General features: G+C 38.7%; 1 long non-coding RNA gene across 1 annotated transcript; it reads left to right on the forward strand.

Annotated features, from left to right (window-relative positions):
* Positions 1-2,986: 2,986 nt before the first annotated feature.
* Positions 2,987-59,606, forward strand: LOC123619139 (uncharacterized). Its single transcript, XR_006727686.2, has 3 exons — positions 2,987-3,288; positions 3,519-3,604; positions 57,943-59,606. It is a non-coding gene; the product is annotated as an uncharacterized LOC123619139 (long non-coding RNA).
* Positions 59,607-72,089: the final 12,483 nt, after the last annotated feature.

The following is a 72,089-nucleotide window of genomic DNA, read 5'->3' on the forward strand; positions in this document are numbered from 1 at the left end:
TCATTGTTGCCCTAGCAAAGCCTCCTCACTCTGGCAGCAAATGGTTTTCTACTACCAGCAGCTATTTCAGTTTGCTGTTTGTCCGATAGTCAGTCCCCCAAACCAGCCTCACTGAATCCCTTCAGAGATACCAGCAACAGGGCATCAACCCCTCCCCCTCCCCCAAACTCTGGGTTCCAGCTGCATAAGGTCTCTCCTCCGAGTACTGGAGACACCAGCACCAGCTGGCCAGAGGCTCCTCCCTTGCCCCCCAGAGATGCTGAGTCCCCATTCTTCAGTACCCTTTCTCCTCGAAGCTTCTAACTTTTAAAGATTCTAACTTCATTCTCTTTTCCCCCCAGCCTAGGGGCTATAGCAGCTTCTTACTGTTACTATCTCCTCGATGCCCTTTTTGATTCTAGAGTTTTCCAATGCTGGGGCTAAAAATTCTTTATATTAAAGCTCACGATTAAAATAACAGATATGACTTCTAACTTCTCACTGGACTCTGATACAGTGACACAGCCATAAGGTTTCACTGAAGTAAACTCAAACGTAAGACTTTAATTCAGCTTCTCTGAATACTCCTAACTAGCTAACGAATAGATCCAAATGCACCACCTCAATTAATTCCACCATCACAGCAAGCAGTGAGCCTCATTTGCAGGTTCAGGGTTGTAATTCTTATGGTAAGGTTCTTCTGGCAAACTTTATCTATTAAGTCCTCTTACCCTTTTTATCAATTGTAGATGCTTGGTGTAGCAAGGAAACTCATTTTCTCATATTTAGACTAAACTCAAATTTATTGCTGAACAAACATTGCTCCTTATTAGCTGATACATGCTAAATATAACTAAGGAAACTTTTTTCCCCCTACAATCCCAAGTGATCTCCATTTGACCTTGAGGTCACATGCTGGATACTCCCTATACAGAAAAATGTCCAAAACAAAAGTTTGTATGGTGAAGTTTTTGTTTGTTTGTTGTTTTGTTTTATTCTTTCAAAATCATGTCGCAGCTTTAAAACAGATCACTGGGAGCTTGCTTTAGCATTTCCAGTTTTCCTGAGGCATAAGCTCAAATTAATAACAGTATCTGTTTCTATACTTCACTATTACATTTTATTCCATTTTAAAATCTTTTCTTAGAATTCCTTAGTGAAGACTTAGGTACGTGGAGGATGGCGCAAAAAACAACAACAACAACAACAAAACATAGAAAACAACTCCAAAGTGTTTCATTTTGTGGAAATCAGTTTTTGTAGGCTTTATAGTTCAGCTTTTTTTTTTTTTTAGAAGCTATTCCCAAATGTCCTGAAATGAAAAGTAAATCAGGACAAATCTCCTGGATTATTCTTCCTGGATCGCATTGTATATGTAAACACTGCTTTCCAGTTGGTAAGCATAAGGAAGACAGATCCTGCCTGGAGAGTTTACCAGCTTACAGGGATGCTACATAGGGGGAAAACAAGAAGAGGCTGTTTTGCTTTTGTTTGAGATTCACAACAGCTGTTGTATTCTTCTTGACTGGTTCCAAATTTAATAAGGCCCAATAAATCTCTAAGAAAATAGCCCTGAGACACTGCTATTGTTTTTATTTTGGTGTTGAGCTCATAGTACAAAGTCTCTCTCTTTTCAGCACTCTTTCAGAGTAGATCATGCCAAATATAAATCCCAAAACACTAGCCCAGAAAATCACAGAGACAATCACACCCCTGGCAATGGATATTGACTAACAGAAAGCTTCCCTTGAAACCTAATTCAGACTACTAGCATTTGCAAATCAGGTGTCTGTGAGATTGCTGGCCTGGCTACCCTGAGTCTTAAATGCCCTTTTCAAACCCTTGCTTCAGACTCCTAGCTATTGTTCCCTTATAAATAATTTGCAGGAAAATATCATGAAAAGCTTATGTAATTTCCCTGGTCTGCAAAATGCACCTCAGCCCGCTTCATTGGGATCGCTGTCATAGAGATTACACACCCAGTGTAAGCAGCCGAAAGGAACATACTACTGATGCGAGTAATATATTTTCAATTTTTAATGAAGTGTTACTTGTCCACAACATTATCTCTTTTAGGTTCCAGGCTGTGTGCCAGTGATAAACTGCATAGCTCAACATCTTATCTATTTTTAAGTGACCAGTCTTTAGAGGTAAATTCCCTGTTCTCCTCAGTGAATTGATCCAGTGTTTGGCTACCATCAAATACTTTACAAGTGTACAAGATGTAATTCTTTTTTTAAGCGGGGATGGAGACTGAAATATATTTCTATTTCTTCTTTTGTGCAAAAGTTTAATATACACAGCTGGGTATGCACAACTGAGGCAAATCTTCCAATGAGCTAGAGGCTCTTAGGATTTCTGCCTGAGGTGGGGAACAATTAAACATGTTAACAATGTGAGCAAATCTGCCTGTGAGGTAAGCAGGTAAAAGGGAAAAGGACCCATCCTCTGTGCTTCAATTACATGTGCATAGGTGCAAGTAACACTATTTCCAGATAGGGTGGGATAAACAATCCAAAAAGCTAGGCTGAACGTAAACAACACCCTCTAGAAAAGACTCAGGACCAGTTTGTTGCGGAAAAATGTGTTACAGCTTGGTGTTACAGCTCCGGTGATTCTCACTCGGAGACTTGGAGAACTCAGGTTTATTAAGCCAGCGGGCCCAGACGAGTTAACACTTCACGCTCTGGACCCCGTCTGTAGGTTTACACAGGCCTTTATAAGCTGCCAGTTTTACACTTTGCAACATCATATGCAAATAAAGTATAACAGAAGTTGACCAACCAGGAACAAGCTTTGTAGAAATAGACCAATCAAGAGTGAGCTCCATGCAAAAAAGTACTACAAATGGACCAATCAGAAGTTAGGGAAGTGGACCAATCAGAAGTGAGAGTAATAACCAATCAGGAGTGAGACTAATAACCAATCAGGAGTGAAGGAAATAACCAATCAGAAGTGAGCTCAGGGAACCAATAGAATTCTAGGTTAGCCACCTTAGCGGCAAAAAGTGAGATAGAGCCTCTGGGCTGGGGAACCGGACGGTGCTGGGAGGAGAGCAGCGGCCCTGCCTAGGGGTCCTGCCGGTCTTTTTACGGGGCTTCCCGCCTCTGTTAGGGGGCTGTTGGATGGAAGAAGGGAGGAGAAGGAGGGGAAACACTAAGCCACTGGGTCTATTCTTTAGAATCAGAGACCGATAAGGAAGTCTCACAGGGACCTGCACTTGTAAAGAGCAGGTACTGACATCAGCGGATGTTTTTCCTGCAGAGGCACACAAAGGTCACTGCCTCCAGCTTTGAAATGACTTAGAAGGTGAGTGGATATTCCTTGAGCATATAGCTGAGATTTGCTGGAGAGGCTGGTGAAATTTACAAAACTCATAGCCTACAAAGCTCACGGCCTACCGGCCAGTTTGGCTGCTTTACATGATACAGTGGGAACTTTTCTCATTTATTCATCTGGCAAATCTGAAATCCCATTAGAAACCTAAAGGTTAAAAGGAGGCAGGCTGCACTTTAATTTCTCTCTCTCTTTTTTATAAGTTTCAGGCTGTGACTTTGGAAAATAAGCAAGAATATTTGGAAGAGCACAAGGCTTCAGAATTTGATATGCTGGACCATCAGTTAAGGTACCCAAACAATGGAATTGGAAATTTTTTTTTGTTCTGTTCAAAATAACTTCATACTAGAATTTGAGAGGAAGGCATTAATGGAGAAATATGAGTAGGTAACGCTGTAAAAATTACTGTGTGGCTGGCAATGGTTACATCATGAGATGTGTTTCACAGTAGAATAAAAAAAAAAAAAAAAAGGAATTCAAGAGCCGAACTAATAACTTCAGGCAAGTATAAGGTCAATATGCAATGTAGTTTACAAAGTGTGCCTAAAATGTAATATGCTAAATATTCTCATAAGGTAGGCATTACTGGATCTTGATGTTGGAACAGATGACCCATGACTATTTAAATAAAGTAGTTTGCTTAAAAGGTAGATTTCATAAACAGGAAAGATAATATATAAACAAGAAAAGAAAAGATACAAAATTTCTTAGAACAAATCAAAAGAGAGAGGCCTAATAGAGATATTTGAATAAAAATAAAAGTAGAGAAAATCATGAGGTTGAAAAAAAATTTATGAATTTGGGGAGTGGGTACCATATGATTCTGTTCTAATGTAAAATCTCAACCTTATTATTAGTCGTGGAAAGACATCAACACTCAGATGTTAGTTGAAGCCTCATTCTGCGACAAAAAAATATTTGATACATTATTGCCTTGCTTAGGTGATACTTTGTTCTTTCTTCAGAGGGTTGAGAAAACAACCAGTAGAACTAAATCCACTGGGCGTGGCAGTGGAGGGAGAAGAGCTGTCATTGCAAAATCCCCCCAGGTGATTCAGATAATCTTTCTCCTTCTCATTTTACTGCGGCTGCTTTAGATTTCCCTCTAACCAAAACAAGCAATAGATTGTTAGAGGATATGGGGTTATCATATCAGATATTTAACATAACAGATGTTTAACCTAGTCCTATGTTAAATAAACCTAAATATTAGGAAAATAGATTTAGAAAAATTCAGCAGAAGGGCGGATACTCAAAATTGTTGAGTCTTGGCACTGAGCTAGACACTTACATAACTGAACAAAAATTATTTAATATTTTCTTAAAAGTCATGAGTATTACATCATAACATATTATTACTATCAGATTACAAAGGGGGGAATGAAAATTCAGAGATTAAATCCCTTGCTTCAGCTTCTACAGACAGCAAGAGCAGAGCTACGATCTGAACTCAGTCTAAGTCCAAAGCCCAGGCTTTCTGAGTGTGACCTGTGACCTGAAAACTAGCAAGTCCAACTGTCTCTGAAATGCCCCTCCAGTAGGGGCACCTACATAAGTCCTTGTAATGGCACAGGGAATCTCTGATGTGTTCAGATTTAAAAGGCACACATGCAAAAGATGCAAAGTGGGCATTCCAGAGGCTGCCATAATCCCAAGAGAGCAAATGTTAAGGAGACTAAACCCAAAGTTTCCAGAAGTAAAGAGGACTGTATCGACCAATTTCTAAGCATGAGAGAGAGAAGGGGAGAGGACACAATCCACAACTGCTTAGGCTGAAGATAGCATAATGTTATCAAATTACAGGAGGCCAAAAACTCCTCATTTAACTTCTGTATTCTTCAGCATAGTTCCAAGTACAGTATAATAGTAGTAAATCTAGTATGAAAAAAATCTAAGAACTATAAAAAGTTTGCATTCCATTACCCACTCCTGCTGCTAAATTTTTAATAGCATTTGTAATCTCTTCTGTCATCTGAGGTTTTCCCAATCTTAATTTACCTTTCCGGGTCTCCATTGTGCTCAGTTACACACAGTCTCTAATTAACTACCTGAGGAAAGTCACTGTGCACCCACAAAGAGATCCACAAATGACTTAATTAGAACCAAAAAAAGCACTATTAAAATTAAAGTTTCATCCTGTGCCTCTGTGCACTATAAGCCTTTTATATATGGAAAATGCTTGCATTTAGTCATTTTACTCACCCTGGATGTAAATTACAAGTTTTATCATTCTTAGTATGTGGTCAGTGGAAATGCTCAGTGTATTATTTGTACTAATTACCTTGGCAGTTCCTCAGTTCTGTCCAAGTCTCCTTCACATCCAGCAACCCTAGAGGTTGTTGATGAGTGAAAACTAAAGTCCTAATTAGTAGAATTAGGATAGTAGCTGAGATCAGTATTGCTATTTTCCTTTCTTTTAATGTGAGTTTTTTGAAGTATAGTTGCTGTACAATGTTATGTAAGTTACAGGTATACAGTTATAGTCAGTATTGCTATTTTCGACAATACTGGAAATATTTTGAACATCTGTTCTTGGTATATCTTCTACTTTTTTAAAAAAAATTTTTTTCTATTTCAAATGTGTGGAATTAGAAAATGATAGAGAGCCGTAAGAGTGCCCTCCAGCTGGAGCCTAGTCCCGTTCTGCCAGAAGTGTGCCAGAACTCAACCCATCTCCCCAGCAAAGCAGGAGAGGTGTGTGTTTCCCTGGTCACTCTGTGGGCTCCCAAGAGTCTTGTTTCACCTGGTCTGTGGCATTGCTGAGACCCTCAGGTGGTGATCTGTGCTCTTTCCAATGGAGCTTTTAGCTCCCTGGCATCTGTCTTTATTGGCAGTAGTGGACCCAGCCTGTACTGTCTCATGAGAGCTGATTGTTTAATTTTCAGGAATTTTGTGAGTTGGTTGGTGTCATGTAGGAGCTTGAAATGGGCCATGGTTGGAGTATTCATACCACAGGAATCGGCAAATGCTACCAATCAGGGCTCCTCCTACGCTAAGAACCATTTGTTAAATATGTACCAGCACAGCACTGGTGGTAGGCAATAATTCCTTACTATTGCACTCAGGGCTAATTGGAAGGATCATTTGACAAACCACAGAACAAATTTTCTTGTTCCTCATTTCTGAAAACAGCAAGTAGCTGCACTAATCCAGCTGTAAATCTCCTAGGAAAAAAATTCTTTCCCCACCCCTGCCTCTCCACCTCCCTTAATTCCCAGCTCTCATTTTCCAGTCGCTTCCCTTTCAAGTTTGTGCCAAGTCAGAAATGCTCCAGGGTTGTTTCTTTTCATGGTATTTTTACTAAATAGTCATTGTGCTCTTCATTTGGTTTCTACCATGTGCCAAATGTGGAGTTTTATAATACAGCCTTTATGTTAGAGCTGCAAAGGTTTTAAAGACTAATCAGTTCTAGAGACCTAAATTCAGGTTAGGTCGACTCTCTTTATATTCCCGGTTCTGATGAATCATTATATAGAGACAAACACAGTAAGGGAAATCCTGGTGTCGGAGGACTTGAGTCTGAGTGGCGGACACACCGGGCTGGTTGGGAAGGAGGGGCTTTCCTAGCATTTCCTTCCTGGCAGAGGGTGCTCCGTTAGACCCACTTTCCTGATTTTTATTTATCGTCCTGCATACTACTCTCTAGGGGAGGTGCAGTGGCTTATTTTATTCATGATTGTCAAAATGCCACTTCCTGCTTCTTCCCTTCTATGGGATTCAGTTGCCAAGGGACGGATCATTCTGTTTTTCCCTCCATGCTGTGTATTTTACATGGTGAGAACTCCAGTCAATTCAGTTGTCTGAAACTAACAGGAAAGACTCTTGACTTTTAGAGTTCTGTATTAGGAAGCCCTTGGTTCTTATACATCGTGTTCTCCAACTTAGTCTTAATAATAAAGGTGGTATTCTGATCTCTATTTTCAGACTCCTTTGTCTTCAGTAATGGCTCAGAACTCAGAAAAGAGGAGTGTGATTTTTGGGGCGGGGAGCCCTTCAAACACCAAAATTAATGTAACCTTGGGATTACTTAAGTTCTGTTTCTCTGTCAGTAAAAAAGAGGAAAGTTACCAATGTTGTAGGGTCGCTTGATTCACCAAATATTTATTGAGAACCTATTCTATTTACTAAGTGCTCATTTTGTATCAAGCATTGCCCAAGGCACTAGGAACATTATGTCCCAGGCACAATGAGGGCAGTAATAGACCTGCAAAGATAAAAAAAAAAAGAATTCTGCATAAAGTTTATAATCTAGAAAAGCTCTATAACATTATACTCTAAGTGTCATAACAGGAGCATGGAGAAGAGAGGAGTACTTCACTCTGCCTGGGTGGAGTTCAAAGAGAGAAAAGACATATTTTTTTCTTAAATCCTCTCCCTCCAACAAATCTTGCCAAACTTATTTTTCTTTTAATTCCTATACACAATTTGTGAGAAGTATGTTCATGAAATAGAAATGAAACAAATAAAAAAGGCTGGATAACCTATGTCCTATCATTGATCCTTAAAAAAAATCAAGAATTACCACACACTAACATTTGCCAAACGGTATGAGTTTGCTGGGCTGCCAAAACCAAGTACTGCAAACTGAGTGGCTGAAACAAAAGAAATTTATTTCTCACTATTTTGGAGGCTGGAAGCTCAAGATCAAGGCATCGGGCTCTTCTGAAGCCTCTCTCCTTGGCTTGCAGGTGGCTGTCTTCTGCCGGTGTCTTCACGTGGTCTTCCCTCTGTGCACGTTTATGTCCTAATCGCGTCTTAATCTTTTTGTAAGGACAGCAGTCATATTGGGCTAGGGCTTTCCTTAATGACCTCATTTACTTGGTTATTTCTTCAGAGCCCCTATTTCCAATGCAGTTACATTCTGAGTTACTGGGGGTAAGGAATTCAACATAGGAATTTCAGGGGGACACAATTCAGTCCATAAAGGCCACTTCGTATAAAACTTCTCTAGCAGTAGTGCAGAACTTAGCCATGATCCTGAGAATCAAGCACTCCTTCCCAGACGTCAGTAATTTGCCACATTGTCCTTAACAAGTACATCCTTTTCCTCACCTATACAATTTATTCTCTCTCTATGACCTGTTGATAATACTGGCTCATTTTGGATGGTTTTTATGCATGGAACTATGCAATTATGAAGCATTTAAAAAACTGGTGACGTTAAAATTCTCCTCTATTCATTTTATCAGAAGGAAGAATTTCGCTAAGAGACCCGCAGTTTTCTTAATCTCTCTCTTGTTTACTTTCTCTCTCTTTCTTATTCCTTGTAATATTAAGAATTGCCTTGGGGGCAAAATGAAGGAGTAGATCAATCAAGAAGCACTGAATTCATGCAGTTGTTCTCATCCTGCTGAATTCTCTATTTATCTATTTTTCAGGAAATTGTAGAAACTGTTAGAAGACGGTGTTGCGAAAATGGAAAGCTCTTAGCAAATGATTTGGGAAAGAGACCTTGTTGGAAACATATCTTACTTCTGAAATTATCTAAACTGGAGCATAGAGCTTAATGCACGTTAGAATTCCATTGATTAGAATCTGCCACATCCTTTGCTGTGTCTGCCTACGGATAGGGTTGGAATTTTACTATCAGCTTGTGCAATATGTATTGAAACTGGAACAAATATCTTTTTATCCTTAGGCCTTGCACTTCCTTGTCATCCCCACTCTGCTTTACACATCCAACTTTTCTGCCTTTATTCTCAAATATATTTTATCTTTGTCATCCTCTCTCTCTGCATTTTACTTTCCTATTTCATATCTCAGTAGATTTCCTTTTGAAGTTCTGGAGAGTTTTAAGGAAAATAGTTCAGGCAGCAACCCTAAGGAAAAAGAAGTGTCCAAATTAACACACTCAATTTCATGGGCAAATGTGACCGAAGCAGGAATTCATTTGGAGACCAACTTAGTAGTTCAGACTCTACCAGGTGAAAAATCTCCATTAGAGAATATCTTAAAGTTAATAAAAATGTAATGAGGATTTTGTTTTTCCTTTAATCTTGACATTGATAAGGTGTTGAGTCCTTTAAATCTGGGGAGCAATCAATCATTGTATGTCTGTCAGTCTTGTGAGATATTTTTTCAAAGAACTCAAATGTTAGCGCCACATTAATTGATTTGGGGGAAAAAAATTGCCTTACTGACTTTCAACCACTTTATCTTACCTGTACAACATGACTAAATTTGGGATTACTGAATCAGTAAGGGCAGTTGATTTTTCTCATTCCCATTTCAAGGTATTTTCCTTCTCATCATGGTCTCTGGAGTGGAGAGTCAGTAGAAGAATATAAGGAATCAAAATGAGCTATCTACTTATCACCTCTTTTCTCTAGAAAAACATCTTATTAATCATATCAATAATACTAACAATAAAAAAATAATAATATTTACATTAACATCTAGCATTTGTTGTGAATTTATTGCCTGCTAGGTACCATGCATCATTATGTCATTTAAACTTGAAATTGAGAATGTACTATTATTAGTCAAATTTTACGAAAAAATCAAACTGAAACATTAGAAGGACCTGGGTCATACAGCTACTGAACGACAAAAACAAATATCCTTTCTTTCGTCAAGCACTTCTCATCAGTTTTAACCATTTTGATATAACAGCCAATAGATACGTCTAACTTAGATTATCTGCTCATTTGAAAATGAAATTTTTGATTGATTATAAAAACAGCTTACTGTCTCAAAAAACTCCACTTCTCTGAAACTTTTTTCCAATAAATATTTAAGGAAAGCTATTTTATATCATTTTATAAAAATGTAAATTGACTTAGAAAAAATTAATGTATTTCTCAAATGCAGGTAATAAGGGAAATGGGAATTAGATATTCTGGAAGAAGGGAGAAATTGTGTTAGAATATTAAAATTTTAATAATGTTCTGCTCCTTGCCACAGATGTAATACTTATGTTAGAATCGTAGAATAAGCCTGGGGAGTTTTATTTCGAATTGGCAAAGAGATTTTTTTTCTCTATTTGGGCTTTCTTCTTTTCTAGACTTCAACTGTTTTGTTTATCTGCTTCTGTTTTTATTCTTTTATTCTCTTATGCCTTTTCTTGCTTTCTGATTCCTGCTTTCTCTTTTATTTTCTTAGCTCTCTTCCCAGAAGATTTCCTTTCAGAATATAGGCGTATTTCTAAGAAAACGGCATAGGGAGTGGGCTCCCCAGAGCTCGGGCCTCAAGAAATAAAATGGCTCAATATAAATAAAACAAAGAGTCAGTTCCAGACCTGGTTGAAAATCCTGGCAGAGATACTGCATCTTTGGCCTACTATTTCCTGACTTCCTCATCCCAATGGACATTTCATTTGTGTGAAAGTATCGGAGGTCTTTTGGAATGTGAGGTTAATAAAGATTTTAAGACAATTGAGTGTTAATGTTTGCTGTCTGGTTTGGATGGCCCAACTCCAAGAAGTTTTCCTTAAAACACTTTAGGTCCTTAAATATAGCAGTTTCCCACATTATCAAAGATGTATCATGGAAGAAACCTGAGCCAGCACATTGGTCCTATGCAGAAGTGAGTCTAGATGCCAAAATTGATTACTGGAGATCTCCCAAAGGGGAAGAAGTTCAAATAAGGACTTTAGCACATTCAGATAATGAATATGTATTTACTGATGGAGCATATATAGTATATTTCAGATTTGCAAAAAATTTGAAACATAAACCTATTGGCCTATGTATACTGACAGACCTGCGACCACAAACAGATGCTTGTAATTGTAAAGAGATTTTAGAGTTTCAGGATTAAAGGGTGTGGCAAGTTAACAAAGTTAAAGCCTCTGACTTTGGACCCCTGAACTTCATGGTTTGTTATAAATCCTTGAGTTACCACGGCTACTGCTGCCACCTGGGGAGTGGTCCCTAATGGGGAGGTCTCTTTCTCTGGATTCCTCACCAAATCCCTCTCTGGATTTTCCCTCACCAAGTCCCAGATGGCCTCTTATATTCAGGCAAGCGTTTACTTTGGCGCCCCTAACTTTGTTACAAGTGTAAGAAAAGTTCCAGAATTTGGCGATGTAAAAGCAAGAACTGATATAAAATGCCTTCAGATTTCGAGGTGATTGCAGTTGTCTATTACTAAGGACAGTTTTTGTGGGGGAGGGGGTGCAAATTATGCTCAGAGACTGAGACTGTCTTTGCCAATAGTTTATTTAACACGGGTTCACTACAGGGATTTCACAAGCCAATGGCATACGGGATAATGTCTCTTAATAATCCAAGAAAGATATAACATACTACAAACAAATGAGTGATGAATTATACTGTTGTTCCAGGCAAGGAGAGATGAAAGGAATGAAGTCTGGCTATAGTTGAGGTGTACCTTTTCTACAAGTTTTTATTTCTCAGGATAGAGGGGCTTTGCCAACCCAGAGCTGATGTCCAGCTACCAGCACAGAATGAAAGTCCCTGTTGCTAGCGCACCTGGCTAGGGGACCGTGGTGCCATGGCTGTTGACGGGCCATGCACAGCAGAAGCTGTGCCCCAAGGTTTTTGGGAGCTAGATCAGCAAAGGGTAGCTTTGTCCAGTCCCCAGCTCTCGTCCTTACAAACTCGTGAGTGTTTATAGCCTAAATACTCCTTCACCATATTTGCATCTTCACCTGTTTTTATTGATAGGCCCCTAGCCGGGCCCCTCAGTAGCTGAGTTCTGTGTGCTCATCAGAGATAACAGAGCGATGATGACGTCCTGACACAGCTTACTTCATTCTAATATTAAAACAGCTCAACTTCTAGAAATAACTTCTTTGTGTTTGTCTTTGTCATAAATAAGTGGGTTAAAACAACGTTGCTTAAGTATAATTACAAATTATATCCACCAGTTCACAACAGACACTTACCCCAAAGGTCTTCTGACTTTGTGATCTAGGTTCAAATTTGTTTCTCTCTGCCATGGTTTATGTTCCACTTTTAAAACAGAGATGTGTCTCTGTGTCTGAGCTAATTCCTTGGGTAACTGATGTATTTCTGCTTAAAGCAAAATTAGTCTTGGCCAGGCAGCAGGCTCCTACTACCTGCAGATGGGTTTCTGCTGCTTTGCTGGCTTCTTCCCTCGTCTCCTCTGCTGGTTTCTCCAGACCTAACACATCACAGACCCACAAGGCTCTGTTTTCTTTAACCATGTTGTAACTTGAGATTTCTGCTTTCTTGCCGTCTGGATTCAGAATCCTGCAGTATTTGTGACATCTTATGACATGGAAGGATGAGGTGTTCCACTGCATCATACTCTTCTTCTTCATGGACTGTTGTAATGTCTCAGCTCTGCCGACCCCTGCTAGATTTAAATATTTAGTGAAAAATTTCTTGCTTTGCTAAAAATCTCTCAGTCACCACGACCAAATTTAAGGAGTAGATGTTATCTTACAAAAGGTAAAAGACGCTCGTATTTGCATCTGTGCAGATACACACACATATAAATAAGAATAAGCATGTGTAACAAATCTATGCTTATTTCTTTTAAAGGCTGAACAAATTCAAAGGTAAGGACTTAAGTCTTTTGGGAGTCAGTGTTTACTGGTTGATTTCTTAGCCTAATTTCTATGAATTTTCAGGACCCATACTTAGCTGGATGCCTGCACCTAGCCTGTTTCTTTACAATAGTGAATACTCTAAAATGTTAATCCAAATGGTTACAGTTGCTTATCTGTGGGAAATATTTATTCATTTATTTATGATTCTAAATCTTTACCTGTTTCAAGAGTGTCACGATCACTACCTGCCTCCCTCTGCCCCATCGCTGCCCAGAATCTTTCTTTAGCTCTGTAACTATCCACTTATCTCTGTCATTGAATTATGCCACGGCACAAAGAAAATTGTGCAGTTTTGAGCTTGCTACATATTTTTTTCAATGTAAATAAGTGATCTGGAATTTTGAATAAAGTCCAAAAATCTTCAGAAATTTTCAGACTTATTTTTCTCTCACAGCAAAGATGGATTATGAGATTAACAAGTCATCTTAGTTTGGGGGAATTCTCATTACTGGATTATCAGAGTATCGAATACAAGTCTTCAAGCACTGACTCATGACTAAGTGTTTTCAGAAAAATCTTGTGTGGTTTTGAAAAGATTTGATAGAGCATGTTGAAATGTAACATGTTGGCACATCAGAGAATGGGTTGGAATTTTTTAAATTGTTATTTGGGATCTTTTTGGAATGTTATCTCTTGTGTCTTGTGATTCAAAATATAATGACAACGATAGAATGAGATATGTTCATCACTGACAGTCAATGCCTTTTGCGAAATGTTGGGTAGGAACAGGAATGTTACATGGGATTGGAAAGAGTTATACTGTGAGAAGGAAACTAGATATAGACAAACTAAGAAGTACCGTAACTGAAAAGAATTGGAATGGGCATCACATAAAATAGTCTATAGATTCATTCATTAATGAGGTGCAGAACGACTGAATTCACCGTCTCATTTTACACATTTTGAGTTACCCAAACAAAATGGAGACTCCAGTGGTTGTTGATATCATAGCATCTTTACCTTAAATGGGGGGATTATCTATTAATTAAGGGAACCATTTTTGAATACTGTATTGAGCATCTATTATGTTAATGGATGCTCTCCAAGTGCTGTGAGTTTTACGAAGCAGACATCCAGACAGAGTGGGAGAGCTTGACAGAATCTTGGCGACTGCACTTCAGTATAACCTTTATAACAAATGAGGAAACAAAACGAATGCAATGTCCAGTCATTGTTCTGAGAGAGCTTATAATCTACCTGAGTGAAAAAAAAAGACTTGTTCTTATGAGAAATTACATTAAAATGTTAAGCTAGTATACCACAGTGGTAAACTTAGGGGCTTTTGAATTTAACTTTGCTACTTAGTAGCTATGTGTCTTTTGACAATCTACTTAGCCCCCTGAAGACTTTAGTTTTCCTCACCTATAAAAACCATATCTTGTAGGGTTGTTTTGAGAGTTAGACATGATCATGTTTTTGGAATGTTTAGACGCATCCCGAATGTGACAAGTGCTCAGCAAATGGTAACTGTTACCAACACTGCTGAACTAGTGTTCTCTTGGAAGTGCCAACCTAGTATCATAGGTGCTAAGCGCAGTGGAAAATTGGAGTCTAGGAAGGCAGTGACAAAGAGCATTTTTACCCTTGTTCTCTCTTCTTATTTCCTTTTTTTCCCCTTCCCCCTCTTTGCCAAATAAAATGGCACCATAACAGAATTAAAACCCACACTTTTCTTTTGTCTTCTATCCCACCGGTGTCCTCTGCACTGCTGCCGCACACGCATATGAGCCAGATGTTTATTACCTTAGAGGCACATGCTCTCAGGGTACGGTGACAACTTCTTTGTCAATTCTGTTGGGTTAGTTAGCCACTGTGGCAGAGTCTGTCAGAACGATAGCACGACAATTCCAATCTTCAGTAATACGCAGCCAGCCAATAGTAACCGTCACTTCCCTTTTAGAAAAGCTGCAGCTTCTTCAACTTTAGTGCTTTTGCAAAACATGTTTTTGAAATAAGTAGTTATAAAATAATTTCCCAACGAGCTTCATTTCCTGAGGACAAGTAAGGGCTCCTGTCCCTGAAGAGATGGAAACAAGATCACTGCTCAGAAACTCTACCCCAGTGCTGATATCACAAGGTACATCATGCTCCTTTCTCATTTCTAAGTGGAAATTTTTTAATACCATTCTTTCTCATTTCGTTTCACTTTTCTTTCTGCAAAACCTGTCCCTTGCTGCCTTTTTTGCTTGAATTTTTGATTGCCTTGCTGTATTATTTTTCATCCTTTTTATATATTTACTATTCCATAAACCTAGATGTTGATTTTCTTTCATACTTGATTTAATTTATTCTGTGAGTTTGTGTTCGATTTATGGATTTTGAGATAAATCTCTCTCATTGGTTCCTTGCAATACAGACTGCATAAAATCTGATTTATAAAAGTTCACTTTGTTTTTGATGTAAAAGCAAATATCACATTTGATTTGGCCTCCGTCACATGGGGTTATTAAGGAGGGGAAGTGTTTTTGATACTAGTAAAATTAGCCCTTTTGATTTTCAGTTGATGCAAAGAAGAGGGAAATTGACATCTGCCTGAGTCTGATGTTTGAGCTGACTCTGATCTCTGATTATTTTTAAGTGTTTATGTAAATCTGGGGCCTGTCTAAGCAATTTACTATTAGCAGAATTTTCGCAAGTCAGCAACCATAGCAGAGCTAGATGCTTTTAAAACTAAAGCCACTTCCATGTTTTTTAAGAAAAAATAATTTTTTTCACAGCAGAACATAAGAATAGTGATGATCAAACTATTTTATTTTGGATTCTATGAGATTTTCATGAATGGGATTAATAATTAACTTCTTTGTGGTAATAATTTTATAATTTATACATATATCAAATCATCCAGTTGTACACTTTAAACATACATAATTTTACTTGTCAAAAATAAAAATTAAAAAAGAAAAACCTTTAAAAAAAGAAATACTGTAGAACTGGTGGAGGGATAGACACACAGATCAAAGGAACAGAATAGAGAACCCAGAAATAAACTCACAAAAGTTTGGCCAACTGACTTTTTACAAAGGTGCAAAAACAATTCAGTAGAGGAGAAATTATCTTTTCAACAAATGGTATTGAAGCAATTAGACGTCAATTGAAGGAAAAAAAATAATAGCAGCAACAAAAAAAACCTGACCTAAACTTTGCAACTTACTTCAAAATTAAACTAAAAACTAAACATAGATTTAAATATAAAATATACAACTATAAAACTTTTGGAAGATAGCAGAAGAAAGTCTGCAGAACCTAAGACTAGGTGGAAAGATCTTAGGACACTATAAATTAGAAAGTCAATAAATTGCACTCCATCAAATTAAAATTTTTTGCTCTATAAAAGACTGTTAAGAAGATAAAAAGACAAAGTACAAACTTGGAGGAAATATTTGACAAAGAACTGGTCTCTATAATATGTAAAGAATCATGAAGCTCAACAGTAAAAATAAACAATCTGATTAGAAAATGGGAAACACCACAAACATACATATTGTCAAAGAAGATAACAAATAAGCACATAAAATAAATTTGGTATCGTTAGCCTTTAGGGAAATGCAAATGAAAACCATAATGAGATATCACTACATACCTATTAGAACAGTTAAAATTATGTCAGTGCCATACAAATGCTGGCAAGATGTGCAGAGAAGCTGGATCGCTCATACATTTGCCAGTGGGGATGTGAAATGATACAGCCACTCTGGAAAATAGCTTGGCAGATTCTTTAAAAAACTCTTCCCATATAACCCAGCAATCACACCCTTGAATATTTATCCCAAAGAAATGAAAAATTATGTCCATACAAAAATCTGTAATTGAATGTTTATAATAACTTGTTTGTAATGGCCCCAAACTTTGAACAACCTAAATGTCCTTTAGTGAGTGAAGAGTTAAACAACTATGGTACATCCATACCATGGAATACTACTCAGCACTAAAAAGGACAAAATATTGATACATGCAGCAAACTGGATGGATATCAAGGGCATCATGCCTTGAGGAAAAAGCCAGTATCAAAAGGTTACACACTACAAGGTAATGGACGTCAAACTGTAGAGGAATGGGGGAAGTATGGCATATTAAGAAGATTTTCTTAGAGGTGAACAATAAAAGGAAGAATCCCAATTTGAAGAGTTTCTTGAATTTGTCATCTTTCATTCATTTGTATTCACACCATTGTTATGACTAATAAGATAATCAGTATATTGTGTGTTTAGGTATAATTGTTTTTAAAATCAGTCATTTTTCTCTTTTAAGTAAACCTAGAGTTTATGACCAAGCTAATGTTCTTCTATGTTTATGTTAGATGTTTCTGTGATTCACAAACTCTATGCTGTAGCAAACAAACTAGTCTGAAAATTTTTGGAAAATATTCTTTTTATTTAGAAGATTCAGGAAAAGAGGAGAAATGCCATTTAATATCCCAGGCTCAAAAAGAAAGAAGACGGGGGGAGGGGAGGAAGGGGAGGTTTGCTAAAAGCTTAGGAGTAGTTTCTCCCATTATTCTCTATCAAAGTACCCATTTATTTTCTTAAAATGCTAATCACACTCTACAATTTTAATTTTATGTCTGTTTGCTTACTTATTCACTGTCCGCTGGCTTACCAGAATGGAAATCCCATGAACACTGGATTAACTTTACCAGTGCCTGTACCCTCACATTATGACTGTGTAGGGGAGAAAAAACATAACTTTTCCTTTATCCTTCTAGGCTCTTGGCTGAGACCCCCTGTAATAAAAAGACAGATTGATAGGAGAAAAACAAACAGAAGTTTAATAACATGTGTACTTCCTGTATACGTGGGAGGGGCCCAGGAAAACTGAGTAACTCCCTGAAATGGCTCAAGACACCACCTTAAATACCATCACCAGCTGAAAACAAAAGAAAGATATTGGGAGAGGGAGGCCCAGTTATTGGAGGGTGTCACGTAGAGCACAGTAAACAAGGGTATGGTATTATGCAGAATTAGGTGTCTGCCTTCTCCATCGATAAGAGTTTCTGGAGATTTGGCCATTCCTCTCTTCCTCTTACAGAGGGAGATTCCTTTACAAATGGAGATTTCCCTTATAAATGTTCCATTACAAAAGGGTAACTTCTACTTGATCTTTAGAACTTCTCCTGTATCTGCTGTTTCTCAAAAACTAACTGGCTTAAAATAATTGTTATGCCAAAAAGGCATATTTTAGGGTGGCAAACTCTGCTCCCCTTCACGGGACACACATCAGACTCTCAGTAAATATTTATGTATGAAGGGATGAATGAATAAAGGATTTGGCACTGAAGTTTTATAAACCTGCTAGCTTAAGTGAAGAAAATTCGCTAACAATTATGAAGGGAAAAATCATTTATTTAACTAATACTTCCTGAATACCGATATGTGCTGGACATTGCTCTAATTGCTTATGGGGAAAAAAGAGACTGTGTAGGGGCACAGAATTTACCACCCCAAAATATAGCTCTTTGGCATAATAATTATTTTAAGCTGGTTGTTTTCTAAGAAACAGCAGACATGTGAAAAACTCTGAAAGGCCAAGTAGGAGTTTCTTTCGTAAGAAACATTTACATTTGTAAAGGATATCTTCATTTGTAAGTGTGTTTTCCTCACTGTTCCAGGAAGAGGAGAATGACCAAATCTCTAGAAACTCAGTAGGGAAGGCAAGGACTGAAGTCTGCATCACAACCTTACCCTTGTTCACTCTGCTTTTCCTGGTGACTTCCCTCGCCCCACTCTCAACACCCTCTTTTGTCTTTAGCTGAGGATGGTGTTAAAGAGAGGGTTTCTGCCATTTCAGAGAGTTACTCAGTTTTCCTGGCTCTCTCTGATGTGTATGTATTATTAAACAACCATCTGATTTTCTCCTGTTAATCTGTTTCATGTCAATTTAATTCTTAGACCAGCCAGAAGAACCTAGAAGGGTAAAGGAAAATTTGTTCCTTCCTGACGATTGACATGAACATGTCTTCCCTCAGGGAGCTTACATTCCAGTGAGAGAAAATAGAAAGATTGAAGGAATGAGGGAAGCAAAGGGTTTTGAAATGTACCGTCACCCATAAAACTTTGCCTGGGTTGGAGGATGAGTACAACCAATAGCTTGTTCTCTGAGGAAAAAAGCTCTAACACTGTCATTTGTTTTTTTGTTTTTTGTTTTTCCTTATCTATAACAGGAGAAAATAGAAGGATAGCTAATTAAGAGAAACCTATAGCCCAAACCTCTCCCAAGTTCTTGTTCTGAACTATAAGCTGGTGGAAATTCAGCACACTTGAAACTCTTTGGGGCTGTGGAAAGGAAGTTTAGGAGCTAAAGTAACAGAACTACTTGATATTCATCCAAAGTGATATTGGATATAAAGAGCTGAACTAAAAAGTGACATTGTACAGAACATGAGGAAAAGGAAAAAATCCAGCCAGGTACTCTTTAGAAGCCACTGATTTTTGAAAAGAACCATCTATTTCTAAGCACCACATACATTAAATACAATATCTTATTTAAGATGGTATGTAAACTACTTATAATTTCATTTTAATAAATAACATTCATTTGGGCAAAAAATTTTCTGTCCTAAGATTTGATATCTGAAGTAACAATGGTCATAATAGCACCACCACCATAGAAGCTGTAAGAGCGATTATCCAAGTTGCAGACAATTCGGGAGACGGCCTATCGCAAAGGCGTACTTCACAAGTAGTACCACTTATTGAGCATTTATCAGAGATTAATCGAGAACATTTGAAACCACTCTGATCTCAGTGATAATACCAAAAATCTTTCAAAAAACTTTCCTCCTGACACTGTTCAGAGAGGGGAACTGAGTCACATGAATGCTTAAGAAGTGCATTTCCAGAGGTGCTTTGGAAAACAGTAGCATAGCTTGGGGAAATCAGATTCAAATCTCTAAACAGAAATGCTCTGCCAATTTTAAGAACTCCTGTAACTGTATTTCTACAATAAACCTGCCGATTAGCAAAAAAACGTAGGGAGTCCTTTCCGTAACCAAAGTCATAAAGGGATATCTGAGCAAGGCGTTCTTGAGGGCGACATCAGGGAAATGACATTATACCGAACACCATTTGTCAGGGAAATGCATTAGGGTCGTTTTTAAAATGTAGGTGTGGAGAAGGAATAGAGTCACTGATGGTTACCCAGACATTCCCTGCTCTAGGATCTGTGGCAAATTGCTAAATTAATCCCAGCAGGTATCCTTTGGAGTAATAGCTTTATTTAGGCATGTGTGTGTTTGTGTGTGTGTGTGCATGTGCGTGTGTGTGAACCCGTGTACCTTACCCAAAGCTGATCAAAATCTTTGTGTTATATTGACTCTCTTCCAGAAAAAAATAAAAAAAGCTCTTCACCTAACCCACTTCTTGATAGATCAGACTCTTAATGCTTAATGTCTAAATTGTCACTTCCAAAAGAGGCCTTATAAATCCAAACTCTGTTGTTTATATTTTCAAACCCAGATTTCTCAATTGACACTCCATTGTATTTATGGTGTCTAACTTGCTCCATCGGATGGAAATTTATTCAGGGGTCATTGATGTGGGCTTCGTAAGGTCACTTTCAGAAGTTTATTTCCCAGATCCTTTTGCAAGGAGGGGTCTTCTAGGAAATGGTGGATGCACGTTGGTGCATGGCTCTCTGGCTGTGCAGAACACAGTGCTGTTTGCCTCCCAGCTTGCGGTTCTGAGGTCAACATTGTTTGTTAGAGAGAAAAGATAGGATGCTGCTTCAACCTTGAAGGGGAAGGGAAGGAAGAAATAGCATTTTCTCAATATAAGCCTCTGTGATAACACCAAAATGTGAAACTTTATGAATGCTGTTTGAGAGATTCTATTTTTTGATAACTCAGAAATTGCATTTTTGGCAGGGAGGTTTCAAAAAGGGAATACTAGGGCTTTGATTTGGTCCTCTGTTTTTATCTGCAATTTTAATCTATAGATGGGGAAGGTTTTCTTTGACATTTGTAGCAGCATTTCTGAGATTGATGCCGCTGCCTATTATTATACAGGAGAACATTTGATACTAAAGGTTCCCGCAGCTCCCATCAGCTTTCTATAGCGGGTCTGCTCTCCTGACATTTAATGTCCCTTAAGCCTGATATGGTCTGATAACTTCAACATGCAGCTGCTTTGGGGAGAAATAAAGAACTGCGGTATCTTTGATTCTCGGTAGGGACTGTCACTACCTACATCACCAGTTGCCCATCACCCTTTCCCCTTAATGTGTGAATTAAAGTCTCAGAAAAGTACATGCATTGTGCCCATGCGTATGTGTACCAAACACACCAAGATTCAACCAGATTAGAGAAAATGTAGTCTTCTTATGAACACAGCCCAAGGGCCCAGCGTCTGTCACCTTGTTGAGATGTCTAGATTATCTTCCTTAGGCTGACCTTTGAGTGAGACCAGTTAGAAGGAGAAGTTTCCTGTGCCTCAAACATCAATTCTCACAATCATTCTTTTAGTTTGTCTGCCTACAAAGAAGTGTCTTTGCTGTAAATGCCTTAGCTAACAAGAGTTAGGATTACTTTTTTAACCCCAATTCAGAACTGGATTGGAGTCTGGTGAAATTCACCAGTGCATCCACACAGCAGGTGAACAGCCAATGGAATAATTGTTAGCTATAAGAATGAAAAATTTCCCTATATCCTGATTTGAAAGATCTCCAGGATATGTTATCAGTGGAAAAAGCAAAGTGCAAAAAATTGTCCAGAGTCAGCTATATTTTTGTGTGCACTTAAAATATTCATACTTGCTTGCATTTGCATTAGAAAACACTGGAAAGATATTTGAGAAACTATCTAAAGCACTGAAGCAGAGGGAGAGGAATGGAGAGGGACACAGGTGGGAATAGAGCTCTTATTTATAGCTTGTCGTATGATTTTAATTTTTAGCCTTATGAATTACTTATCAAAAAACTTGTAATTTAATGTTTAAAAATTTTAAGGCTTTCATTTTCATTTGAATTTTGCTTTAATATCTAACAGTATTAACTGGACTCTAGGAGACCTGGAGTTTGCCTTTGGTTAAGTCACTGATCTCCAAATGATGTCACTGAGTTCACAGAATCATTCTAACTCAGTTTTGGAATTTGCCTTTCATCGTTTGGGGCCCCCGTTTTTTTAGCCCATCATAAGCTCACAGAGGGCAGGCACCGTATCTCTGGTGACAGTGCTAAGGAGAGACAGAACTTCCAGGGCAATGTGGGATACGTTTGAAATAAGAAAAAGAACAATGACCCGCTTTCTCAGCAGTAAAGACTGATTATTTTTCAAACTCATGGTAGTCTGTATCCAAGATAATAGTTTATAAGAATGCTGTTTTTCAGTCTACTGCTCATGAAGAAAATTAACCTTTCTCATTTTAGTCATCTTGAAAGCTACTCAATTTCAATACAAATGAAAGAACAGAATAAGAATGGAATATGAACTTTCCAAAGTTATCTTCTTAACATCATCTAGAAAAAAGGTATTGTCATATTGTAATCAACCTGCAATGAATGCAAAACGTGGGCAATTTGAAAATCTAAGCTTGGTTGAAGTCTGTCCTGATAACTTTGTTAAACTGGGAATGGAAAACAAAGTTAACTCTTTGATGCCTCCCCAAACAAACTACTGTACCTAAGCAACACTCTACTGTGATATAATTTAAATAACAAAATATCCTGGAACACATCTCAAAAACGAACAAGGTCTCAGCTATTACCCAGGAGCAACACTTGTTCAGAGAGAACGTGCCATAGGGATATGGCAAGTGCAGAGAGACGAGGGAGTCAGGAGTGAGTCCAGAAAGATAACCGCATTCGCCAGGAGAAACAATTCAGATGCTTTCTCACAAAATCTAGGTAAGCCATGCTATAACTGGTCAACCTAACCCAAAATGGTGAATCACTAGACATTTTGAAAACCTGTCTGGATCGATGAGTCCATTTGTAGAAGAAGGAACGAGCATCTACAGATCAGCCGTCCATTGTGAAGTGAACAATCGATTTATATCTGAAATATCTAAGCATAAGTGTTGATTTTTTCTATGTGAACTTTTCGAAATTTTAGGAAAAGGGTAGAGCTTGGTCACACTTTGCTTTTTATCCTGAACGTTAGTGGTGACATGTTGACAGGTTGTTAACATACCAGCCTTAACATCGAGATAGCAGGAAAAAAATAGGAGAATAATAATAAACAATCTTGAGAGGAGAGTCTGGTGAAGGAAGAGAGGAACGGGCAATTCCTTCCTGCTGTCATCCTTCCTGCTCTGACCCTGAGGTCAGATGACTTCAATCCTAACAAATATGTTTCTGTGAGAGAGTGATCTCACGGCCCCTGTTCTGCAGGGAAGAGCACTGCCTGGAGAGGTTTCCTGTTCTTTCTTCCCTGTTCTCAAGGCAGAGGCTTGCTCCCTCCAGCTCAGCCCTGCAGGGCCTGCCTCCTGACTGCGATCTGGACGACCGAACGTTTCGAAGGGAAGGCACAGAAGATGGAGAATGAGGATTATAATCCTTCTGATTCCTTGGATCTCCACATCAGGACGTGTCTGTTCTACTTTGTCAATTTATGGATGGACAACTGCTAGTCAGTTACTGGACAGAAGCTCTGACCTCATTCTCTTCACTTGTTACCCCTCTGATTTTCAGGGAATCCTAATGAAGGAATGCTTTTGGGAGGATAAGGAAGGTTACAAGTTCCACAACCAAGTAAATAATTTAACAGTCTCTAAAGAGAATTTTCATTAATATAGTCAGGGTCCCAGTGTGTCTACGACAGACTTTGTTTTCTACTGGCTCTAAATCTCCCCATTCATCACTGCATAGGGATTGTCTTCTAAACTTAGCAGAATCCACAGTTTAACAAAACCAAAAAACTCTGCTTGAGTCTACCAAAAACTGCTTTCGTTTTCCAATCTATGTATTTCTTCAGCTGGATTAAAAAGGTAGAATTTTCTGCAAGGTGCGTGGCTTTGTTGTTCTAATTGGCCCTGGGGGATGGCCCAGGAGAGCACGAATGCCTGCCGGGGGTTGATGCTGCGACCTGAGCTTTCTGAGTGCTTTTCAAGATACTCAGTAGATGCGATAATTGTTAGACCCGAAAGCTCTGCATAGTGGCCTGGCATCCCAGGAATTTGCCCACGTTGCTTTGTGATGGTTGCCTGACTCTGCCCCTCACAGTGGGGTTTCACAGGTATAATAGGATTTTACTTTTAAGGTAGTAGGCAGGCTGCCTGGCAAAGAATCTACTTACAGAAAGGATGTGCTCCCCGTCCCCTCCCCTCGTGGGGGCTGGGAGCCTTTGATTTGGAGCGCTGCAGTTGCTGCAGTTCATTATGGTATGTCTCAGAGCCCAGCTCGACTGTGTCAGTGGATTACCCCCTAAAGTGCTGTGCTCACTGTGATAATAGCTAAGGACGTTACAGACAGGGGAGTGCGCACTACCTCCAGAGCACCGCTATTCCCAGCCTTCAGTGAGCTTCCAAAGGAGAGGCAGAGCTCCACCTTACAGGCCAGCTGGCCCCCCTCATAGTGACCCTGTGTATTACGGCGGCCCCACCCAGATCAGGCCTCCAGGAGTCCAGGTGAGGGGCAAGTAGCCTGGAACCACGGCTACTTCATCCAAAAGTCCCTACGGGGCTCCAAGAGCCGGAGTGGTGGAGGGGGTGGGGGTGGGGGGAGCCAGGGCTGAAGAATCTGTGGGGCTTGACACATTGGTCATCTCTCTGGGGTGCTATTTGTCTCCCAAGTCATCTTCCAGCCACCCTTTCCCTCAACTCACAACACGGTGGGTTTTACAAAAAAGAACGACACGATACGCAGTGTTAACTAGGCCTCCGACCTTCTTCCTGTTTTTTGAACAAGATCACCCTTACGTCAGTGTCTTTACCCTTTTTGGTCCATCTACTTAGAATTCTTTTCTCCTGCTCATTGTGTGAGTTTTAATTTAAATGCTACCTGAACATTCTATATAAAATAGGCTACTCTTCCAGGCTTGCAAAATATATCACTGGGTGATGCCACTGATACTCAGAACGGGAATCACTTCTTGGCATATGTGTGTGACATATAAAAGCAAGGTGTGCTGAATGATTTTCTTGTCTGTTTACACAAGAGAATATATTTTTATTTTGCTAAAGATTATTTTATGGCCTGTGATATAGAAAAGGTACACCAGCAGGAAGGGAGGGTTTTGTTGTATGAACAAAAGTGCTTTATTGCTTTAGTCACAGAAAACAGCTGCTGGTTAACATATGCTTCCTGATCTTGATTAATTGAGGGATGAAATAGTGAAAATTGTGACTGTGATCATTTCGGAGTACTGTGTGAAGAAATGGGTGTCAAATAAAAGATCCTGTTCCACCACACTGAGGACTTCTGGCTCTTGGAGTAAAGGGTAGGCCTTCAAGATTTTAGCATGATTGAGATGAAGGCGATCTTGATAGTATCAGTGCTACGTGACTCTGTTAGACGTCCCGTGGGATCACATCTCAACAGCATCATCAGTGTCTTGAATGGTCTGATTCTATCGCTTTAGAGCACACTTCTTAATGTTGAAAATAAAGGTCTCACCTGAAGTAGAGCAGCATGAATAACAAATAGAAAGAGATAGAAAACAATCATTTAGGGCTAGAATTCATGGAATTCGTTGGTTGATTAGAAGGGAGGATTTGCGAGACAGAGAGAAAACTAAAATAAATCCAGAGTTCCCAGTTTATGAATGCTGTGAGATTATCCTAGAGATGTCAATAAGAAGGTCCAATTTGGACCAAGGTAATACATTTATTTTAGAGAGATTGAGTGAGTTATTTGCATGAAATCCACATGAAAGTGTCTAGTAGCAGGAAATACGGATCCAGCACTCAAGAAAGAATGGATAATAATGTGGTCACCATTGAAGCTGGGGAAATGTAGGTGCTCTCCTTAGGAAATCAAGTAAAGTGAAAAGAAGGGGAATGATAAGAAAGAATGGAATCTGGTAACATTGACATATAAAGAGTTAACAGAGGAAAAGGACTGTCTTGAAAGATTCTGAGCTACAGAACCAGAAAAACAAGATGATGAATAGCAGTATTCAAAGAGGGAGCGGAGGAGAGCGTCTAAGCCTCAAAGATGTCAACTTGGATAAGGAGTGGAAAGACGTTAATGGTTTTGTCAGTTAGATTTTGGTGACCATAACGCAAATAGCTTAGTGTGAATGAGAGCTGTGTTTTTTTTGAAGAATGAGGAAAACATCACTGGAAGCTTCCTAACAGATTACTATTAATATCTTTGGCCAGAAGTGTGACACTTGTTATTACTGAACCTACCGTTGGTGAGAAGAATTTGAATGGCCACAGTATATATTAAGTATGATTTACTTACTGAGGCTACAGAAGGGGCACCCCTCCCCAAACACAAGGCTGCCTGACACCTGAAAATGTGAGTTCTATAAGCATGGGAGAGGTGGAGGCTGGTGACTGGCTAAGTAACCAGTAGAGTCTACCATGAGAAAGAAGCTAAGAGAGTGTGTGTGTGAGAGCGAGAGAGACAGAGACAGAGAGAGAGAGACAGCTTTTATTTTCTCTGAAATAGATGCAAGGTCAACTGTTGAGAATAATAGGATAACAGAGAAGAAAGTGCTTGAAGCTTCTGAAAGGGTGATAAAAACTGAAACAGCATTTATGGGGATTGGGAAAAGGGGTATATAAGTGGAAGTTAGGAGAACACTGTCCATTCTGGGAGATGTGAAAATCGCTGTCACCAAGGCAAGTGCCATTTTGATGTTTGATTTAACTTAATGTGGAGTCAGATACATTAGAGGTGAAGGTGATCCATTTGACCATCCTGTCCTTTTCATGCAGATGCAAACTGCTCTCACAGCAGGTGTTTTATTGCTTCATTCAAACTCACCTTAAATGTCCTGACTGATAAAATTTCCACAGCTTCCCTTGGGAGCCTGCTCCATCATCCGAGAACTCTGTGCGTCAGGCAACATTCCCTGTCTTCCCGCGTCATCCTCCTTTATTTCTTCCTATCAGCGTCTTCTTCCGACAAAATGATTCCCCTCATTGTGTGGAGTTTCACATTTAAGTTCTTGCCACATCTCGCTCAGTCACCATTTATGCATGGATCTCAGTGTTCTACTCCTTCCCCATCCATCCATCACCCTCTACTGATGAGTGCTGCTTTCCCTCATAATACTGATGAATACTTGGGGCCTTTAAAATCTAATGCTTCTTGTATGAACTAGTTCATAATAGGCGAAATAGTCTCATGAAATCGTCTCCTAGTTATATAATTCTTCTGCTGTCTACCCAGCTTGAATTTTTCCCCTCGCCCTCTCATCCCTGCTTGAAGAAGCCTACAGGACAATTTCCATTATTTTAGGAAAACATATCAGCTACGAACTGAAAGCTTGTGTCTCCTCCAAAATTCATATGCTGAAATCTAATCCCTAGTGTGATGGTATTTGGAAGTAGGGCCTTTGGGAGGTGATTAGGTCATGAGGGCTCCACCTTATAAGAGAGACCTCAGAGAATTCCCTTGCCCCTTTTGCCATGCGAGGTCACATTATAGCAAAAAGACAACCATCTATGAACCACGAAGCAGGTTCTCACTAGACGCTGAATCTTCTAACACCTCAGTCTGGGACTTCCCAGCTTCCAGAGCTATGAGAAATAATTTCTGCTATTTATATGTCACCCAGCCTATGGTGTTTCGTCATAGCAGTCCTAACGGACTAAGACAGAAATTGGCATTGAGAGTGGGGTGCTGTTCTAACAAATACCTAAAATGTGGATGCAGCTTTGGAACTGAGCAATTGGGAGAGGCTGGAGGAGTTCTGACATGCACGCTAGCAAGAGCCGACATTGTTGAGAATAGATTTGGTTAAGGGTGATTCTGGTGAGAGTTCAGAAAGAAAAGAGGAGAGATGTAGAGAAAGCCTCCATCTTTTTAGGCTACCAAGTAATCCTCAAGAGAATAGTAGTAGAAATCTACTATTTGGCCAAGGCCATTTTGCAAAGTCTTAGATGGGAATGAGGAATGTATTTTGGAAACTGGAGGGTAAGTGGTCCTTGTTATAAAGTGGCAAAGAACTTGGCTGAACTGTGTTTGTGTCTTAGTGTTTTGTGGAAGGTAGACATTGTGAGTGATGAAATTGGATATTTGGCTAAAGAAATTGCTAAGCAACATGTTGAAGAAGTAGCCTGGTTTCTCCTGGACGCTTGTAGTAAAATGTGAGATGAGAGAAATAATTTAAAGATGGGATCGTTAATCAAAAGGGAAGCAGAATGTAATGATTTTGAAAATTCTCAGCCTATCCCTGTAAAAAAGAATAGGAAAGCCTGTTTGAGAGAGAAACAGGTGTGTGGCCATATGACCATTTGATAAGGAGATTAATCAGCCATCTTGACAGAAGCCAGGAGCTATTGCCCAAGAGATGGAAGAATGATTCCGAAGGCAATTCAGAGATCGTCAGAGCTGCCTCTAATCACAGGTCCAGAGTGCACAGGGCCACTGGTGCCCCATGGGGACCTTGGTGTACCCTGCTGTGTGCCACTTCACAATGCAGGCTCCTGCTCCCTTCACTCCATTGCCATCCTCCTTAGCCACCCCAGTTGTGGGCTCAGGTGCATCTAGGCTGTGCTGAGCAGAGCTGTGGGGGCATGTTGGTCTCCGCCAAGATTTCAAAGGACAAAGCCTCTTAGCAGAGGCTTAGGACTCCAACCCCAGAGAGCTATATGCAAAGAACTGCTACAGGGCCACCCAAAGCCATGGGTGTAGGACTGCCAGGCAAAACTGAGGGGGCAGGGCTGCCCCCTTAGTGAGTCTGGAAGGCAGAGCATGGAGCCAAAGAGAATTATAGTTGACCTTTGAACAACGCCAGGGGTAAAGGTGCCAACTCCCTCCCACCTCCAATTCCCTGCTCCTTACAGCATTGAAAATCCAGGCAGAACTTTACAGTCAGCCCTCTGTATCCGTGAGTCCACGTTCGCAGATTCAACCAGTCTCAGATCATGTAGTACAGTAGTACATATTTATTGAAAAAAAAATCTGTGTTTAAGTGGACCTGCACATTTCAAATCCATGTTATTCAAAGGTTGACTGTGTTCTTGAGCCTTAAGGTCTAATGGAAATTGCCCTGTTGGGTTTTGGGCTTTCTTGGTGGGATCTGTTACTCCTCTCCGATTTCTTCCTTTTGGAATGGGGGTGTCTATTCTATGTCTGTCTCACCATTGTGCTTTGGAAACATATAATATGTTTGATTTATATAACTGAGGAAGAATTTGCCTCAAGATGAATTATACCTTGAATTCACTCATATCTGGTTTAGATCTTTAGGCAAGACTTTAGACTTCGACTTCTGAGTTGATGGCATGTGAGATGAACGTGAATTTTGGAGGCCAGGGGCAGAGTGCTATAGACTGAAGATTTGTGTCCCCTCCAGATTCGTATGTTTAAACCTAATCCCAATGGGATAGTATTTGGAAGTGGTTTTTGTGGGGAGGTGAGGTGAGGATGGAGTCCTCATGAAGGGGATTAGTGCCCTTATAAAAGAGACTCCAGAAAACTCCCCACCCCTTCCATCATGTGAGGTTAGAGCGAAAGGGTGTCCATCCACAAATCAAGTAGTGGGCTTTTCACCAGACACCGAATCTGCCGGTGCTTGACCTTGGGCTTCCCAGCGTCCACAAATGCAAGGAGTAAATACCACCACGTCACCCACCTATGGTTGGGTCTAAGCTTGAATAGACTAAGACTGTATCCTCTCTTTTCTTACGATGCCTCTGCTTGAAATCTCTTTCTTTTTTACAAACAGATTGCAGACTATTGCCAAAGTAACCTTCCTCCAACTGTATTTTCACGTCCATTCCCTATTTAATACTTTTAATACCTACCCATCATCTAGATGTTGGGTAGGTATTAAAATCTAGAAGCACAAACTCCATAACCCATTATCCCTTTTGCAGTCTACTCCCAAATTACTTTTGCAGATCCGCCTCCAACATTATAAATTCTGAACCAGTCAGAACATGCATAGTATTTCCCTTCACCAAAATGTTCCCTGCCACTTATCTGTCCAATTACCAGTCATTCCTGTTGTCCTAAAGTCCCAGTTTTTCCATAAAATATTTCTTGATCTTTCCTGCCTCTGAAATCTTACGCTGTTAACGTCATGCCAATCATTCACAGAGGCACACTTCCTGGTGGCATAGTTTTACTAGTTGCATTGTTAGTTAATTCTTTGTGAGGTTCCTTGAAGTCAGGCTGCATTTCTTGGCAACTAGTTGAGCAAGCTTATTCAAGTCACTGAATTTCTCTGAGCTGAAAATTTCTCACTTATGAAAAATAATAGTCATTTCACTGGGTTTTCATGTTAATTAATGGAAAATGGTTAACTGTTAAGTAGCATATAGGTAGTTAGAACAACTTATACTTTTGTTTGCTTCCTTCAAATGCTTCATATGCTTAAAGACAATGCTGGGTTTTAATAGATGCTCAATAAACATCTGGTAAAGTGAACAGTTAATTCATTTACTTCTGGTAAATGACCTTTTTCTAAAGTTTTTCCTTTTCTTTCTTTCTCTAAATATTTCTAGATTCTGAATGAAGTTGATTTGGTCCCATATCCCTTAGCAGATAATGAATGCAAATGAATCAATACTCATAGTTGTTTGACTTTGCTGTTTTACGGGAGCTGATTCAGTTTTAATCTGGCCTTCAGGAGAAGAATATGGGATAGTTTAGTTCATATTTCTTCATGGGTACTATTTCCACTGGCAATTGTCCAGAAAGGATTATGTCAAAGTTACCCATTCCTTTGTCCTAAGAATCTTGTGGGCATGGAGATTTTTTGGTGGTGGTAATATAACTCAAGGTGAGAGAAATGATGACATAAAATTGAGCATGAGAAGAGAGAGTAAGAGCGAGTATTAGGGGTAACCATCTACATATTTGCAAGAGGACAGTCTAACCAATCTTGACTTAGATCTGTGTTTTAGGCTGAGTGAACCATTCTTGAAAATAAACTAAGACATACAGCCCTTCAACTTACTACCTGTGCTGAGCTGTTAGTTTTATTAACCCCCAACACCTTCTCCCTTTAACTTTGTTGAGATTTATCCAGCACTGTCTGCTCATTCTTGCTTCTCCTTTTATAAAGGAGATAATTTCTTAAAGAGAAAAAAATTATATATGTCCCTGAAAAACTTACCAGGTTAATTTTTCAGGGATAAAATTAGACCATAGCACCAACACTGTTGTTTAGTCTCCTGGTAACTGCTGACATTAATAAAACTTGTGCTGTGACCCTGGAGGACTTGTAGCACTCAGACCTGAGGCACCATTGTGGACTGACAAATTCATCTCTACACTTCCTGGCCGGTTTGCCAGATGAAAGAATAGCTGACTCTCAAATGCAAGTTTGTCTTACTTCCTTTTTAGCAGAAAAATAAAGCTATTATAATTATAATTTTTATTATGAAGATCTTTGTTTCACCATTTTAAGGTGGCTGAATATATGGCATCTGAGAACTCATTAGCCAGTCAGCCCAAGCTATGCAACTTTAACTGTCCAAAGTATCCAAAGAGCTCCAATTAACAGACTTTGGGGGGACTTCAAACAGTCAGAGCCTTTGAATGTAAGCCATTCCCCAAGGCAGCATCTACTCGGCATAAAGTAAAGGGGAGATCTGGCAGTTATCCTCTTGATTTGATCAGTGCAGCTAGTCAGGGTTCTATTTCCCTGCAGAATTAGCTGGTTTGGCTGCCTACCCTGATCAAATCCGATGGATAATTGTCCAATCTTCCTTGCATTTTGTATCCTATAAACAGAGCTTAGCCAAAAACAGGACTAACAACAGCCAATAACTGATCTTCCTGCTTTTGAAAGATTATTATTGTGCTATTACTAGGCCAATTGTCCAAGGTCAGAATGTTCTCTTGGTTTGTGTCAAGGTGTTTTTGTTTGGTTTGGTTTCATTTCCACTTACTGTAAACCGAATTAGCTTGTTTCAGAGATGTTTAGCCTTGGTTGAAATCAGCATAATGCTCAACCCCAACTGTGAATACCAAGAAACGTTTGAAATGGGAAATGTGACATACAAACAAGGTACTACCTGGGCTTCTGTTACCTAAAAACATAGCCGCTCTTCTCTCCAGTCCATTGAACAGCTCTGTTCAAGAGCCGGAACAAAGTCACACTAAAGCAACATTAATAATTTAGTTTTGGTTTTGCATCATTAGATACTGAGGCCGTTGATGTTTTACCACTTGTCTCTCAACCCAGGGGCATTTGCTAAGACCAGTTTCCTATTTTTAAATGATGGCACTAAGCCATAGCAAAGACTATCAAATTTTTATTTTTCGTTTATGAATGGTGACTCAAAGACCATTCAGAAGTTTTATTGCATTGCTCTTATGCTGCCCCTTTAGAAGTGGCTTTAATAAAAGCCATTTTGCACTCACTTTGGGGGAGGCTCAGTCTGAATCAGGGGGAGCCTATTAAGTGATTTTTCCAATATAAACCACTGACAATTGTGTCTCCTCTTCCCTAAAAAGCAAGAATCAAAAAAGAGAAACAAATGGCTTGCCTTGGAGAAGCTGATGTATTCAAGTAATAATGAGAGAAAACTGCCCTTGGCTTCCTCCAGCAGTGGCTCCCTCACTGGCGTGTGTCGGGGGTCCCCACTGGACTTTGAGCACAGATTATGTATGTGTATACAGTCAGACACAGGGTAGTCCTCAGTTAAAACAGTGCTGGTCACTAAGTCTCTCCCAGCATGTCTCCTTTTCCCAGGTCCTCTTGGATTTTCTCCTATGGACGTCCTTCTCTGAGTATTCTTTCCCACACTTTCAATAGTTCTTCCAATCTTCCTTTCTCCAAAATGGATTCAGTACCTTCCTACCTTTTCCCCTACTCTTTCCTTCTTCCTATCCCCCAGCTCCCCAGTCATCCATCCATCAAACTCGACATTACTTGATGCCATTCATGCACAAACTAGCACAATTTTTGTGTAAGCTCCTACAGGTATTATTCATCCCCAAAGGTCTTTGAAATAAACATGTTGATCGTAAGCTCTTAATACCAGGAAAATGTATTTTCTATTTTCTTGGTTCAATATCAGTATCATTCTTTGTAGACAGATACAGGTAGCTGTTAAACATTAGCTGACCCACATTAGAAATCAAGCAAAACACAGAAGTTTGAGTCTGAAGGCCAGCCCAGGATTTCATTTGAAGGATATCCTAGGGGTGGTAAGTACTGAGTGTGTGTGTGTGTGCGTCTGTGAAGAGGCTGGTTGGTCACAGAGGGGCAGAAGTAGGTAAGAAAGGAACTGACTCTACAGGGATGGCTAAGACATGACATCTGTGCTACCGTTCCCAAATTCCGCATGTCAGACATCGGTCACTGAGTGAGCACTGCATTCTTTCCCAGTGAGCCAAAGAGAGCCCAAGCTTGCCGTCCAACACAGCCTTTTATTCAGCCTCTAACAACTGGAATTTATGAAAAAAGCTGTTTATACTTACAGCCTAGACAATTTCTGTTCATTCCCCAAAGTCTGTAGATGAATCTCTTGGTGTTTTCTTCTGAGATTAAAGACTCTCCTTGTAGGGTTTCCATTCAAATTAGACCGGTCTTTATTCAGGGCCTCTTGGGAATTTTGCACATCTCGTGAAGTTGGGCAGGCAGTTGTGCTTTTGCTTCTCTCTAAAACATCTGTTCCCACTACTAGGAATTTGGGTCACTGCTCTATTCTTTATATTTAACCATCTAGGGAATTTTCAAGTTTCATATGCAGACAGGCATATGATACATTCCTTAAACTTACTAAAATGTGGCATTTTCTAGAGAATGAAAAGGAAATGTTGTTGGCTTCTGACAGATTGTGTCATAGCATGGCACAATATAAGGGCAAGTTTTTATTTTTGACCTCATCCTAATCCTCACTCTAACTTTAACCCACCTAAAGTGTGATTATTCAATATGTATAACATGCAGGTATGTGTCTAATGTGTACTGGGAAAAATATATGGAGAGGCAGTAGGGAATAGTGGTTATGAGACTGGTGGCAGCTTGCTAATTGGGAATCCCAGCTCACTAGTTGTATGATTTAGGGAAAGTTACATCATCTTTTAGTGCCTCAATTTCCTCAAATGTGAAAGGAAGATAGTAACAATAATTACCTCCTGGGATTATTTTGAGACTTGCTTGATTTAATTCATATCAAGTGTTTAGAAGACTAAGTACGCAATAACATTAGCAACTATAGCCATGCTGAAATTAACCACAGAGTACACTCAGCTGTGTGTTACCCAATCAGCAATGTGTGTCTTTGTCTTTAACACCCTGGTTTCTTTTTTACCCACTTAACTCCTAGAATATTTATGATTTTAAGATGGTACTGCATGTATCTTAATAAGACATTTAATATAGTAAACTGATTTCAAGCCAAGAACACTGTACACACCGACTTTCAGTGCATGACCTGAGCCAAATGCAGTAGTTAACTATCCAGCCTATGTTATGTATTACCTACACTACAAATAAGAAAAGAGGCCCAGAGGAAGAAGCTATCATCCCAGGTGCCCCAGCTAATAAGAGCCAGAGCCAGAGCCAGGATTTAAATCCAAGTCTGTTTACTCTGTCCTCTTTCTGTTGTATTAAAGCTCTGGGAATACGTGGAGTGAGAGTTTAGTAAATACACACAAGGTACCACCATCTTCTATGAATAAATATTTCTATGCTTGAATTGAGAGAATAAGCCTGACTCAATATTTTTTTTTAACACAATGCCATAATTTTCTGAGACAAGATTGCATGGAAAAAAATAAGAAAATATTCAGAGGGGTCCTTCCATTACCATTGTTCTGTTTTGTTTTTTACTGTTTTCACCTGGTTAGAAAAGCAATTTGTCAGTTATGTTAAAAATAACTGGTCAAATGATAATGCAGTGCTGTAGCCTAAATTTTCAGATGCAAATTATTTAAGATTCTGTGAATACTAGTTCAAAAGGAATAGAGAAAAACCTGCGATAACCGCCAGGTTTTCTCAGGTTCAACGTTTTGTACAACGATTACTGGAACTTCCGCCCAATGTAGGAATCCAAACTCAAATTTAAGCAGCGATGGTGGTTGATTTGTAATCTGGGGTCCCACAGCCATTCTGGGCTTTCTCCAGGCAAAGTACTGAGGGATATTCTTCTGACAGAACATTCAGCACAGCACAGGGCGGCCAAAACAAGATCTACTCTCAGCTGCATCCCTCGAGGCAACACCCCCAGGCCCTCTGTTCATTCCCCTTGCAGTGTCCGACAGTCCTTTCTTGAACACCACTGTCTAATTGCACCGCGCCCAAACTACCTGATGACCTCTGGAATATTAAACTTTCAAGACGTTAAAAAAAAAATAAAGCCTTTGCGGTTGTGATTCTGTTCTGAGTGCTTTCAGTATAATTCATCAACAGATAGTTTTCTTCTCCAGGTTGAATGAAAAAAAAAATCAAATCAAATCGCTATAGGTTTCTTCTAGTCCTACGCCAAAATATCCCAGAGGGCAGACTCAAGATTGCTTCACAAACCCTACACAATTTTTATGGATGATGAACAACCCTGTGGGAAATAAATTATGACAGTCAGCTAGGAAATGGAAAATGTCTAAAAATTTCTAAAAATAATGATTACATTTCTCCACTGTTTGACACACCGACATTTTTACAGAAGCACATAGAGCCAGTGTTAGGAAGGGCTGCTGGTGCCTGTTGGGAAGCTGTTCTTTCAAGTGTTCCTTCACCCGAGACGTCGGGAGGAAGTAGCCTTCAATTTCACATCCTGCAATAGTTCATCTTGCCTCCTTTCTCCCAAATCAATCTTCTCTCATGCCTTCTCTGTCTGGGCAATAAAAATACCATTACCATCCATTCTTCTTTCTTCCTGTAAGAATTAGAGCATGTCTCTGAATATTTAAATATTTGAGTTTTAGGATGTCCCTTTCCTCAAAAACAGAGTGTCTGTCATGATGCTTTGTCAAAAATACATCTAAGAGCAATCTTCTGGTTTTTTTCTCTCCACACAGGTAAGACAAAGTGCATTAAAGCACACTAAAAAAAAAACTGAAAGTACTGAAAATGGAGACAATTTTCTTCATGATGTTTTGAAACAGAACTTGAATTTTTCTTGCTTAACTCTTGGTTTTATTGATTCTGTTTTTCTATTGTGTTTTCTGTTTGTTTTATGCATCTTCTGAGATATCTTGTTCCTTAAGTATAGCCTTTCCTGAAAGTTAATTTTGTGCACTGCAGTAAAAAAGGGACGTCTTTTTCAAAATTTTCTTTCTCCAGTCTGTTCTCTACTACCCTCTCAGTGTCTGTGCAAAGTAAGAGATCCCCCGTTAGTTACGTAACATTGCCTCTGTTTCTTTCACATAGCAAAGAACCTTGCACACAGAAGGCACTGCAATTCTTAATTGAAGTGGATCTGGCGAGGGGGCAGCTCTTTCACCCAGAGGCTCAGTCTTTCAAGAGCTGAGGAAGAGGCTCAGATAAAACACTACTGTCTACAAAATAAAGAAAAGAAGCCGTACAGAGGCAGAATTAAAATAAAGGGAGCTGGCTTCAGCGTTTGGTACAGGAGAACAAATTTAGTCTAGGGTGTTTCCCACAACAAAGCAATTAGGATTGGCTTACCCAAGCCGGAAGAGGCACTGTAAACGTAGACGCAGCATTACAAAATGCAAGCCCATTTTAAATTGAGTGGCACCTCATTTTATTTGCATTTGTGTTTTTTGTTGTTGCGGTTCTTGTTCTGGTGCAGGATGACTGCAGTACTACTGACCTGTTCTTCTGAGGTCAGTCTTGGTACCTGAGAGACTGTGAATCTCTGCTGCAGCATGATGAACTTTGATTTTTTTGTTATTTATGGACAACTCACTTAGTTATTTCACTGGCCATTTTTCTTTCAAAGTAATGTTTGTATTTTTCCAAAATTTTATGGAATTTTTATCTTATAGCGTGTTTTTTTTCCAGATACCAGCAACTAGTAGTAATAGAAATATTTTACTCAATATTCCCACATTTACTAAAAGGAAAAGGGTTTTTTAAAAAAAATAATTGCAAAATTACTTGTTAGCTGTGATTTCCTGTATTATTTCATTTTTCTATACAATATATATATTCAGTGGTCTTACCTAAGGTATTTTATAACTCATAAGGTAAAAATTTTGTACAAAAAACATGTGCTCTTTAGAATATTTTTAAATTAGTAGTTTATTTGTAATTCCTATAAAAAAGTCTAAATAAAAAATATATCAAATTTTTATCTTACTACACAGTATGTAAATATATATGTACCATAGTGATATGGGTTTCTCAAAACTTGAAGTTTGGTGTCTTTTAGGAAATGTTCTTCAACTCTGGGTATTCTTTATATTTTCCAATTCTTTGCTAAAAACTTCATTCTGTGCATCTATACTTTGCTTGAGTTCTCTGAATATCTTCATCATAATTACTCTAAACTCTTTTTTGGATAGATTGCCTATCTCATCACTTATTTCTTCTTCTGGGACTTTATCTTGTTCCTTGGCCTGGAAGATATTCCTCTGCTGCCTCATATTTTCTATCTTTCTATTTGTACTTTTAGGTAGGTTGTATTTCTCGACCTGGGGAAGTGGTACTCTGTGGGAGACGTCCTATGTGTCCCAGCAATACACACCTCTCTTGTCACCCCAGGGCTGGGGTCCAGCTGGTCCCAGTGTAGAGTCTGGCTTGTGTTTGTGGATTCTTTCCACAGGCTTTGGATTCTTATTTCTGGTATCTGCCCCCTGGTGGATGAGGCTGGACTAGAGGCTTATGCGGGTTTCCTGGCAGGAGGGGTTGGTGCCTGCCCACTATTGGGTTGAAGCTTGGTCCGGGTCCTCTGGTGGGTAGGGCCATGTCTAGGGGTGTGTCTAGAGGCGTCTGAGGCTCAGGAAGTCTGCTGATGGGTGGGGCTGTGTTCCCACCCAGTATGTTGTTTGGGGCTTCATGACACTTGAGTCTGCAGGCTGTTGGGTGGTGCTAGGTCTTGGTGCTAATGATCCAATCAAGATGTCAGCCTCCAGGAAAGCTTCTGTAGTAAACACTCCCAGAATGTCTGGTAGTTTATGGAGGCTCACACTGCTCCATAGTCTTACCAACACTTGGTATTATCAGGTTTATTCTATTTTGTCTATTTAGTGGGTATAATATTATCTGTTTTCCATCTTAATTTACATTTCTCTGATTACTAATAAGATTTAACATCTTTGTTGTTTAAATATTTGCTGTTTTTATATGTATGACAAATGTGTCAGTATGACAGCCAGAGATAAAACATGTTTGAAAACAACAGTTGTTTGCAGAAAACAATATGACTTTATGTCAACAAATGACTATTTTAAATATAATTATAATCAATCTTATGTAAATAACTGTAACAAGTTTCTTCTTTCCATGCATACATATATTTGATGCCTTACCTACAGTCATAATGTCCTAAAAGTTTAATTATAATAGAAGTAACCACTAAGAAGGGTTTCATTTGTCCTTGTGCACATGCTGTCTCCAAACAGGAACTGAACAGTAATCAACCATTTTGAAAATTTCAGTGCCAGTGTGTTTTTGTGTTCACATGACCCATTACTGCTTGAGATAATGCTGTATTGTATGAGTAGATTAAAAGTTCATTTGTTTTAAGAAGAAATGTAGATATTTAACACAAAATAATTAAGAATTAGAATATGTGATGGGTGACTTTTAGAGCTTACTTGAAAGATGGTAGTTTTTAGCTGTTGCCGCTGTGCTGTGCTTCCCAGAGCCAAACAGGCAGATGGCCTTTCATTATTTTCTTGACTTTTTATATTTGTTGATGATTGTTGTAATTAATTTTTAATCTGAAGACTTGTAAAGCAATACTTGGGAATTTAACAAACCAAACTTGTATTAATGAAGCACAAACTGTCCAAATAGTTTTCCTCTATCAAACTTTACTGAGCAGTAATAACGCTTTCCTCATCGAGGGCTGAACCCAAAGCATCTGGGAAGCAAGTTCCTTTGGAAGGACCACCAGCAATCTGCACACACTGTGAGTAAGGATGACAGAGTTCCAAGTATGAGATCAAAACAAAATTTTAAAACTCTCTTTGTTGAAACAAAAGTACTATTATTGGGGGGGTACTTATTAAATACTGAGTGTCCTAATTCCACATTTATAAAGATAAAATTATTGAGGAACCTTTTGGAAATGTAAACATTTCACAACAGTAGATGATGTCCATACCTATTTCTACACATGCAGACTGTGTATCCTGGCCTTCTCCCTTCTCCAGTAAGAAACAGAAATTTTAGTAGTTTTCCCAAAGTCAGGGATAATTGGTGTTCAAAATATGAACCTACCGTTGTATTTCCTGCATTCATAATTCGTGACCAAGTTCCTTTTGAGAGGAGACTTGCCATGTTAACTAGAAAAATAACAATAATAAAAGATACGACGTACTGAGAGCGCTGTGCCAAACGCTGTGCAGAAAGATGCTCAGACACGAGCCCGTTTAATCCTCACAACACTTGGAGTAACCTTAATTACCTTTATTTCACAAAGTAGAAAATGGAGAAATAGTGGCAACAAGAAGCTTGCCAAAACATGCATCTTCAGAAATCCAGAAATCATCGGAAATGGAAGTAAAACTTCAGCGTGTTGTGTACAAGTCCTGCCTTTCCTGGAGCCTATGTGTGAACAGCTTGACATGCACCTTGGCATCTGTGATACACGGTCCCACGAAGTATGATGTGTGCATGCTCTCCAACCAGTCAGCTCAGGATTTGAATTAAATTTTGCATAACCTGCAAGACACATCCTGGGGAAAAAAGGACGCTCATTCTGTGACCGGACACAATAATGTGAGTGGATTTGAGTTGTTTTCTTAAGCCTTGAGGAGAGCTTTGGAAAATGGGGTAGATATGATTTGTCAGATGGACAGTGAGAGATTCAAAGGGTAAAGAGAAACCATTCACCCTTGCCACTGTTTTATTTATTTTCTCACTCCTGTCAAGGAGCAGCTCTACGTTTTGCTCAGAATAGCCTTCTAATCCTCGTCTACAAAGCTACATGTATTCTTTTATCAAAAACTTGACTCCACGCCAGCCTCCCTGAGGAGCCCTACCCTGACGATAGGTCGGATAAATGCATCCTCTGCTGCTTCTCTGACAACGGCATTCCCCAAACACCTTTAGTTTAGAAATGTAAACGCTTTTTTTTTCAAAAACAAAATAAAGAACATTATATCTGATTTGTCATCTCATTTTGTGTATTATAAATTCAGACATTCTTCTAAGCTGTTTTGTACTACATGAAGGTCAAGAATTATTTAGTGCATGAAATGGTCGATTTGTCTGGTGGAACAAGGGCTGCAATATTTAGAAATGGCTTGTAAAAGGGATAGTGTACAGTTCTGTAAAAACAGGTAATCCCTTGGTCAGTAATTATAATGTGATCTCTTAGCCATGGTGTGTCGTTCATGGTGGGCCATCATGAAATGGGGTTCATACTGTCATTGGGACAGCCTCCAAGGGAGGGATGGAGTAAATTGCTACCCATGAAAAAGGCATGCAGGAGGACAAGAGGCTTCCCTGGTGGGGAGGATGACAATAATTCAAAAAGGGGGTGAGGGAGGTCACCATTCCTTTTTTGCAAAATATTGCAGGTATCCACACTTTTCTCTGTGCATTCATAAGAAATTAGAAGAGAATAAAACATATGAAGGCTCCACAGAAAACCTCATATTGAAGTTCAGAATGGTGCAAACTGGAACTCTTCCACTAGGGGATGCGGGTAGGGGTTCTGAGGGGAGGGCTAAGTGACATGAGCGTTAGTACTAGGGGACAGGCTGAAAAGTTGACCATCCAGGGTAAAATATTCAAAGACAGAATTTGGCACTACGTCACTTGCCAGACAATGTATTCATTTGACATTATAGAATATAATATCTATAATATAGAATATTATATCTATAATGATACTGTATAGAATATCATTCTTACACAGTATTATCTGACAGTGAAACTTCTTAACGTAACCTTATGCCATAAAAATAAGTAGCTGTGCGACATACACAGCTGGAAGTGAAAAAGACTATCACTGCTTTTTGATTCAGAGAATTCTCAAGAATACAGAAAAATGAAGGAGAGATTCATAAGAAAAACATTCTAGTCCCTTTATTGCGGTGAGAGCTAGAAAGTTACAGACCTTGCCTAAATAAATTAGCTTTTTCAGAAACTGCTAGAAATTTTGCTTCTAACAGTTGCTTCTGACATACCGGCATTGATCTCAGCTGCTTTGGAATATACCCTGTTGGTCAGAAAGAGGCAGACACCATCCATCACTATTACAGGGGGGAAGGTAGTCTCTGTGGAATCCTTTAAAGGCGACAAGTTCACTTCCTCCTGTTGGTGGCAGAGTGGGTTGCATTTGTCTGGCAATTGAATGTGACTCCCCACCAAGTCTGAAGGTGCATGTAGCACACCCAACGGTCTGCACACAAAGAAAGATCAAGTTGGCCTGCCCCTCTCTTTGGAGCTTGGAGCTCACTGATCTCAGTGGAGTGTCACTGTCCCCTTTATGACAGCCACTCATTTCCCAGGCCTGCTGGGTTTCCAGACTGCCTTCCTATTGTATGTGTACACAGACTGATTATAAGTTCACCATTTCCTTCCACCTCTTTGTACAGGGTATTATCTATGACAGATGAGTGCAATAAAGTGAATCCATTTTTTTTTTTTCTCCCCTCTTGCAGGCAGCACAGTGAGTTCTAACCAACAAAGGCACATTGAGGTAAATCTTTAACAGTGTCACCACATTGACTTTCATCATTTTCACCTTTCCTTTCACTGATTTTTATCCCTGGAGTTGTAAAACATAGTTTCACATTGTGACCGTCCTCTAGTCCTCAGTAGAATTCGTTACACTGACAAGAACATACTCTTTTTCATAGACACTCCATCACAGCTCAGCCTTCGTTGCTTCTCTCTCTCCACAAATTCTATTTTATAGATAAAAGCTCAGAGTTTCAAAGGATGAAAAATTTTCAAAAAAAGTGAAGCTTTCACTTTAAAAAGATAATGCAGTACTAGGAAACTACTGGAAAAAAATGTGATGGGATATTTTATAAGAAGAGAAACGTCTGTATATTAAGAAAAATTCCAAAACAGTATATATATGATTTTATAAAAAATTTATTTTATAAACAGCATGCTATTTATGGACAGAAAAAAAAGTATGGTTGTTTGCTTTTTATTTTCTCCTCTTTGTTACCCTTTATTTATTCATGAGTGTTTTTGATTTCATAGTAAGATTTAAAAATTTGTAAAGACAAAAAGGAAAACAGAAAATAGGAAATAACAAATACCATAAGGTTTTTATTTCAGACTATTTAGCCTATGTAAACAAAAACCAATTTGAAAATAAAGATTGATACAAATTTGTCATTTTATTTAATTGTTCATTGCAAAAAGGAAAGCTATTTCAAAGAGGAGGAGGCATGTAAGAACCCACCACTCTAATACCATAGTGATTTCTATTTTTCTTAAGTCACAGGCAATTTCAAAACAAATGAGGGTGCTTTAAACACATTTCAAGGCATCTCTACAGGAACACTGTGAAACAATCCACTGGAAAAGGGAGATACTGAGCCCAAAAGCTAACTTTTGCCTATTTAACCATTTAAATAATTGCTATCATTTCTTTGCAAATTGTTAACACTTTAAAGGACCATTGTTATGTCTGATTTTGGCGTTATTCTTTCCTTCTTTCATTTAACCAACTGGTAATGAACACATACTATGCTGCTTTATTCAAAGCTCTCTGTGACATTCCTTTTCCACTATGCTCAGGGGCTGAGAAACTCTGTAAGAGAACTGGTTAAGGAAAGAAATGGGGTAGGAAGGTAAAAGCTAAGAGGCATATCTGAAAGATCACGTTCTGGAAAGTCACCTACAGAAACAAAAGGGAATTAGGGTGCGTTATAGAGACAATTTAGGAGGTGATTTTTTTTTTTTTTAAGAGAGAGAAACAAAACAAGACAAATCTGTCACATGAGCAAAAATTATTCTTTTAGAGGCAATTTGAAGCCCAGACAGAACCAAATAGTGAATTCATTTGCAAAGACCAAAAAGTAAAATTTGGAGGGATTGTAGAGTGCTTCAAACAGTCAGGCCTCAAACTAGCTCGTGCCCCTGAGAATCTTGTATATAAGATCCAATTAATTTGCACCTGAACTATTCATGATTACATCTTAGATACTAGAACTAGTACAAGGATATTAACGTCCCTGATAGATAAATAGATAGTATCTATCCTTGACAGATTGCCTTGTTCATCTGATGAGAAGGCTATTAGACCTATTCTGTCTGCACATTTAAGAATTAAAAAGAATATTTGTGAGATAGGTAACTATGTAAATAAACTTCAGTTATGGTAAATTGAAGTAAATAGGGTTGCCAGATTCAGCAAATAAACAATATAGGGCTGCCAGTTAATTTGAATTTCAGATAAAAGACAAATAACTTTTTAGTATAAATATGTCCTATGGAAAAATACTATTCATTATTTATCTGAAATTCAAATTTAACTGAGCTTCCTGTATTTTCTTTGACAATTCTAGGACTTAGGAAAATAATTAAGGAATGATTAAGAGCTGAGATGACTGTAATTGTTTGTAAAAGCAAGGAAGAAAGAAGAAAAGAAGGAGGAGAGGGAAGGAGGAAAGAAGGAAAAAGGAAATCTTTTGATGTTCCAAAGAAAGGTGGCAAGCTATCTTCCTACTTTTCTGAGGAAATATAAGAAAAAGGACGAAATCTAGGAAGATGAATACTAGACTATTTTATAATGTGGGATATCTTTTTCACAATTGCATCAGGAATAGGACTTAAAAAATCAATTCACATGGTTATGTTGAAAACAAGATTTAGAATTTGATTATATTTTGAGTACCATTTCTCTTTCATTTTCTATTATGAAATACTTCATACATATAAAAAAGGACAGAGAGGAATGTAACAGATACACAGACATCTCATCCCAGATTTAAGTAATTGCTACCATTTCCCATATTACTTCAGATCATTTTTTGTAAAATAAAAATTAAAACTGGGATTGAAAATCCCTTGTACCTTTTCCAGTCTTGTTCCTCTCATTTCTTCCTTAGGTATGTTACTATTCTGAAATGTCTTCCTGACATATTTTACACAGTATTAACATATTATATATGCATATTTATATAATATGTACATATGTATGTGTGTATATCCTTATGTCCATAAACAAGATATTACAACATTTGGTTTGTTACTTAAATTTTTAAAGTTCCCTTAAAAGGTGCCCTTTTTCAATTTGCATATTCACTAAAAATTGTTTTGGACATTCATCCATGTTCTCACATCTAAATTTGGTTATCATTTATTTTAAATGATACATTATGAATACACTACAATTTATCCATTCTTCTCTGGTTTTAAATTTAAAAAAGTTTTTTTATTCTCCCTGCCCCCTTAAAGGAGACATGGGTGATTGAACCCAGGACCTCGTGCATACCAAGCATGCACTTTACCACTGAGCTATACTCCCAACCTGCAACCATTCTTTTCTTGATAAATGTTTACGCTGTTTCCAGTTTTGCACTATTGTAAACAATGCTGTAGTAAATATCCTCACACACATCTCTCTATGCATGTGTCTAAGTATTCCCCTGAGTATATACCTGACAATGGAATTGTTAGGTTATACCTTCTGAGCATCTCAATTTTGTTAGGTATTAATAAACTGTTCTTTCAAATGGGTTAACAAATGTCCTTTCCCACCAACAATGTATAAGGGTTCTCATTTGCTCACATCTTAATCAGCATTTAGGATTTTCAGACATTCAGAATTTGCCAATCTGGTGAGTACTGTTTAATTTGCATTTGCATTCTCTGATTACTAGGTGAGAATGAGTATGTTACCACATATTTATTGGTTCTGCTGATCTCCTCCTCAATGTAGTATTTTGCTTTATTGATTGAGTTGTCTATAGTGTGTCAATCAACACTTTCTTAATTCTCATGCAAGGAATTTACTAAGGGTAGACACACAGGAAAACCTGTAGAGAGGTGAGGAAACCAGATAGAAAAGAAGCCCAGTAAAAATGTGCTTTCAGGTGAGACCAAGCCTCAGCCTGATCCCTCGAGGAACTCTGGGACAGCAGCTGCATGGCAGTCCCTCTGTCCTGAGGTCAGGGAGTAGGGCTTTTATGCCTCGGGACAGAAGATCACTGCTCCAGGCCATGCTGGGTGGGGGTGGTGACTCCCAGGCACTCCCCTTGGAGGCAGCTTCATTGCCCAAGGGCAATCCTACCTAGAACTTGTGCAGAAACCAGCAGTGAGCTGCAGCAACCACAGCAGCCAGTGAAAAGGATCCCTGAGGACCTGAGATGGGCACCAACCAAGTTTTCCACAATTACTATAGTTAGTTATTGAAAATACATAATGTTCTCTGACAGGGCCTTTGCATTCTTTTTCTTCTTCGGAATGACCTCGGTTATTCTCGAACCTTTACTCTTCACCGTGAATTTTAGGTAGGGTCAACTTTTTAGTTTCCGTAAAAACGTGGTATCTATTTTTTTATGATCTTCAATAAAATGTACAAATTTTTGCTTATATGTTTTATATTTATTTTGTTAGATTTATTCCCAGGTTCCTCGAAGTTTACTGTTGTTATGAATGAGATTTATATTTACACACCATTTCTAATTGGTTGTTGCTATTATATATAAAATAAAGTATCTTTCTTTTTCAAAAAATTTTTGTTATAGTTGATTTACAGTATTATATTAGTTTCATGTGTACAACATAGTGATTCAGTATTTTTATGGATTATACTCCATTTAAAGTTATTAAAAAATAATGGCTATGTTTCCCTGTACAATACAATATATCCTTGTTTCTTATTTATTTTATACATAGTAGTTTGTGTCTCTTAATCCCATGCCCCATCTCACCCTTCCCTCCTTCCCTCTCCCTCGTGGTAACCACTAGTCTGTTCTCTATATCTGTGAGTATGATTCTGTTTTGTTATATACTTTCATGTAATTTTTTAGATTCCACAAATAAGTGATAAATAGAGTATCTGTCTTTCTCCGTTTAACTGACTTCATTAAGCATAATACTCTCTAGGTCCATCCACAATTATTGCAAATGATATAATTTCATTCTTTTCTATAGCTGAGTAATACTTCATTATATGTCTAAATTATAAATACTTATCATTGCCGAGTCCAAACTCGTTCTGCTCGCCGCACGACAGGCCAGTAAATCGGGAGACCAGGTGTTGGGGCAAGGAATACCAACTTTATGTGGAAAGCCGGCGGACGGAGAGGATGGCAGACTAATGTCTTGGAGAACCATCCTGCTCTAGTAAGAATACTGGCTCCTTTTATACAAAAAATAAGGAAGGGTAAAGGGAAATAAGGGAGGGGGTGTGGTTGACTGTTTAATCTTCTTGCTGCAGGCATTCTTTGTTCTTGCAGCCATCCCCGTGGGCTAGGTCATGGTGTGCCTGTGAACCTCCAACAAAACAAAGGTTATTCTCTACTACATTATTATATTATATAAATAACTTACATATATTCTTGGATATAGGAGAGTCATGATAATTTCTCAAATCATGGTTGTTAATTTAAAAAGTAAGTTTCAAAATTCTGGCAATTAATGCTTTGTATATTATGTAGTTACAATGTAAATTGCATACATTCAGAATCAATATATGCTCCTTGTGAATTGTTCCTTTTATTATTAAGCAACTACACCTTCATACTCCAGAATAATTTTTTTATGTTAAAGCCTATTTTTCTCCAATTGTAAGTGCTACATTATCTTTCTTCTGAGCACTGTTCCCTTGTTATGTCTTTTTCCTTGCTCTTTACTCTCAGTCTCTTTTGTCATTTATTTTATGTGTCTACTATAAAATTAATACAGCTTAATATTAATACTATTTTATTCAAATTGAGAATCTGTTAATAGACAAGCTTAATCTGTATTTATTATGCTTACTGATGTATTTGAAATGTTTCTACCATTTTATCTTATTTTATGATTCTATATTGTCATGCTTGTAATTTTTTTGTTGTTGTTCTGTTATTCTTTTCTCATGGTTTCTGTTGGGTTTGATTTCTTTATGTGTACTTTTTCATTTTAGAAACTAGATCTGATGCTTCTATTTTTTGGTTACCCTTAAATTTGTACATAATCATAGTGGGCTTTAAACATTCTAAAATTCTCATCTCTAGACTACTTTCAAGCAATTGAAAAAACTTAACCTCATCTCTGATTTCCCATCCCCACCTTCCATATAATTTTACCAAATGAATCATTATTATTAGTAGTATTTATATCTAATGACTGTTTAGATCCCAACACACTCATCAATTTCTTGCTTATCTTGCTTCTTGAACCCATTCATCTTTCTAGTTTCTATTCTGTTCTTACTAAATTTCATATTTCATCAAAGGTTTGTAAGTAGTAAAATCTCTCAGCCTCTATTTGGATATTTAACATTTTTGTTCTTCTTGAACAGTTGTTTAACTAATGAATTCTATACTGTCAGTTAGTTTCCTCAGTACTTTGAAGCTATTATTCCAAGGTGTTCTGATTATTTATTTAGGCAGTCCACACTTTTTGCTGTTTGCTTTTAAGATTTTTATCTTTATTTTTGAAGTTCTGCTTTTTCACAACACTATAGCTAGGTATTTGTTTTACTTTTTCTGCTCTGTACTCATGTGACTTCTTTTCAGGATTTAGATCTTACTTTAATTCCAGACAATTTTGACAATTATTTCTTCAAATGTTGCCTCTCCACAAGTCTCTAATTTTTTTTCTGTATATTCAATTAATATATGTTGGACTTTCTTATTTTACCCTCCATTTCTCTTGACAGTTCTGTCACATTTCCCAAATGCTTTTCTAGATGTCGCTTTAGCTTTGACTAATTTGTTGTTTAACCTATTGTGTGTGTAGGGGGGGTGTGCATGCGTGCATGTGTATGTATTTCAGTGGCTAGACTTTTTATTTTAAGGTTCTCTGGGTTAAATCCTCCAGTGTTAAATAATATAGTTCTTATCTTCCATTATGTCTTCTAATCTGTCTTTAACCTCTATAGTGATTACTTTTAAAAAACTTTATGGATTCTTTTCCTTGTTGTATAGTTTCACATCTTGGGGTGTTACATCTCCTGTTTTGCCTCTGCTTTCTCCTAGAGGACAGTTCTTTTTTCCCCTGTGATGCATGTGTGTGTGTGGGGGGGTGGGTGGGTATTTATTTTTCTGAGATCAGCTGGGGTATATGTGTGTGTGCAAACACGCACAAATTCTTGTGTTCAGAATAGTGACTGCTTCATAAAGCAGTTTCATTTAGCTTTTGACAAAAGTCTGAGAACAATTTTTATGTAAACTTTCCAGTTTGGTAATCCAATATAAAATAGCTGGGAGTTCATTTTGCTGCTATTCATAGGGACCCTCGATATAAAGATTAATTTTCTTGGATAAAACTAGTGTGCAGGTAGCCTGTCCATGGCTGCCATATATCTTGACCAAGTCCTCAAGGACTCAGGTTCATTTTCTCCCTCTTCACCACCCTTAATACACAGCTTACATACCTCAGCTGTTAGAGCTCAAACTATTGCTTCCTTCCACAAGAGAGAAAGTAGGGGAAAGTGGGGGGAGGGGAACGTACTTGCCTGCCATCTAAGGAGACTTCCAAGACATCAGGCCTTAGACAATTAGCCAGAACTTTTCAAGTAACCACATCTCACTGTAAGGTAAACCTTCCCGCCGCCCCAGTATACTATGTTAATGGGGGACACTCTCAACCTCAATAACATAGACAACCTCTTAGTAAGAAAGAAGGGGAGAATGGATACGTGATGGATACCTAAGTGCCTATAAAACCTGATCAAACAGATATAATCAATCTGGACTTTATACTCATGTGTACCTACTAGTCTGCAGTTTTCATTTCTTAAAAATGGTATTTTCTCCACCTATGGTTCCAGGTAATTTGCAAGCTTAGCTGGAGCATCTCAGGCTAGTAGGTGGGAATTTTCTAATTCTCTTTTCCACAGAAACAGTAATTCTTCAATGTTTTATTCTATATACAGGAAATTTGATTATAGCCCTGGCTTTCTTTGAGTTGTACCTGTTTATTTGTTTCTTTTTGGTTATAGAGAAAAAGTAACTTTTTTTTTTTATATTGTGCTTTAACCAGTTTTTCTATTTATTTGTAGTGAGAGGTGGGAATATCCATACTAGCAAAAATGTAGTCAAATTATAAAAGTGGACTTTACCTCAGGACACTTATTTTCACTCATTCATTCCATATATATATCTGATTCTAAATAGATCATCTAATGATGGTGACACCTCTGCCTCAGCAGAAAATATAGTTGGTTGAAAATAATCTGCTTTTCACAGATAAATTCATGTATGTTGAAAGGTATCTCTCTTGTCAAGTAGCAATACGTAGGAGTGTGGAGGTAGGAGGGGATGGGCAAATTAGCAAAAATAAATAAAAATTAGAGACTCAAAATGCATTTGTAATTCCCCTAATCCTGATAAAGGAATTGAATAATAATAACTATAGGACTCATCTGCAATTCTCTATGACTATTCAGTGAGTTAGGGAAAAAAACTGCTTTGTGTAACAGAAGAATATATTCCTCAGAATCCTCTCAGCAGACAGCCCCTTACATCTTCTTGGGCAGAACTGGATCACACGCCCAAATCAGCAAAGCACACTGTGATTGATTTAATCTAATCAAGACTCACTACCTTGGGCACGTTGTTCTGTAGCAAGGGAATGAAAGAAATGGCCATTGAGAGCACAGCCTACCATGTCTACCACAGTGGCACGTACTCAGAGCTCTATGAAGGGTTTTAGCTTCTGACCCACATCCTGACGACCAAACCATGTACAGACACAGGGCCTGAAGTAATCCATCTATAGATTGTCCATCTTTCTAGAGGAAAAAACACAAAATGAAAATAAAAACAACAGAAATAGGTACCATATACCTGCATAAAGAACGTGGGACATTGAGAACTGATGATCAGTTCTATAGGAACAATGGTATTCCCTACCATATTTGAGTATGGGAAGATAATAATCCATGATATGCGGAGGCAAAGCTGCTCATGAGACAAATTATGGAGGGAATGGGTGGGCAGGAGGGGGCAGGGGTTGGCGAGTGATTACACCTTAGTCTTAGAATGCCTGGCACTTTACATGCATTCGGAAACAGTTTTTGTGTAACCTTGAGGCAGGAAGACTTGTTTGTGCAGCCAACATGCTGAAGATGCCTAAAGACAAGGTCAGAGAATAATCTTAGAAGATGTCAAATTACAACACTAATCTATTTCCTAGCAGTGCCAGGTTTCCATGACAAAGGTATAAACACAAATTAACAGAGGTTTTGACAATTAAAATAGGACTATTTGAGAGAAATCAGATATGCCAGAGGAGTGGACAACATTGCTGTTCTTGCCATGCAGCATTCAGTCTCCTGTGTTTGATTAACAGCATCTTGATTTCTATTTGGGTGGGACAGTCAGGTAAGGTGCCTTGTATTACCTTAGGCAAGCGTGGCATTTGACCCAAGCTAAGCTGACCAGACTCTCCATGTTGGCTTTACATCTTGAATAGAGTGACAAGTGGTTAGAAAAATGGATTAAAATAATTGATCCAAGACCACTGATTTTCCACTAATGCCAGCTGCCTAGATCTCCAGATTCTTGTCAACCATTTCTGAGCTAATATCTGAAGCTTTGCTTTTGAATTTGGGAGGTGGCCACATACTCCAATGAATTATCTACTTGCTTCAGTTGGTTTAGAGTAGCTCAAATAAACTTATCTGCAACAGGGTACTGTACCCAGTGTGGAGAGCAGTAGATGGATTCTTGATATTTTTATGTATAATCTACAGTATTTTGTGATTGGCTATATATGGAGGTGGAGGGAGAGAGAGAGAAGTTCAAAACCCATTTCTAGGCTTGAGCAAATGTGAGGGTGGTTATGACATGTATTGAGATAGGCCATAAGGAATGAGAAATAAGTTACTAAAAAAATTATGAATTTAGTGGCAGACATACTGGGTTGAGATGTCTTTGCCCCAGTCAGGAGGTAGTAGGACAGTTTAGGGTGGATTTTAGAATGGGAATTGTTGGCAACTGTCAGAATCTCTTCACCATCTCATGACTCCTTGACCTTTAAGATAAGGCTAGTATGGTAGGTGGCAAGATTCAAATGAAGGATCTGAAATCTCCATTCCTAACAAGTATAATACTGCACTAAAAAACAAAAAACAAAACAAAACAAAATCCCATAGGGCATTGTAGAAATTATTGCTAACATAAAAGACCTGAGAAATGAATGCAGGGGTATCAGTTAAACTTTTATAAAATAAATAACCACAAAAACCTCAGTGTCAAGTAACGATAATAATTTATATAGGTCATAAATATGAGATTTAGATGATCACCTAGGTCAGCTGATGTTTGCTGATATTATTTAAGAAGACATATGGATGAGCTAGGTGCCTCTGATAATTTAGGTTATGGTCACTCATATGTCTGTGTGGCACATGCCTACAGATCGAGGATAGTCTTGCCTGAAATGACTGGGGAAACTCAACTCTGTTCTATGTATCTCATCCTCCAGCTGGCTAGCACAGGCATGTTTTCATGGAGAGAACCAAGAGAGAAAGAAAGAAGAAACACACAAGGTCTTTTGAGTCCTATGTTCAAAGGGACACCCTCATTTCCACTGCATTCTACTGGTCAAAATAATTCACAAGAACATCCCAGACCCAAGGAGTAGGGAAAAAAAAAAAGACTATGTGTCTTTAGTTAGAATTATAAAGTCATATGGGGAAGAGTGTGGGTACAGGGCGGGATGGAGTATCAGGGCCATTAAAACAATCAATCTCTTGCACATGGTGTTTCTATCACCTTCTCATTTAATTCATGTCAACTAGTATAGAAAGGTTGGTGATATTTTAATGGTATCTAGGTATAGCCATAAGCTGCAGTGCAGTTATCAAGGTGTTGACCTTAATTCTATTTCTTTCTGGAAGTAATTTCCTTCTTTTCCAAATTAATAAAAATTATGACACTTGGGACATAGTTATTGATTTTGCTAACACACTTTTGTTTGTGTCTATCAATCCTAAAAGTTTGCCTTCAGTTGGCAGGGTAGATGAACACTATTACTGTGCTCTAGGGAGAAGTTAACTTTATAATGAGGTCTGTGACACAATTTAATTAATGAAGACCTTGGCCACGCTACCACATACTACTAGTGTACAAGATACAGGTTTACTGTAATAATGATGCTAATGCTGATAATCTCTGAAGGACAAAAAACTGAAATCATTAGTCTTGGTAAATTATGTATGTCTAAAATGATGAAAATATGAAAGATAAGTCTGACAAAACACAGGATGCTGATACAATACCTTGCTAGTTGATTGTGGCTCCTTGATTTTAATAATTTGAAATATATGAGAATATCCAAAACTTAGGGATAAGTTCCATCAGTTGGATATCATTTGACATATTGACCAAGTTAATCAGGCCTAGCAGCATGTTATTTTCAAGTGGGAGTGGTATTTTGTAACTTAAAATGTCTAAGACGATAAATAACAGAGTGTCTTAACTCAACCTGATCTGAGCAATAATAAAGTCCATCATCTCACATGGGAAGCTTCCATGGGTAGAGGTTCCAAGCTCTGCTTCTCTGTGATTCTCTTCACTCTGATTCCTTCATGTGTCCTCGTCCTGAGACTACAACTTGATAGATGTAGTAGTGTTTGATGTCAGAAACAGACATTATCCTGAGCTATAAAAAGGAGATAATTTTTACTGGGATCTCCTAAAGGGAAAGGAAATATTTTCCAAGAGGCCTCACATTCCTTTCTGAAATGGATGACAAGTCCCAGCTTTCTTATGCAGAAACACCATAGGTTTATCATCTTTTCAGGCAGTAATCAGTGAGTGCCTTTTGGGTGCCACGGCCAAGGCAGACACGGTCCTGTTCTCGTGGAGCTTATCATCTGCTTATTCCACACAAGGAGCAAAGTGCATCCCCTGAGAGTGCAGGTTTCTTGCATTAACATACATTAAGTGCAAGTAATTCTTAGCTTGTTGAGCACTGTTGGGCTGGACCCAAACAGATCATAAAAACCTGTATCAGGTTGCTCATAGGTCTATACCTGCCCAATTACAATTTCACCTGAAACTTCATCAGAGGTTTCTTTTTTCAGCCTAGAGGATTTTATGATTGCTCTGTTCAATAGCTGGCACTAGTTCTAAGCAGACAGCTAAAATATTGCAACCCCAGCTGGGTGTCTTAGTTCAGGCTGCTGTAACGAAGTACCATAGACTGGTTGGCTTATAAACAATTTTAAAAAATATTTCGCACGGTTCTGGAGGTTGGAAGTCCTTGATCAGAGTGCCTGTGTGGTCAGGTTCTGGTAAAAGCTCTCTTCTGGGCTGTAGGCTGCCTTTACCTTCTTGAATCCTCTTGTGGTGGAGATAGGGCAAGAGAGCTCTCTGGAGTCTCTTTTACAAGTGCACTAATTCCATTATGAATTTTGGGGGGTTCATAAACATTCAGTTTGTAACATTGGAGTTTACCTGAATTATGGTGCAAAAGGGAAGTGGTCTCCTTAAGCAGAATCATAAGCAGTATTTCTACAGTTCTATATCTAAAACACATTATATAAATAGCCCTTACCCACCCTCTAAGTTCTAGATTTGTATGGCCTGCTGCATACATTAGTTCAGAGAGTTCTTAAACCTTCCTCACGCTTGTCAGTCTAAAACTAAGCTCATAATTTCCACTTCATCTCCATATTCGCTGTCTTAATGCCAAGAATCACTTAGCATCCCAAATTAGGATCATCACACTCCTCTCTGCATGTACACCCCATTGTGCAATCCTTCATCTCCTCCGTATTGCCACTCCATTACCACCATTACATAGCATCTTGTTCCTGGACCTTCCCAGGATCCACATCCCTTCTTATTCTACTTTCAGAGGGAACTTTTAGAGACACAAACACAGTCATGTCCACACCCTTGATTAAAACACTTTCGTGGTTCCTCTTGCTTATAATAACCAGATTAAATATTATTTACATGCATATAAAGCTCTGAGGGGTCTTGTCTCCACTTTGTCCCACCACTCCTTCCTTCCTTCCAGTCCAGCCCACCCTTATTTCTGACCAGGAGGCCCTTCCATTGTGGAAGAGGCAATCATTTGTCTTCAGCAGAACAATGGTGCCTTCTCTGCCTACCTTCCTTTTTCAGGTCTTCATCTATGATTTAATGACTGCTTTCCATACACAATAGTATTGTATCCAAACCACCTCCATAATGATTTCGAAAGAAGTGAGGAAATGCATTGGCATTCATGTATTTACGGACCTAATCTGGTGCCCCATCATCCTCTAACATCTGAATACTCTTTTTTTGTTTTCTTTCATACCCATTTACTATTTCATCCATTTAAGCATCAGCAGTATATTATAGTAGTTTTTTTGATAAAAAAATTTAAAAGTTTTTGTCTCATTGATAATACTAAATATTTTCTTCAACCTTCAATTTTGTCAAAATGTGCTAAAAATATTATGCTTAATTATAACTTAGCAAGGCCAGCAGACACTAGTATGGCTCAGGGTTATTTTCCTCCACTCCAAATGATGCCACAGCAGTTTTATTCCTTTTTCCCCTATAGTCTCTTCTTTCAACAGCCATTTCTCATTACTATCAATGTGTGTGTTTTCTGCTTCTAATTGGCCGCCATGTGTTTCAAGCTATTCTAAGTGAATGCAATGTTTTGGCTTCAAAACTTTCAAGTATGTAAAATCTTGCATTGTTTGACTCTTTTACTTGAGCTGAAATGTTTAAGTCATAATTTTCTGGCTTAAATCTCCTTTCTGGATAATTAAATTTGTAGTAGGCTGATCTTCAAATAAATCAAACATAAAGTAATACTTTTATTTTCTTACCCAACAGACATCTCTTTAAGGCTGGCACAACTTATATGATATATATTTTATATTATGGAAACCATCATAACATGTGGTTGTCTCTGAATAATTTGAATGCTTCTTTCATTTGTGTGTATATTTTAGAATAAAAAAATCAAATTCCAGCCAAATCAAATGCTCCTAGTGTCCTATTTATGTCATCATGCTGCCTTTCTCTTTGTAGAATGCCATTTTGCATAGTAAGATATTTATATCGAATAACTTTCTGATGATCTGAAAGAATTAAGATAGTTTTAAAGATGATCACATGATGCCTAGAGAAGTCTTGTGACATTACATCTCTCTGGCTCACTGACTTGGTTTTAGAATCCTAAGCATTGGCATTGTTAAGTGAGAGAAACATCGGATTATTGGTGGAGGGGTTATGAAAATGAAGCACAGATGTTTGCATAGCACGTTACTGGCATCGATAGTAGCCCTAAAATTTAAGGAGTGGGTACATGTGCAAAAGTGGCGAGAGAGGAGCTGGGAGATTTGTGTATTTGTTTTAAGGGTAAGTTCAGCTTGTTTTAACTTTGTCTTGCATCCTGTCCTTTACATAGTCTCTCAATCTCCCATCTTTTGTCCTCTTCTCCCCTCAAACTCTCCATCATCACTTTCCTCTCCTTTTTCTATTCCTTAACAACTGTTGGCCCACTCCAAAATGTAAATTAATTTGTGGACAAATTATAGTGCCGCTTGGAGAAAGCAGGAGAAAAATGTTTGGCCCTTTCTCCCTGTTTTAAGTCCTGGTTATCCCTACTGTGGTTTAATTTCATTTCTAGGATTTGGATCAATAAATTTGTAGGAAACACAAAGCCAGTTTTCTCAGTTTATTGACCTTCTGTTGAAAGCAGACACAATTTAGCCAACATCTGGACAGTATTTGTCAAGGCCAAGTGTAACTCAAATCCAGGCCAGAGAACGAGTTGGTGCATTTGTTAGTTAAGCCATTTAATGGGCTTATAAATAAGATAAAAAAAAAAAAAAGTAAAAAAGCCAGCTGCTTTTAGTCCCATACTAGGTTTATTTTCAGCAAGGCGTCGGTATTCAGGGTGAACTGACATGCATATACCACTTTTTCTTTCTTTTTGCGTCTAGAGTATGCTCTTGAATCCAGGTTTCTCCTACTGACCAAACTACTTACTGTCTTGGATGTTGGCCAACTTTGGCAGCTTCCTTATCTCTTTCAAATGTTAGCTTTCTATTTATTTACAAGGACCATTATAGATCATCACACTGTCAGATTGACCTGGTGGATGTAATAAATGGAGGGCCTTCTGGCTGCATCCAATAACTTGGATTTGCTATGGAGGGCAAATGCTGGAGAGATGAAAACATGGATTATGGAAGGCCAGTCAAGGGGAGATTGGGATTATTTGGGTACAAGGCAAAAAGTGCCTGGCTCTATCAAGGTGGTGCCAAGTATACACGCCTAAGAGGCAGAAAGAGAGGAACTGATCTTTGGATTTGAAACTCTTTGAAGGTAATACTATATTCAAATTCCTCATTTGTACGATTGAACTTAAAAGGCTTCTTCATGTTATGGGCGGAGGCTGAATGGCACCTGACCTAGGCTGGCGGGGGGACTTGTCAGCACAGTGTTCAATGAATATATTTTGCCTATTGCCTTATTTGTGACATTTACACCAAAATCAATATGTGAGGAAATAGACCCCAACTTCTTGTGGCTATAAGGTTAATATTAGCCATAAAGTAAATAACATGATACTTAAAATCCCTTTTGTATTTTTATTTTAAATTTTTTTTATTGAGTTATAGTCAGTTTACAATGTTCTGTCAACTTCCAGTGTATCAGCACAATTTTTCAGTCATACATGAACCTTTTGTACCTTTTCGTAGTCCCTGATTTAATTTTTTCCAGAACATTATTTAATTTCTGTCTCTCTCCTACAGTATATGTACGTGTAAGTGTAAGTCACACAAACTTACCTGGACTTTGTAGAAAAAGTTCCCGAAAATGCTTTCCACATTCCACTGCGGCAGCACACCTTGAGAAGGGGCCAGGGCGCTCATCTTCAGAGCTGAAAGGAGGACAAAGGGTCTTTGTGAAGGGGAATTGCCGATTCCCCTTTCAGCTTGGCCAGGGCAACCCCTTCACAGATTGCTGAAAGAGGTGGAATTTTTAAAAACTCATTTGCAGTTCACTTTCAGGTGTGGTAGATCAAATTTTTAGACTAAGGTTTGCAAAGTTAACTGGCTATTACTCCTTTGATCAGAATCTAACCAAGTGGCTGTAAAGCAGAAAACCAGTAACGTTCCCAAAGGAAGGATTTGATTGTTGGGAAACACCCGGTGGATGACCTTTAGCTTACCTTTTCTGTTGGACCATCTTAAAGAGATACACGTTATTGTTTCCAAGACTCCACAGTGACTGATTCGATTTTTATCTATTCTAAAAATATTTTCTCCCTCAGCAGAGGCCAAATTCTCATGTTAAAGACGACTGGAGACTAAAATGGCATTAATCTATTTCCCTGGGTAAGCAATTTTCTAACAGTGTATGAGCCCCTTATAACATTTCAGGAATATGAGTAGCTTTACATTTACTTCTTAAAAAGCAAATGAAAATCTATTAATGAAAGAATTTGGTTAACAAATCAGTGAAACTTTAAGAAAACCCACATCCCTTTCTCATAATCTAAAGCTGGAAAAGTGTACCATAGGACATTACTTGGGTTTCTGAAATATTATTTACCAGTCATTAAAATTCAGACTGGTGGCTTTTAAATGCCTAATTCCATGTTTCTTCTAGCCGCATTTATTGCTTGTCTAAACTTCTTTTCAAATTGGTAATCTCGATTACACTTCTTTAAATTTAACTGAAGACAAAATAGCTTGCTTTTGGATGTCTCCATGTAATTACAATTTAATTTTGTCTGGTTGATATGCTAAAGATAATGGCTTCTATTTTGCAAAATGCGACCTAGCTACATGCAACACCACTGCCAGAGCCTATTTCAGATGCAGGAGCCAACTGTTCTCTCATTTCTGCAGAGTTCGGGCGTTTGGATTTTGGCGACATTTCCATGCTTGAATGGAATGAAAGTTTCTGTTGATCTCTGTAAAACTCCAGCCTCCCGACCCAGCGATGTGCGTTGAGGAACAAGAGCCGGCTGCCGAGACTCTTTCGCCTGGAAAACTGGAACTGAGGCTGGAGAACACTTGACTTTTCTCCCCTTTCAGTCTACTGAAAGTTCGTTATGAATATTGCCTCTGCTCATGTCTAATCACATGGTAGGAAACAAGGGTTTTGGAAGATGGTCACTTGATCGCCTCTAGTAAATGCCAATCATTACTAATAAACCCTCTCAGAGCACAGGGTAATGTTCCAGTCTGAAAAGCTCAATCTTTTTCTAGCCTGAGATATTCATGGTCTTTCCTTGTAGTTGTCATTGTTGATCTTACATGGCTTTGTGGTTTCTACCATCAGGATTATCCTCTCTGGCGGAGCACCTAGGCATGGTGCATAGATCTAGAAAGCGATGGTTCCATTTGGAAGGCAGAGCAGCAGTTTCTATCCAGCAGTGCGCTGTTCTGTAGTGTAGTGGAAAAGGCATTACTTCCCCTGCGAGAGTCAGAAGATGGGAGTTCTAATCTGGGATCTGTCAGTTGACTCTGAGGCTTTAGGCAACTGTCTTCACCTCTCTGGATATCATGCTCTTTCTCAACTAAATTAACTCCAAAAATCACTTCCATAAATTTGCCTGATTGATTCTGGAGGGATTTAAAAATAATCATATGCTGACTCATTTGGAAACTTTCTTATTGATTTGTTTTGCCTCTCCTTTTTCCTCCTCCTCATACTATCTTCTTGAGGTCATTGCAAAAGAGGGAGTAACTTGGCAAAGGGAAGTTGATGAAATCAGTTAATAAGAAAACCAACAAACATACTGAAATGTGCAAGTGGACCCATTTGAAAATGTCCACTATCTTTTGGAGAAAGTCCACTGACTCATTGAAATTCCTGTGCATAGATAATGAAGAAACAGGATGGTCAAAAGGTAGAATGCTTCTCTCAAGATCTTAAATGTCCAGAGAGCGAACTAGATCGATAGCCTAGGAGTCCAAGGAGTGGGGAACAAATGAAAAGTCCCTTGAAATACTGTTAGAAAATAAAAACAAAGCCAAAAAGTGTCTAACATGGTTTTAATACCTTAAAATTATCCCGTCCACTAGGAATGGCTTTACATTTTATGATTAGTTTAAAGAAATAAATTAACTGGATAATCAGCTGGGGACAGCTACTTTTCTACTAACGGCCTAGTTTTAAACCCCTCCCCCGCAAATTTATCTTCAGTCATGTATGTGATACAGTGAAAACAAAAAAACCTAGTTTCTTTCCATGTAAACTATTTGTAACTTAATACTTAATTTTTCTATAACTATTTAATGATTCTACTGCTTTTTCATCATTAAACTAGACAGGTGCCAAATTGACCAAAGGGCTGAAAATATGACCCCTGTGATAATTGTTTTGGTCACACTAGCTTGACAAACAATGTAATAAAAATCATGATTCAAAATTCAGCATGGAACTTGTGAAACATGTTATCAAGTCCTGTATCAAATGCTTGAACATGTTTTTAATTGGCAAAACTTTAATGCCATTAAGAGTTTTGCATATGCTTCAGCTAGCTTTTGTGCAGTTGAGAAAAAAATATCAATACCCATCTGTCACTCTGAGTGGATCACATATGGCAACAGAAGACCTCAGAATACATCAGCTGTGGTTTCTATTATCCAAGTCACTTCAGCTCCAAAAGGAGTTCAGCCACCTTGATATAGCTTTGGCTATTAGAAGTTTAATTTTGCCAATTAAAGTTGTTATTTTGCACGTAACTATGACAATTTTGCCTGTATCCCTTTGCTATCCTCTTAACAGTCATAAGTAAGAACTCTGAGTGCACAAAAATCCTTCCGTTCTGATTTGGATTTCTGTAATAGTGAAGGCAACAGCGCTGCTTTCGAGTAGACACTCTCTGGATTGGTTAAGTGATCAGTGTTGGCGGGGTCCTTTGTAGATGCCTTCTGTCCTTTCTGAACTGCCCTTTTGACTTCCCAAGGCAAGTGAAAAGTGAAGAGGGAGAGTTGAGTCAATATTCCAGATATTTAAAGCCCAAAATACTAATGTGCAAAAACTGAGATTTTTCTTTTTTTGACATGGGGAAGGAGTTGAATAATCATGTCTCATTCATTTATTTAATGTTTACTGAGGGTCTACTCTATGACAGGCACCAGATACCAGATGAGAAAGTAACTGGCTGGATACCAGAGATAAAAAAATGGACTCATGGCACCTGCCTTCAAGAGCATGTAAAGACCTAGTGAAGAGGAGCAGGTACATACACAGTGCGGTTCTGAGTCCCATTCCAGAGGTATCTGGAGGATGCTCTGGGAACACAGTGGGAGAACGATTCATTGGGTGAAACCAGAGAAAATATTAAAAAAAATGAAGAACAGGAAATTGCCATAAGACATATTGGGAGAAATGCTGCTAAAGTCAGTAGGAAGAACACACACAAAGGCATAAACATGAGAAAGAGTGTGAGAGTTTGTGGACTGGTATGTAGTTCAGTGGGACAGGAAGTGAAGGGACTATGAGGAAAGATGGGTGGCAAAGAAGGCAGAGACTAGACCACAAGAAGTTCTCTATTTCTGGATTTGGAGCCGTATCTCAAAGATACCAGGGAACTTTAAAGCATCCTTGAAAGGCCAAAGGACATCGTCACATTTCCGCTTTGTAAACAGCACTCTGATTTACAAGGGCCCAATTGGAAGGAGCTGGGATGAGAGACAGTGAATTTATTTTCAGGGGACCAAGAGGCAATGGCAATGAGGTGACGGAGGAGAGGATAAATCAGAAAAAAATATTTAGGTTATGGACTCTATAGGACTAAGGCTTACCCTGTTTTTCTCTATTGGATCAGTTTACCATATAATGTTTGACCTTGTCTTTGCTGTGTAAACATAGACCATCCCGCCACTGCTCAGGTCTGGTTAATATAAGGAAATGGGAGGTGGAGTAGGAAAAAAAAATATGTTTTTTCATACATTCAAGTTCAGCCAAATTGAAGAAGAAATGCAGCATTTATAAACAGTGTTATATTTGAATTACACGTGAGAAAGGATCTCCCCCCAAATTTATATCTTTCCAGTTATTTTGTAGCAAATTAAGGATTAAACCATCATGATCTTTTCTAAAACATTATTCATTTTGATGGTTTTGAAGGTCTGTCAAGCATTTTTCAATGTTTATTCTCAACTTACCTTAGCAAGAAGCTCTGTATTAGTGCTAAAAAGAGTCAATCCTAATGAAGTAATAAAGTAAGAAACTGAATGATCTTCAGTGTTAGTTAGAATAGGGGTTCACCTGCTGTAATCAAGACCCACAATGACAAGGATTTTCACAGTCCAGGCGTAAGCAATCTAATGCTGGTTTCGAGAGTTGACAGTATCGGGGCCGCGGCCATACTCTACTCTCTCTTTACTTTGCCAGCCATAGAGTATTCCTTGGTCAGCCTGATACAGGTTGGTCCACTATCGCATCCTCATTCCAGCCAGTGTCAAGGGTTATAGGATTACATTTTTCTTCCTTTGAAGGACAGACATCATTTCCACATCCAAACAAAATATCCCATGGCCAGAACTTGATCACTGGACCACACCAAGATGTAAGAGATGATGGAAAAATGGCCATTGTTCTGGGGGCACCTGAGTCCAGCTAAAAATAATGCACTTTTAGATGTGGGAGAATGGATATTGGGGGACAACTGGCAGTTCCTGACACAGAACCCCTAGGACATTTTGAGGCACCCATTCAGGATGGTTATGCCTTATTACAAACTGGTTTTCTTTTGCAACCAGTTTTTTCTACTAAGACTTGAATATCCATGATCCCACTAATTTCACTTATTCAGCAATCATTTAATGAACACGTACCTTGTGACAAGGTATGCCACAGGAGCTAGAGATGAAAAATTAAATAAAGCTCAGTCTTTTTCCAGCATTGTTCATAGTTTAAAGATGATGACATAGATGGTAAATCAGTAACTGCCATAGACCACGGTAAGTGACACACCAGATGGCAGGTGCTCTCCTCAGAGCCTGCTACATCCCTTAGGGCCACAGAAGAACTTGCTGAGATGCTGATTTCTGTGTCCTCATTTCCACAGGAGGGTAATGTTCCTCTCCTCTTCCTTTCCTTTCAGGATTGGAAGACTGAACCACAGAGGTCTGAGTTCTGGTCTCTTGCATCAGGCTGTTGTAAGAGGTCCTTTCACTTTAGGCAGAAAACAGAGGAGTCTGGCACTTTGCTCGGAGGCTTTCGTTTGGGTTTCTAGGCTGACCGCCTGCACCTGAGTCCTGCCTTCCCTGTGGGGACAGGGATGAACTGGGGTTCTTAGAGTAGAGGGAATGGTCCTTGCAAAAGGGTGAGCTTCAGGTGGAAATGTTGGGAGGAGGAGACTAGTGGGCAGAGAATGGGTGAGATGACAGGGACCCTTGTCCCTCCTTGATGTCGTCGCCTTAGGGAGCTCTTACTAGTGTCCTCGGGGCCCTCTCTTCTTTAGTCCCTTTTAACTCTGACTCTGACCTCTATCACTTTCTCCTTCTTTCATTCCACTTTTGCCCCATTGGCCTCCCAAGAGTTTTGCCAGCCAGGCTTGCTCCCTCCTCGTGGCCTTCATGCTCTGTGTCCCTTCTGTGCCGGCTGCTCTTCCCCGAGTCATGTGGCTAATCTCTTTCTTCAGGTCTTTGCTTACCTTCTCCTTGAGGCTTTCCCTGGCCATTCTTTCAAGCATGTCAGCCCTTCACCCTGATTCTGTATTCTTTTCCCTGCTTTGCTACGTCTCCTTAGTGCTGATTGTTCTTTACTTAATTTCTACTAGAAACAGAGAGGAACAGACAATAAAGACAAACAAGTTCCAGAGGAGCAGGGATTTTTGTCTATTTTATTCAATACTTGTCTTTAGGATGGTGCCTGGCACATAATGTATGCTCTGTAACTATAATTACAAAAATCCCCTAAGTCCTAGACAGACAAGTAGGAAGTAGAATCTTCTTCATTTAAATTGACCATATGTGGGAATGCAGTTTGGTGCAGCCACCATGGAAAACAGTGTGGAGATTCCTCAAAAAAACAGAAAATAGACTAACCCTATAATCCAGCAATCTCATTCCTGGGCATATATCTGGAGGAAACTAATTTGAAAAGGTACACATATCCCAGTGTATCCCAGCACTATATACAATAGCCAAGACATGGAAACAACCTAAATGTCTATCAACAGATGACTGGATAAAGAAGCTGTGGTATATATGTATATACAATGGAATACTACTCAGCCATAAAAAAGAATGAAATATTGCCATTTGCAGCAACATAGATGGACATGGAGATTGTCATTCTAACTAAAGTAAGCCAGAAAGAGAAAGAAAAATACTGTATGATATAACTCATATGTGGAATCTTAAAAAAAAAAAAAAAAGACACAAATGAACTTAGTTACAAAACAAAGACATACTCACAGACATGGAAAACAAACTAATGGATACCAGTGGGGAGAGGGGGTAGGGAGGGATAAATTGGGAGTTTGAGATGTATAGGTGCTAACTACTGTATATAAAATAGATAAACAACAAGGTCCTACTGTACAGCACAGGGACCGATATTCAATACCTTGTAGTAACCTATAATGAAAATGAATATGAAAAGGAATATATAAATATATATATAAATAAATGAATCACTATGCTGTACACCAGAAATTAACACAATATTGTAAATTGACTATACTTCAATTTAAAAAAAGTTAAATTGACCATATGATTAGGACAATTGGAATCTCAGTAAAAATTCTTGACTTTAGAATAGAAGCCTTCCCCAAGCTTTCTGGCAAGCATCGGGAATCTTGCTCCTGAGTAGCGAAGGGCATAAAGTCATACAATTTTTGATTTTTTAAAAATGAAGGAGTGGCATTTCTTGCACCATAGTGTTTTGAGTAAAATCTAACTGGTTCACTTTGAATGGGCACACAGGCCAGCTCTGCCTCATTCTGCTCATTCATGCCAGTATGCCTGGAAGTTTGGCTTGAAAATGGCATTAAGGATTTGCCGTGGTGCTGATATGGGAAGTGAGCAGTGACAGGTGCATGGGATTAGCACCAGGAGCAAAGGGTCTATGTTTTAGTATCAGCCATGATTTAGTTGATAGGATGGTGGAGATGAGTATGTTGTGTGCGCTCGCGCGTGTGTGTGTGTGTGCGTGCATGGTTGTGGAGGTGTGTGTTATTTAAGAAACATGCGTTATGTGCACAGTGTCCAGTGAATTCAATGCCTCTGTTACTGATGTTATTGACTGTGTCAGCACTTCTCCTTCCACTCCTTTCTGTCCTGAGGTGTGTGGAAGTTTCCCCTCGAGCCACTGCCTTATTTTGGTAAAGGAACTGGAAATAAGGTCTCGTCTCTCTGCTTTTGACTTCTCCACTCTACACAGCCAGTTTTCCTTCTTTGCTCAACGCTCCTTATGGTCACATCATATTGCAAATTGTTATATAATGAAAGTCATTGTTTTGTATTTTTTTCCCCTTACCTCTTTCCTAGAGAACTTAGCAGAAATAAAACGAATTACTTTAAGTATTTAAAATATTGCCCAGGTTAAGATGACAAAAATAATTATCCTTTGCTTAAAAGAAGCAAAGCTTACATTAATAGACTAACTCAAGTTTAATTTAATTTTTACAGAATTAAAAAAAAGTTTACTGAAAAATGGATGGAATAGAGAGAATATTAAAATTCCCAACAAGTTAAGGGGGTCAGAAGCCACCATTTGTTGACTGTGTATAGTGTAACATCTAGAAATTCAGTAATTCAATGGAGATATTGCTATTACTCATCCCATTTTATACGAAAAGAAACCAAGCTTCAGGCATGTTAGTAAATGTCAAGGACATATTGCTAGGAAGTGGTAGAGGCTAGATTTGTATTTAGATGTGTCTGATTCTAAATAAACTTTCTACTCTACTATGCTGGTTTCCAACTGTCTTTAAATTCAGAACATTCTTAAAATTTCAGTACTGTACATTCAAAAGTGGAAGCTCTGTATTTCATTTCTAAGTAAGATCATCTTTTCCCTTTGCCAGAAATAAGATCTTTGATTGCTCTAGTGCTTGGTTTGTATGAATTGCTTTCCTTGTTTTCTCAATGCCATGCAGGAATTTAAAGTTCCTTGCTGTTCGAAACAGAGATGAGTTACTTCATTTTTGAAATTCCTACACTGAGTGAGTTTCAAAAGCAAAAAACATGTTGCTAGGAGCTGAGGCTCTGAATCTGAATCTCATCTTCTCTACTTACTGCATAACTGTGGCCGCATTACTTAATTATGCTGTGCCTCAGTGTCTATCTGTGAAATGGGGGTAATAGCATCATCAATATAAGGATTTAAAGAGTTAATATGTGTTAATACAATTAAAATGCTTTGGACAGAGCCTGACATAAAAATCACCAATAAAATTTTTATTTCTGCTCAGACACAGCAATCATAAAGAGGCAATCACTTTCATTTTCTATAGCACAGGATATTAAAGTTTCATAAGGGTCCTTTCCCTCAGTGTCTTCCTATTAACTGTCTCCTAAAATCAGGGCTCCTGAGGCATGGACTAGTGTATTACATAAGCTGGGAATGGTTCTTTTTCACTGAAGAGCAAGACATCTAAAAATAGATCTATTTATAAATCCATGCATTTATAATTAAAAAAAACAGAATTTACTGATCGTCATTGGAAGATCCTACTGTATCAACTCAATATTTTGAAAATTGATCAATATAGCAACAGATTAAAGGATTATCTTGCCTTGTCTGTGTGAACTGTCCTACTGGGGAATGAAACAGTCGAGAAGGGGCTATTTCTTTTCACAGAAGAATGAATGGAACTAAAGCACTGGTCATCAGTGCTTCCTAAAATCAAAGAGAGACAGAGACAGAGAGACAAACATTAGGTGCTTCCACTTGGAGGAAGATGCCATCTATAAAGTAGTCTTATCAAAAACTATAATTTACAAGAAATAGAGAGAGGAAAAAACATGTAAATCTACACAGAAGGGATATAATCAGCAAAATCTAGAATGAGAGAAACCCCATTGGATAAATTCATTTCTTCAATAAATAAATAAAGAAATACAAACACTGGATATTTTATAATACTACAGGACTGTTGTCAATTTTCTTAAGTGTGATAATGATAAATGACTGTGCTTCTTTAAAAGTGAGACAGGAAGGAAGAGGGCAGGGCACAGCCATTCAAGAAATAACAGCAATTACATGTGAAGGTGGTGGAAAATTCAACTCCCAACAGGCCCAAGATGGCCGGAGATCTGACTTCTAGTAGACCTTGAGCTTCATTATATGCTCATTATAATATATTAACATGACACTCCCACAGGTGCCATGACAGTTCTAAGGCTATCCATAAAAGGTCAAAAAGTGGGCTGTGGCCCCAACCCTGGAAATCCCAGCTCCTTCTCCAAAGTAGTTGGAATAGTCCTCCCACTTATTAGCATATGAAGTTACCAAACTCATAAAAACTAACAACTCCTGTAACTCGTGGCCACTCTCCCTTCTGAGTGAGACAGACTGCACTCTGTGTATGGAGTGTATATCTACTTTTACTTTAAACTAAGCATCCAACTCCCACACCTTGTGGCCTTTTTCTGGCCTTCTGAAACAGCCTGCATTTTATGGAGTATGTATCCCTCTAAATAAATCAGCTTTACTCAACTGTGGCTAGTTCTTGAATTCGTTCCTGCATGAAGCCAAGGATCCACACTTGGCAGGGCAAGTCCCAGGGACACAGCCGAGACCTGGGACATGGCCATCCTCTCGCCCCACATTCACTTTCCTGTGTCAAAAGGATCTGACTTCCAAGATTTACTCCACAATAATGCGGGGGAGGGCAGTGATAAGGGTGAGAACAGGACAGGAGTGGTCCTGAGTTGATGGTTGTGAGAACTGAATGGTGGGGGTATTGAGAAATCAGGGTTTCATTATGCTATCTTTTTTATTTAGTGTATGTTTGAAGTTCTCCATACTTTTTTTTAAAAGTTTTTTTTAAGTGATTAAAAAACAAAAAACAAAAAACTGTAGGTTTAGACCAGAAAGCATATATAAATTGAGTAAAAGATATGAAAGTGTTCACTTAAGTGTTATAGTCAATTTGTGTGTGGTTGCAAACTCTAAACTGACTTGAAAATTGGGTAATAATAGGTTTCAAAACCAGAGGACATGGGCTCCATGGCCACCTTTAGATTTGGAAGTTGCTGATATAGGTACCAGGAAATGGCACTCCTCACACTCCTCATTTCCTGTCAAGACTGTAGACCTGTAGCTTTGATGAATATCTGTTGGTTATTTAAGAAACCTTAGCAAGCTGAGGCCATCCTTTTAAAAAGACAATCCCCAAACTATATTTAAGATGTATTTTTTCTTAATGAATAAACAATATTTGACTTGAAAATTTAGAAATAAGTATAGAAACATTTAAGAAAATCAAATGCATAGTATTGGTATTTTTGTATTAAGAAATCTGAGCATACTTCATATTTTCACTATTACAACTTTTAAGAGAATTGGGCTTCTGAGAGTAACAGGTCAGTTTATCATTCCAACTGAACATGTTAATTGCATCATTGATTCATATTTGTAATTTTTAATTCACATCTTGCTAAATCTGTTTAGTTTGGATGTTTAAGAAAATTTGAGGTTCATCATTATATAAGTTTAATTTATAAATTTATATAATTTATACTAAACTGTCTAGGAAAGTTTGTCAATCAGACAGTTAAGGAACTTAAATAGGAATATTCAATTGATAAATCCAGTTTAAAATATTTGAAATACTTTGAAAAGTTTTATGAGTGGGACCAAATATTAAATAGTCTCTCTTAGAAAATTATTGGAAAATTGGCTACACTTAAGAAGCTAGTAAGATTCATAGGTGGAAATCAAAAGCCTAAGAAAAACTAGATTTTTAAATTTATAACTAATATGTCATGTATTCATTTTGAACACAAAGTAACCTTTCATTAGTGTTCGCATGTTAAAGAAGTTAAAGTGGGTGTTTCTGTGCACCAAAACCACTCCAGAGGACTTAAACAAACAAAACCAAATCTCACATTTTAAACAAATGAATTGCTCATTACAGACCTCAAAAAAAAAAAAAAAAGTCTAATACAATGAAAGACGTGAATTCGGGGGATAGGAGCGACACACTCCTGAAATGTCACTTTCCGAGGCTGTCAGACAGGCAAGGGCAGGGGCGAGCGGGCGGGGAGGGCTCTGCATTAACATATTTCCTAGACGCTCCATCTCCTTGGTCCGGCGTAATGGATGCCTCCCAGCTCCCTGCGGACACGCGAGCCCACCAGGCCAGAAGCAGATTAAAGCTCACACACTTCAAATTGGCGGCTTGCCGCAGCTTGCCAGAAGGCTAGAGTTCAGCGTCTCTAAGCCTCCTTCTCCCCCTCTTCCCTTCGCCTTGCTGTAAAAGGAAATCGCACCCTCTGCAACCCTCGGGCCGCCCCTATCCGCCCGATTGTCCCGCGGCGGCGGCGCTGGGGCCTGGGTCCCGGGCTCCGCGAAGGGCCCGCCCGGGGGCGGGAGTCGGGGGTGGAGGACTCCGCGCCCGGGCGAGCATCTCCCCTCCCCACCCGCGCCGATTGCGCTGCGCACGGTGAACTGTCAGCGACGACTGATTTATAAGACCGATTTACCTTCTGGAGAGTGTAATTATGCTCATAGTTAAGAATTAATCAGGTGAGAGAATTATGGAATAGTCATTCTCCGGACTTTGAAGGACAAACGAAGTGGAGACCCACCAACGCAGCAGCAGAGCCTGCCCGGCGGGAGTCCTTTGCCTCCTGGCTCATCGCAGGGCGAGGTGTCTGGGCTAGCTGTGGTCTTTGTCAAAAGACAAAATGAAAAACCTTGCTGAGTTCCTTCAGAAAGATGATTTCAAGTCACCCAGCTGAAAAGATGGGGAGAAGGTTTTGTGAAAAGAGAAATTCGTAGAGACTGGATGATCTCTGAATGAGGATTTGGCTGCTGTTTCCTATTAGAATCGTTGGCTTCACTACTCTAGTTTATTCTGTGGAACAGTCAGCATTTGAGAAATATTTTCTTTGCTGATTTTGCTAACATGTATTCCCTTCACCTCAGTAACGGGGCGTGGAGGCTTGCACACTCAGAGGTGTGTTCTTTTTAGATGAAGAGGGTTTTTGTATTGTCTCCTCTTGCCTTTTCTTTGTGGGGGTTTTCAGTTTAATTTAGCTTGTTTCTCAAAGTGTCTCACTACCCACCTCTTCACACAGGCTTTTCAACATTGGGATTTCTTTGGGGACAATGTAGACCACTTTGGATTATCTCTGAGGAGAATCTCCAACAGTCCCATGACAGTTACCTTGCAATCCAGTCACATACCCTGTTACTATTAAATTTTGCAGAAAAGTGGCTGAAACAGAAGCAAAGGATGGTATAGATTGAATGAGATTACTATGGTACCCCAAAACGTCCCAGCATTTCCATCGTGAGGTACTGTCATTCCCACACTATGCTTCTTAACTGGAAGAGGGGCCATGCAGTCCATAATCCCAATGGCCTATTTTGTTAGCCATTCAAGTAGACACACATGGCTGAGAATCAGGTTTAAAACAGTCTTTGTCTGCCATCTTCCATCTCCTCCTTGGCCCTCCATCCCATTTCCCATACTGGTTGGAATCCTCCACTCTCTGATCTGGAATTACCTTCTACCTCAGGGCTATAGACATTCTCCTTTGGACCAGCCATTTTTTCCCCTCTTTCCTCATCGCCTCGGGGTCTTTGTTTATCTTTTTCTCAAGCTAGTTATTGGTCTTTAAGCTCCTGCTACCCTGGGAGTAGAGGAAGAGGGCAAATGAGGCAAACCCTGGTGGTTACCCTTGGATGTGGCATTAAGATACACAGACTTTTCAAGAACCAAATTAACAAGCCTGTCAGTTTTGCACCTGCTTTATTATGTTAAAAGGTGACTTTTTAAGGAGGAGAAACTCTTTTTAATATGTAGATGTGAATAAAACAATCAAATCTACAGGTAATGACATTTACATAATGGTGCTCCAGGTCAGCTGTTAGGGCCACACTCTGGTCTTTGGTTTCTCAGGAGGAAAGGCAGAAAGCCCATGACCGCTGCCTGCTTTCTATTCAACTACAGAACTTAGCTGTCTGCTCTGCATCTTGCCAGATGCCACTCTTCCCCCCAGACTCACTCTATCACCAGTCCCACGGTGACCCCAGGACTAGAGGGAGGTGAAGAGATGGTCTTCACAGAGAGCCTAGGTACCAGAAAGGTGTCAGTAATTCTTACTGAAGCAGAGCTGTGAAGAATTACTTCTCTCTCATCACTTTTGCCCATTCAGATTACTTATTCCAACAACCAGTTTGTAACTGATTTTTTCATGTATCACTGTTCCCCTTTTCCACACAGGCGGGCACCTGCACTCGTAATTAATTGGCCTGGTGGGAGAGTGGGAACAGCCTTTGACTGGAGCCAGGAGACAGGTTCCAGTTCTGGTCCTGCTCCCCCAACAGCTGGCTGGCCTCAGGCATGTCATTTACCTTTTGGACCTTGATTTCTGTGGATATGTAGTGAAGGAACTGGACTGGATCGCCTTTCCATAAAATGTGATACTCATGAGAGGGCAGGCTTGAGAACCGTGCACACTCTCATTCTCTCTTATTAGTGGCCCCCTGCACACATAGACGTCCAGTGGCGGAGACATCTCTTATATTTGGTTTAACCAAGGGTTTCCTCATCCAGTGTGACCAGGGAATACTCTAACTTATTTTCTTTTTTTGTCTTCCTTCTTTCCTTTCTTCCTTCCTTTTTCCTTTCTTTCTTTTTATATATGGTTTGTTAATATTATGCGGAGCCAGCATTCAAAGGAACTCATTGTGGGAAATTCAGGACGAAATGAACATTCTTTAGGCTGCCATGTTTTGTTTGTTTTTCCTCTCCGTATGGAATCTAGATCTACTCAAATGTTACAATACAGGAACTATGATATATTGTTCCAATTATTGTTTAACTATTATATAAGTATGCTACTTACAGGATTCCCCAGCACTAATGAACAATGGACTAAAAACAAACAACATAAAATGTGTTTTTTAGCCCAAAAAATTATCGCCATATTTGTTCAGCAATTTTGGGAAGTGAAGTGATCTATACTAAAAGAAAAATCTGTGTAGCTAGAATTTACCACTAAGTTCCAATAATATTGTATTTCTGCTATTCATTTATTTGGTCATTCAAAGTAACACAGAAATTCTTAACCTTCTATTGTGCCTGAACCCCACTGACTGTGGACTCTTTTTCAAAACAATGTTTTGAATGAATTAACAAAAAATATATATAAGATTACAAAAGACACTTATTAAAATACATTTATCAAAATATTTTTAAAGTTTTGATATATATGTGCTTCTTTATTAATGCCTCATATGACAAGATCTAGCAGTGCATTTAATAACTGCAATAATTTTAAAATAGTGATAGCATACATTTCTGTAACAATTTTAATGTGACAAAAGTGACAGATGTATAAAGAAAAATCCATAATAGCATAGTGTTTGTTGCAGACTATGCTTTCCAAAGATAGCTACACCAACGTGAGTGAAGGTGTCTTCAGAGGAGGCCGCCCCCAGTCAGGGAGTCTTCCCCAGCCTTTGAATCTTCCTGAGATCACATATACTATGAAGCAAAGATAGGCCGTCTTCGCTGCCTTCTGTCCAAACTTCTGACCCACAGAATAAATGAGCATGACAAAACAGAGGCTTTATGCTCCAAGTTTTAGAGTAATTATTATGCAGCAATAATAACCATAAAAGTACCATAATAAGGTATGTGTAAGTCCTGTGAAAAGTGCTCCTATTTGCAAGTTCAGTGTCAGGATTGAGGGACAAAGTGAGAGGATGACATCTAGCTTCCTGGTTTGATCAGCAGGAGGGATGGTGTTCCAATTCAATGAGGTGAAGAATAGAGGACTAGATAGACTTTTGAGGTAAAGAAAGGTAGAGATTAGGAGCTTCAGTGGGACACATTATAAGTTTTTGA

This window comes from Camelus bactrianus, chromosome 6, assembly GCF_048773025.1.
Source record: "Camelus bactrianus isolate YW-2024 breed Bactrian camel chromosome 6, ASM4877302v1, whole genome shotgun sequence".
In the NCBI taxonomy this organism is placed as follows: Eukaryota; Metazoa; Chordata; class Mammalia; order Artiodactyla; family Camelidae; genus Camelus; species Camelus bactrianus.